This window comes from Lutra lutra, chromosome 8, assembly GCF_902655055.1.
Source record: "Lutra lutra chromosome 8, mLutLut1.2, whole genome shotgun sequence".
NCBI lineage: Eukaryota > Metazoa > Chordata > Mammalia > Carnivora > Mustelidae > Lutra > Lutra lutra.
Window position 1 is genome coordinate 97,075,455 of NC_062285.1, and position 55,481 is coordinate 97,130,935.

At 37.2% G+C, this 55,481-nt stretch overlaps 1 protein-coding gene across 3 annotated transcripts; it reads left to right on the forward strand.

The window, feature by feature from the left end:
• Window positions 1-290: 290 nt before the first annotated feature.
• On the forward strand, window positions 291-45,107 carry RAB3IP (RAB3A interacting protein). Of its 3 annotated transcripts, XM_047740240.1 has the most exons (13): window positions 291-502; window positions 1,195-1,335; window positions 2,686-2,772; window positions 14,882-15,157; window positions 15,894-16,152; window positions 26,113-26,208; window positions 32,190-32,267; window positions 33,155-33,358; window positions 36,568-36,696; window positions 38,158-38,270; window positions 41,740-41,839; window positions 41,927-41,996; window positions 44,748-45,107. In XM_047740240.1, the coding sequence occupies exons 2-13, from the start codon at window positions 1,325-1,327 to the stop codon at window positions 44,828-44,830; spliced, it is 1,506 nt and encodes a 501-aa protein (XP_047596196.1). In that variant the 5' UTR covers window positions 291-502; window positions 1,195-1,324; the 3' UTR covers window positions 44,831-45,107. The 3 variants fall into 3 exon arrangements, with proteins under 3 accessions (XP_047596196.1, XP_047596197.1, XP_047596198.1); XM_047740241.1 differs by lacking the exon at window positions 2,686-2,772; XM_047740242.1 differs by lacking the exons at window positions 1,195-1,335; window positions 2,686-2,772.
• The last annotated feature ends 10,374 nt before the right edge of the window (window positions 45,108-55,481 follow it).

Sequence of the window (55,481 nt, forward strand, 5' to 3'; positions counted from 1 at the left end):
GTCCTCAACTCACATCGAAGGTTTATTTTCCGACTCCTGGACAGTCCAACACGAAGTTAACTCGAGGCCGCCTGTAGAGCCCAGGGAAACACCTTCCGGCTAGGCGAGCGCTCGTTTCCAGAGCAACGGCCCGCGGAGGCACCTGGGGCACTCGCCCCGGCACCTGCGAAGAGACCCGCCTAACGCCAGGGGGCGCGGGAGCGCGTCGGCTCCACCCACCCCACGCCGGCCCCACGCCAGCCCCACGCCAGCCCCGCCCCCGACCCGCCCCCGGCCCCGCCTTCTCTCCATCGGGCCGGGCCGCTCCTGGCTCCCGGCCGCGCTCCCAGCGCAGGCGCAGTCCCGCGCTCCCTCGGCGGCTCCCAGCGCAGTGCGCCCACCGCGACTGAGTGTAGCGGCGTCGGCCGGCCGTCCTCTTCTTCTTCTTCCTGCTTTAGGGCGCGCTCCGTACAGCGCTGAGAGCGCCCCTGAGCGCGGACAGTGACCGCGGTGATTTCGTCAGGTGAGTGCAGCCGCGGGAGGGAGAGGCCCCAGGCGCGGAGCACCGCCCCCCTCGGCGCCCGCGCGCCCGCCTCCCTCCCGCGAGCCGGCCTGGAGGGGCAGCCGTGGCAGGTGCAGGTGCCGGCGCAGCGCGCGGGGACCCGGCCCAGCAGCCCCCAACCCGGCAAGCGCGCTCTCCCGGCTCGGCCCGCGGGTTTTAGGACCCCTGGCGGGAGGGCTCCGCGCCTCGGGGTGTCTGGGGCAGCTGTGGCGTCGGGCGGTGGCTCCTCCCCCGCCCCCCGGACGCGGGCGCGTTACTCATTAACTGCGCGGTCCCGAGCGTCCGCGGCTGTGAACCCGAATCCTGGTTACCTGTCGGCGGGGCGCGCGCGGCTGGCTGCTGGGGGCCCGCGGCCGCGGGGTGGTGGTGGTGGGGTGGTTGTAAGAGAGTTCCCGAACAAGTGTGGAGCCCGGCGCTGCGCGGGACCTGGAGTGGGGCGAAGCAGTAGACTTGGACCTGGAGTCTTAGTAAAGGACAAGCGAGGCTCCGGGCCGAGACGTAGAGGTCACACTTGGCAGGTTTGGCGAAACTTGGGGGGCCAGAGCAAGCGCCGGGAGTCGCGCCTTAGGCGGCAGCGCATTTCGGCCTGACTTTTGTTTCGGGGAATTGAGACGAGCTGCACCGACGTAATTGTAATTACACTGCCCTTCCAGCGTTGACAACTCTCTGCGACTGCCCGGGGACCAGCCAGCTCTGATGGACTCTAGAAGTGATGATGTTAGGTGGAATCTGCAGCACGTGAAGAGTTGCCAGTTGTTACGGGATTAAGAAAACAAATCTGTAATGGCTAAAGGGTAAGGTCTGCAAAATTAAGAGTGCTGAGTTAATACTGATCCCTGAGAAGCAATTTAGTTTCGTCGAAATACAGCATATTCCGAGGCTACCTGTTCCACACTCTTGTGTTTCCCCCTCCAACTCCTTTCAGTGTGGGGAAAAAAGCCGTGTAATCTTTTGCCGTGGAATGATTACATAATTGGAGAAGACCGATAAGCGGATTACAACAAAACTGTTCCATTGTAAATCGATTGAAAGACCCAGTTCTGTTCATTATCCTCATTATTTTGTTCCTTATTATTTTCACGGTTTCTTTAAAACGGTGAATGACAAATCAAGGAGAAAAGAGGCAGAATAGATTTGTAGACCGATCACAGTAAATATTTGATACTGTTAAATATTCCACCAGTTTTATGGGGCCTTGTTCTGTTAATATTTGTTATTTATTTACTAGTCCTGCGCATTTGGATGGAACTTTTCATGTTCGGACAGACACTGAATCCCAACTGTGGTTTATGTGATCTAATCCTAAAACCCTTGTGGAATTTAAAGAAGTTAAACAGTTTTACAATTTTACTACAATAGTGTATTTCTTACGCTATATATATAAATATGTATATAATATATATATTTATACACACACAAATATATGTAATATATTAGTCTGTACATTTATTAACCAAAGTGGATACTTTAATATAACTCCTCCTTATGTGTTTGGCAGACAATTCAACTGTGGTATTGAATACCTCACACCTTTTCCTAGGATGGATAGTTGCTATTTGGCCACTTGTGGGTTTTCTAATTAGATACACTTTTACTTTTTGAATTAGTATAGTTATGCATATGCTTCCTTTAATATTTTTTCCTTGAATTTTCTCTAAACCCTCAATTCCCCACAACACATACACAGACATTCCACAGATAATTTTTACAGTGGAAGGTTTCTTAGAAATCTAGGTCCGTCCCAATCAATTCTTTATATGTTGGAGCAAAAACTCGGAGGTGACAGTTTGCATGTATTATTGCAGTTAGTGCACCTTTTATTTTCTTTCCTGAGCAGGACGACTGAACCAATTAGTTACCTAGCAATATGAAAAATTATTAATCGGTTTTAAAGTTTTAGCTCTGTTACTTACTGTGCATGTGACCTTGAGTAAATCGTTGAACCTCTCAGAGCTTATTTTCTCCATTTGTAAGTGGATAGAGTATTAGGTCAAACCATGTGACTGCCAGTTTTCAACTGTTTTTTAACATGGTTCAAACTAATATGAAAATCATAATGGTGGGATGAGAATTAAATGAGGTACTCCGTTGGGGGAAAGGAACAAATACTAACTTGGTAACTGGTCTATACTTTGTTGCTCTAGGTACTTTGATTCTTTTGGTCCTCAGGACCTGCTGGGATATAAGCGGTATTACCACATCTATAGATCTGGAAATTGGGATTCAGAGAGGTAAAATACCTTGCCTCTGGTTACTTAGTTGTCAGTGGTCATATAGATGATTAAAGGCAGAGCCAAGCCAGGATTGAAAACTGAGTTGGCTGCCCAAAATGGAACTCCTCACATGCTTGCTCCCTCTATTCCTTTCTACATCTTCTGTAGAAGAACATTGTAATTAAAGGGTGACTGCAGAAGAAAGGTGTTATTGTAATCTGTATTTCTGGGTAAAAAGTATCCAGGTTTTCTGTTGACGGTGATACCACTACTGCTACTCCTACTTTTGAGCTTATAGCTTACCACGTGGCAGGTTCTGCTCTAAGCACTATCCCAAGTCATATACTCTGACAGTGATTTAGGAGTTAGCTAATGCTTTATCCCATTTTATAGTTGAGAACATTAAGACACTGAAAGGTTATGTAGCTTGCTTTAAGATCGCACAGCAAATTAAGCAACACGACTAGATTAGAAAAGTCAGGCAGTTTGTTTTTAATGGCTGTGCTCTTCGCCACTGCACTCTACTGCTTCATGTGTAGGTTGTAATGCCGAATTGTTTTTAATTAAGCTTTTATGAGATACTTAATATAATAAGTAATTCTTTATGTGTCACCAGAGATTTTCAAATCAAATATTCATTGAGCATCTACTCTGCAAGTCACAGTTGGGGGGTGGTTGAAGGAAAGTATTCATGGAGTCTGGAAGGCAGGCCTTATAATCATTCCCGTATCTTTTATAAGGTTCTCAAAATTTATTTATTTTTTATTTTTATTTATTTATTTTTAAAGATTTTATTTATTTATTTGACAGAGAGATCACAAGTAGGCAGAGAGGCAGGAAGAGACAGGGGGTAAGCAGGCTCCTTGCTGAGCAGAGAGCCCAATGTGGGGCTCAATCCCAGGACCCTGAGATCATGACCTGAGCTGAAGGCAGAGGCTTAACCCACTGAGCCACCTAGGCTTCCCAAGGTTCTCAAAATTTAGAACATATACGTCACATATGTGTTGTAGTTTTAATGCATGCCAAATAAGACAAAGTGTTAGAATAGTTGGAGAGTGGGGAGGAAGGATGAGTCGTTGGTAGAGATACTGCGTGTTGAGGAAATGAGGGAAAACTTCCAGGATATTCTGAGGGAGTACACTTTTTCAAGTGTAAAGCTTTGTCTTAGAGTTTTGGTTAAGGTGTAGTTCATTAAAGGACAGTAAATTGTTACTAAATTAATTACTTAAACACACTTGGGTATTTTAAAAATAAAATATCTGAGCTTTTGAAAACTCCTTGCTAGCTAATTCCTCCCTTTATCTACTGTTCTCCCTAGCTTTGCCAGCTAGTAGTTGTGTGGCGTGTGTGTGTGTGTGTGCATGTGTGTTTTCTCTTTTATGCTTCCAGAGTACTGAGTACATGCCTCTCTTTTGGTATTCATTAGTATTGGTATTCATATTGCCTTGTAAATCTTCACAGTGTGTTCTCTTCCTCTAATGTACACGTGCTTTGAAGGCAGGGCACAAGTCATCCTACCCGCCATTTTATAGCTTTAGCCCTGGGCCTGGAACCCATAGGTACTGGGCTGTGTAGTGATGGGTGTCAGTGGAAGAATATTACGATATATTGAAATTGATCTAGCAGCAGTAATGGAAGTGTGTTCTGAGTAAGAGCTGTGGGGACTAAGGGAAGAAAGGGAAGGATATACTTCCAGCAGCTAGCATTAACTTGCTATCTTTGTTTTTCTCTCCTGCTTTCCCTTTCAGCTTAAAACTAAATGAGGTAGTTTCATAAGCTTAAATTCTACCTAGTCGTGGTTAGAAAAAAGTGAAAAAGTAATCTTGATTTATCTTAGAATATTGGCAGCAGAAAATGAGATAGCTGTAGCCATTAGCTAAGATTACTTAGAGGAAGAGAATGGAAAATTTTGAAGTCGTTCAAGTTTGTGGGGATTTGTTTCTTGGTCTTAAGAACAGGGTTGTAGGGCTCCTGGGTGGCTCAGTGGGTTAAGCCTCTGCCTTGGGCTCAGGTCATGATCTCAGGGTCCTGGGATCAAGTCCCGCATCGGGCTCTCTGCTCTGCAGGGAGCCTGTTTCCTCCTCTCTCTCTCTGCCTGCCTCTCTGCCTACTTGTGATCTCTGTCTGTCAAATAAATAAATAAAATATTAGAAAAAAAAAAAGAACAGGGTTGTAAACATAATTATAACAGAAGTTTATAGAATTCTACGTATATGGATTGACAATCTGGTATAAAGAAACTATGCAAGAATGAGATTACCTTAGAAGCTTAAAAGAACATATAGATGATAGCTTAGAATTAATTAAATAAATGAATTGTAATATGATGGGTTTGGATAATGTTATTAAGTATTTGTTGGGAGCGCCTAGGTTGACAGATCAGGATCAGATATAAAAAAAATCATCCAAAATAAGTTCAAAAAAATAATAAGTCAAAGTGTATTAATTTCCTTTTAGGAAGGGAATTGTAGGGGCACCTGGGTGGCTCAGTGGATTAAGCCGCTGCCTTCGGCTCAGGTCATGATCTCAGGGTCCTGGGATCGAGTCCTGCATCGGGCTCTCTGCTCAGCGGGGTGCCTGCTTCCCTCTCTCTCTCTCTCTCTGCCTGCCTCTCCATCTACTTGTGATCTCTCTCTGTCAAATAAATAAAGTCTTTAAAAAAAAAAAAAAAAGGAAGGGAATTGTATTTGAACTTTATACCTCAGGGGAAAAAAAAACAACAACCCTGTTTTCCCTTTTATATCAGATAAATAAGGATCCCTTCTGGTTATAAGACCCCTTAGATTTTCACTTTTGTGTATTCCATAGATTTTTACAGATAGCACACGTTTGTGTTGTGCTTTGCAATCTCCGCAACATTTTTACACGGACCAGTGAGCCATTTGATTTCGTCAGATACAGGCATGGGGGGTAATGCCACCCATTATAGATGCTGAAACTGAGGTCCAGAGAAATTAAGTGACTTGTGCAAGTTTGCACAGCTAGTTAATGACAAAATCTGAGTTAGAAGGAAGGTTTTCTAAAACTACTTTGATAAAATGCTCAGGATCCCCAAACATTTTAAAAACTCAGTTTCTCTAGTCTTGATATTCTCCCAAGGTTATACTGTTATATCTATATTTTTGAAACAAAGGTAGCCTGAAATCACTCTCTGTACTCTTTCTGCTTTGCTATTTGTTCTCTCTCTAAAGACTCTTACTGTTTATTTAGCCAAAGAATATACACCTCAGTGCCTGTTGAGTGTCAACATATATTCTTATGCAAAATAAGGAGTCTTCTGCTATTAAGAAAACTATTGGAAAATGTTTTTTATATTTCTTTTCTAAGGATTTGTAAATACAGTATTAGTTAAGTTCTGAGTATTTTCTGAAAATCCTTAAAGAATCTGCAATAACTAGCGTCTCTAAAACACATTTGCATCCTGTAGAATTGGTAAATGCAACTTAATTTGTGCTCTGTTTTAATAAGGGTGGAAAGATTGTGTAGCTTGATTGACCATCTGATTAATTTTTCCCTTCGGTTATTAATTAAATTTACGCTTACCAACATAGGACGCTTCTTAAAATATAAATGTGATCTTTTTTGTTAATATCAAAATGTTCAGTGAATGTTAGTGAAAAAATGATTAATATTTTCCCCCTTATTTATATGGTATTTGAATAAATTTGAAAGCTGTCTAATTGTGGAGAATTTCAAATAAAATCAGTAGATGCAAAAACGTAGTGAACCTCAGAGTTCCTATCATTTAGCCCAGGAGTCAGCAAGAAGGGTCAGTCCTGCTACATCTACTTCTCCCCTTCTTGTATTATTTTGAGCGAATTCAGACATTGTATACTTTCATCTGTGAATATCTCAGTATGTTTTTTTAACAATGAAGGGCAGTTAGCTATAATATGGTTACACACTTTAAAAAATTAACAGTAATTCCTTGGTATGAAATAGCCATATTTTTCACATAACAGTAAGACCACAATAATAAAATCAAGCTTCTGTTTATTTCTACTTACATGCCCATCCCCAAGTTCTATAAGAGGCTGAATAAGTATTTTAAATGTCACATAGCAGCTAAATGGAGGAAGAAATGATGACAGCAAAGAAAATATAGGAAAATAGAACTCAAGGCAATAGTGAATGCTCATTTCAGTAGCTGTGTGTTAGAGAACCGTTAGTTTTGCCTTCCTGGAAGTAAGACGAGGGTTCAGAGTAAACAGTACTCTGTTCAGAATGCTCACTCACTCGTGGTTCATTGAGTGAGACCTGTCTTAGAGAGCCTCTGTCTTGACCTACCCTTTCTCTGAATCCTGCCTCTTACCCCCAGTCAGTTTTCCTTTTGAAGTGATTCTTGGATGTAGTGGAATCAGGTGGCAGAATCACACCAGGGTTTGAATCCTAGCTGTTATTTATTGACCATTTGACTTTGACAAAATTAATTATTCTCTGAGCCTATTTCTTTTTCTGTTAAAAGAAGAATCCCAGTTCAAAGGGATACTGTGAGGAATAATTAGAATAATGTATACTATGTATATGTGTGTATGTCATATGTACAGAATGTATGTGTATGTATAAATATAGGTGACACTATTCGAATGTTTTTCATGTGTGTGTATGTATGTATGTATGTATATGTGCATCTCCATCCCTTCCAGTCTTGGAGGTATGGCCTTGACAGTGAGCCCTGGGTGTTACACACAGATAATGAATCATGGAACACTACATCAGAAACTAATGAAGGATGGTATGGTGACTAATGTAATATAGTATGCAAACAAACAAACATCAGACACTCGTAACCTCTTGGCTAGCCTGTTGCAATAACCTCTTAACCAATTGCCTCTAGTCTCTTTTCTCTAAAGTCCTTATGGCCTTAGGAGTCATTTTTTTCTAATGACTGCAGTACAGTGTATCTGTACTTGCTAAAGTGTAGATCTGACCATCTCCTCAGGATAAACTACAAGCAGCATTTTCCATGTTAAATGAAGATGCTTTTAATCTGTCACATATTTGCTTTTCCAGCCTGATTTTCTGTCACTCTCTTTTTTGTTGTTTCATTAGTGCCACTTTTCCCTGACTGTCCTGTTTTATTGCCCTGCCTTGTCCACCTGTTGGATTCCTACTCAGCATCTAAAATAACTTATATTTTCCTCTCCTTGAAACATTTCCTTCCTCCCACCCTTCTCCCCACAGCCCCCACGGTAACCATTTAGTGGCTCACAACAAGCCGTGCACTGTCTCTTCAGTCCATTTTCATAGTGCCATTCTTAGAACTTGGTGCCAGGATTTTCCCTGAGGAGATGTAAGCTGGCAATCATTCTTCCTTTCTAAATAGAATAAACACAATTGATAAAAAAATTTTATTAAATGCACTAATAATGTATATGGGTAAAATGTATTTAACAAATATGTTTTAAATGTTAGTGGTTTTTAAGGAAGTGAATTGTTGGGATTTGTAACACTTTGTTATACACTATTGAAATAGCAACCTAATTTTTAGTGACAGAAGCTGTTTCTTCCAAAATTCATGCTAAATTAAGAAGTCATTTGGGGGGCGCCTGGGTGGCTCAGTGGGTTAAAGCCTCTGCTTTCGGCTCAGGTCATGATCCCAGGGTCCTGGGATCGAGCCCCGCATTGGGCTCTCTGCTCAGCAGGGACCCTGCTTCCTCCTCTCTCTCTGCTTGCCTCTCTGCCTACCTGTGATCTCTGTCTGTCAGATAAGTAAATAAAATCTTAAAAAAAAAAAAAAGAAGTCATTTGGGCATTAATAAAAGCATCTGGACCTTCCTCCCTGCTTTCCATCCTCCAGCAGTCTGTCAATAAATTGAAAGAGGAAAATAATACATGTGTAAACATCTATGCCTGTTAAATACAGGATGTGGGTGTACAGTATAAGTGTTTGCTTTGTTGAGGAACATTTACAACAATACACTTGTAATTTTAACAGTATTTTTAAACCAAACCAAACAACCATCTTTTTTTCCTCTTTGATGAAGATGATGTTTGTGCTGAGATAGTGTGACAGAATATTTGGCAAGTATTAGAAGATACCTTAGAGATCATTATAATTAGTAATAATGAATTTTAATTGGTCAGTGGCAGCCATGGTATTAAGCCCTTGATGAGTATTGTCTGAGTTAATGCTCAGACAACCTTATGAGATCAGTACAATTATTAACACCACACCCCCATTTTTTCAGGTGAGAAATTTAGTAGAGCTCTGAGGTCAAGTTGTTAGTAACTGACTGAGCTAGGACTTCAGTCCAGTTCCAAAGTACAAGGTTTTTGGTGAGGTAGCAAATACTGGTTGTCAGACCCTGGTCTTCCTTCTCACATACAGATACACTTACAACCTTGAATTCGGGATCTTTGGGTCCAATTTCATCACTAAACAGACGAAGATATTTGGGCTCAGAGATGTTTAATGTCCTGCCCAAGTTTGTGTGTATAAGTTAGAGGCTGGTCAAAACTAAAACCTTACCTTTTTTCTTCAGGTACTTCTGTTTCTGTTCTGCTGTGATGCATATAACCTCCTGCGTTGGAAATTATTTACTTTCTGAAGCGTGTGCTTGGAGGAATTGTAGTAAATACTGAATTAAAATTATTTAATTTTCAGATATTAAATTGATATGGGAAAAGATTAAGATTATGGCTTTAAAGTGTTTCCCCCCCCCAGAAGTAAATCCTTTGTTTCTCACTTGTTAAGTAAATCAAATAAGGGGAATGTGCTTTTTGTGGGAAAATGGATTTTATTTGTTCTTTTGGACTGCTAATTTTGGACTAATATAAATTGAGTTTCTTAATTTCATTTAAACTATATATGCATATCAATTTTATCCAAGTGCTTCAGTTTTTAGTTGAAAATATTGTACCAGCAATTCATCTTAATTTCTTGAGTTATCCTAAAGATGCCTTGTATTTTCAGTTAGCAAATTCATTTTAATTAGAAAAAAGAATTTTACAACATGTTATTAGGATTTCTGTAGGCATTCATTAAATGAGTTAATACATGTGAAATTCTTAGCAACAGTATCTGACACATAGTTAACTTTCAGTAAACATTGACTGTTGCTTTTGCTATGATAATACTGACTTCTAGAAAGAAAAAATAACATGAAATACATACGGGTGATCAGAAGTAAATTGTTTTGGTCAACTTTTCCTTATAATTCAATGTCAACTTTATTGCTTAGAATTCAGTAATAATAAAACCAAATAGGCTGTAGTTCACCCATAAGAATTTAATGTGGTCAACCTTTTTCACACATTGGTAGTGCTCCTTAACAGGTTTAGTTCATGAATTGGGATAATCTCCAGAAGAAATTAGGTTTTTTTGAATTACTCATTATTTGATGCAAAAAATAACACTGCTTAAAAATAGCAGCTTGTTTTACTCATATAAAAACTTTGAATATGAAGTAATTCTTAAAGCTTCCATATATTTTAAAGAGCAAAAGATTTTCAGAAGAGTGTGATTGGTGGCTCATTACCAGCTAAGTTACATTTTATGGAAATTGCATATGCTTGAAAAAGGGACTGAATTTAACCTTAAAATAATCTTTTCAGAAGTGACTTGAATTTAAACAAAGTTTAAATGTATCCTACAGAATGAAAACCTTGTAGGGAGAGGCAATGACCAGAGGTCCTGTCGTAAGTGTTACGTGCGTTTCTTTTCATTCTTATCATGAAAGGTAGGAAACCCAAGCGTAAGTGGCACCTGGGTGGCTCAGTTGGTTAAGCACCTGATTCTTGATTTCAGCTCAAATCACGATCTCAGGGTTGTGAGATTGAGCCTTGTAGCAGGGTACACGCTAGTTGTGGAGCCTGCTTGGAATTCTCCCTCTCCCTCTCCCCCTGGTGACCCCTGCTTGAACATATTCTTTCTTGCTAAACAAAACAAAACAAAACAAAAGAGCCCAGGCACAGATTTCCAGATGAGGACACCTAGGCACATGTTGGCCCAATAATTTGACAGAAGCAGGATTCAAACCCATCTCTCTTTGAGACGTGCATTTTATGTTCATTACTTTTACTTCAGTTTATAGCATATTTGTATTCTCCATAAAGGCTTGGCTTTCATACCTTAGACATGCCCAAAAAGCCCTTCCAAGGGCTTTGTCTTTCTCCTTAGTTCCTACTTGTACCTGATTCTTTTATTATACCAATTTTCAAAATAATGAATTGACTCCCTAGCACCCATCAAAGGGGACCAGTGAGATTTTGTTTTTATTTTTTTTTTTAAGATTTTATTTATTTATTTGACAGGCAGAGATCACAAGTAGGCAGAGAGGAAGGCAGAGAGGGGGGAAGCAGGCTCACTGCTGAGCAGAGAGCCCGATATGGGGCTTGATCCCAGGACCCTGGGATCATGACCCAAGCCGAAGGCAGAGGCTTTAACCCACTGAGCCACCCAGGCGCCCCAATTTTGTTTTTATTCTTAATAAAATTAAATGAATCATGAATTCAGCGATTTAAAAATATTTTTGTTTTGGTTCCTTACAGATACTATCTTTTTGATGTTCAGATTTTCCTATCTTTGATTAGTGAGAATCCTTTTGATACTACTCCAGTAGTCTTTGATAGTTTCTTGCTTCCTGGTATAACAGGATGTTCCAGGGTCTTTTTGTACGTTACTGCGCTTGGCCTGGAAATCAGCCATTTCTCTAAGGAGCCCTTGTTCTTTTTTTGGTACGAAATGGTATTACACTGGGCACAAGGGGTACTTACTCATTGCCCCTGAGTCGGTTACTGTTGTTATTACCACCTCAGTGGATAAATTTAGGAGTTTTTTTGTTCTAATAGAATTTTTTTTTTCTGATGGATTCATATTTAGAACTTCAGAATGTTTACTTCTTTGATTTTACATTTGTATCTCTTCTCATATGCTGAAAATCTTAATTTGGAATGACATTAACATAACTTATTTCCTTAATATTATAAATAATGGTTTCATGACAGCAACATTAATAATGTGATCACTGAAAATAGTTAACAGCTTTTTTCACATTTTTTGGTCTTTGGAATATATTTGTTAAGTGTGTACAATTTTATGTTTTAAAACCACTTGCAGTAGCTCTTTTATGTTGTTAAGCTACTATCTCAATACACAGCTAAGTTTATTTGTTTTATTTTTAGGGATTCTTTTTTAAAATTTAGTATTGTTTTATCACTTACATGGTTCCAAGCTCAAATTCAAATCTATAAGACAAGGTCCATTTGGAAAAGTCTAGCTTTCATACCTGTCTCCTCCTCCTATTCTCTCCCTCTTCCCATAGATTTCCTGTTTCTATTAGTTTTTATTAGTTTTTGGTTTATCCTTCTACTTCTAAAATATAAGTCTGGATCCATAGTAATACATCTATATGTCATATATACATATACAATTACAATTATATATGTACATAGAAATAAATTTGTATTTTCTCCTTTCTTAGGTAAAAGGTAGCTTCCTGTGCATAGTTACTTATCTTTTTTTTTTTTAAGATTTTATTTATTTGACAGAGAGCGAGATCACAAGTAGGCAGAGAGGCAGGCAGAGGAAGAGGGAGAAGCAGGCTCCCTGCTGAGCAGAGAGCCCGATGTGGGGCTCGATCCCAGGACCCTGAGACCATGACCTGAGCCGAAGGCAGAGGCTTAACCCACTGAGCCACCCAGGCACCCCTTTATCTTGTTTTTTAATTTGTCAGTATATCCTCAAGATCCCTTCATAGTGGTATGTAGATAGTATTTATTTCTTTTTACAGTTGTCTCATGCTTCATTATGAGGTGGTACATTAGCTCATTCAGCTTTTGCTATAACAAGATTGTAGTCGGTCTTTTGATAATGTTGCTAGCATTATGCATGTATCTGTTCTTCTTTATTTTAGTTTATTTTGGGGATAAAGGCCTGAAAATGGGCATGTCGGTTTAATGAATATGTCATTTTGCCAGATACTGTCAAATTTTCCTCTATAAGTTTTTACCATTTTGCATTTCTAGAAATGCAAATGCTTTCACATTCTATGATTCGGTGAACTTGTAAGGGTAATGATGTGAATTAAAAGTATGTGGGATTGGATGAAAGGAAGTATCAGATAGTTACTGATAAAATGTCAGAGTTTAATGAAAACCCATTTTCTCCTCAAAAGTGAATGGATTAGTAAACTATATTCAAGTGAAAATGAAATTTTCAGGGTTAGATGTTTCGTGTATGTTTGTCTGTATTAGAAATAAGGAATGAATAATATTCTTTTGGATGAAAATAATAAATTGAGTATTAAATACCTTACGTTCCTTGTTAATATGATCTTTCATTTAACAAGTGACTATTTTGGGTGAAAAAACAAGAATTAGTTTTATTTTGAGGACTCAGACTGTTTGCTACAACAAAGAAAACATTGATTGGATTTGAAATTTGGCAGTTGCAGATTTAATAGATACAGTTTTCATTGTCCATATATATATATATATATATATATAACCTTGAAGATTTGTGACATGTTGTAATTGTACTTTTGAAAGAATATAAATATTGGGTCACTTCTCCTTTCCCAGCTTTACTACAGCCTTTTTGTTTAATGCTTATATTATTATTTTTTAAAAAGATTTATTTATTTGTCGGGGTTGGGGGAGAGCACACATGTGCACAAGCAGGTAGAGGGAGAAGCAGGCTCCCCGCTGAGCAAGGAGCCCAATGTCTGACTCCCTCCCAGAACCCTGGGATCAGGACCTGAGCCAAAGGCTGATGCTTAACTAACTGAGCCACCCAGGTGTCCCTCTACTTGTCTTATTTTAAACACTTCTTATTAAGGATATGAAAGAGTAGAATTTTGCAGCTTAATGAACGAAATTTTTTGTATTATAAAGAAATTAGAAGTTACATTGGGGCCTGTGTTTGGGAATTTGGGAAGTTCTGAGAGGGTATCACTAGTGATTAGCATATTTTTATTCTGGGAAGGAAAAAATTGGGAAAAGAGTTTGGATTCAGATCATAGAAGACTTGATTTTCAGGCTGTTAAATTTGGACTTTATTCTGTAGACACTGGAAAATCAATAAAGGATTTATAAGATTTACAGTCTTCAAGTGAAAAATTTGAGGGGTATACTTTTTAGTTTTAATGTAACCTTGGTGATATAATTGAGTAGTTTTGAAATACTTTTTCCTTATGGAAACACTGAAGTGTACATGTTATTGTTAATGGCTGACTATAGTAACAAATGTTTATTGAGGCCATACTGGGTGCCAAGTACACAGCACACTACTAAGTACTTTATTTGATTGATCTCTTTTAATCCTTAGAGCGGCCTGGAGAATGGAGAAAATGTTGTCATACCCATTCTTACCCCATCAGAGGAGAAATTTAAGGCTTAGGGAAAGATAGCACATTATCCCAGATTGGATCCTAGACTTATAAATAAGAACATTATTGAGACAGTCTGTGAGATTTGATTGGGGCCTGTTGATTAGATGGTCATATCGATCAGTATTAATTTCCTGACTTTGATGGTTTTGTGGTCAGACAGGAAAATGTCCTTGTGCTGAAGATATATATATTGAGATACTAAGCAGTAATGGGCATCATGTCACAAAACCTATTCACAAATGGTCCAAAATGTTAACAGTTTCATAATCTGGGTGAAAGGTACATAAAAGCTCTGCAACTCTTACCTAAATTGTCATTTGATCCTTGATCAACATGAGTTTGAATTATCAGGGTCCACTTACATGTTGATTTTTTTGGATAAATACAATACAGTACTGTAAATGTATTTTCCTTATGATTTTCTTAGTATTTTCTCTAGCTTTATTTTAAGAATACAGTATATAATACATATAAGTATCAAATCCATGTTAGTTGACTGTGTATTGGTAAGGTTTCTGGTCAACAGGAGGCTAACAGTAGTTAAGATTTTGGGTAGTCAAAAGTTATAAGTGGGTTTTCAACTATGTGGGGATTTGGTGCCCCAGCCCTGTGCTCCGAGTGTCAACTGTATGGTGTAATGTATGTATCTCATTCCAAGCATGTGTACATATCTTTACTGCTTCTTTTAAGTTTATACTTTATATGGATTATTAGACATGTTTTAAAACTTATGTGTCTTATTTAATTTTAAATGTCACTTTCAAAATAACTGCCTGCTTTTTGTTTTAACATAGGTTATCTTATGATGAGGCTTTTGCTATGGCTAATGACCCCTTGGAAGGCTTCCATGAAGTAAACCTTGCTTCACCTACTTCTCCAGACCTTCTTGGTGTGTATGAATCAGGAAATCAGGAGCAGACTACCTCACCAAGTGTCATCTATCGGCCACATCCTTCAACTCTGTGCTCTGCCCCAATTCAGGCTAATGCCTTAGATGTTTCCGACCTTCCCACGCAACCTGTGTATTCATCCCCCAGACGTTTAAACTGTGCAGAAATATCTAGTATCAGGTAGGAAATCTCAAGATCCGTATTTTGGCGTATCATGTTAAACAAATGGACAGTTGGTTTGGTTGCCTTAAGTTTTACTATTTTAGAAAATTTGAATAAGCTTGTCCATGAAGAGGAGCAATACATATTAATGTTCAAGAGCAAGGGTCAGGAAACTTCTTAGGTGAAGGACCAGGTGGTAAATATTTTAGGCTTTGCTGGCCGTACAATCTCTGTTGCAGCTATTCAGCTTTGCTGTTAAAGTATGAGAGCAGCCACAGACAGTACGTAAATGAATAAACTCCAGTCAGACTTCATGTATGGACATTGAATTTTGAGTTTCATGTAATTTTCTTATGCCACAAAATATTATTATTTTGATTTTTTAAATTTCTTTTTAACCATTTGAGAATGTAAAAATAAATCTTGGCTTGTGAGCCTTGCAGAACAGGTAGCAGGCTGGATTTAGCCTGCATTTAGTTTGCTGACCCCATTCTAGAGTAGGACTATTAAATAGAACTTTCTGTGATGATGAAAATGTGATAGCCAGTGGCTGCATGTGGCTGCTAGACTTGAAATGTGTTAGCTTTAGCTTTGACTGATTTTAATTGTTAATTAATAATTTATAAGTTAATTTTAAAGTTAATGCTATTATTAAATATAGTGGCTATCGCATTGGAGAGTGCAGTTCTGACCTTTGTGTTTATGCCAGTTCTGTGTGAGCATATACTGATGTTTTCTGAACTTTCCTTTATAGCATCCATGTTACAGATCCAGCACCTTGTTCTACCTCTGGAGTCACAGCTGGGTTAACTAAATTAACTACGAGAAAGGACAACTGTAATGCAGAGAGGGAGTTTTTACAGGGTGCTACTATAACAGAGGCTTGTGATGGCAGCGATGATATTTTTGGGTTGAGTACTGATAGTCTGTCCCGTTTACGAAGCCCATCTGTTTTGGAAGTCAGAGAAAAGGGCTATGAAAGATTAAAAGAAGAACTTGCAAAAGCTCAGAGGGTAAGCAAAAAAGATGCTTTATTTTTCCATGTTTTGTATTTGAAAGTAAGATGTATTCATGACATGGGGCAACCCCAGTGAAGTCTTTGCAGTTCTACATTTACCTTCCCATATGTATAGCCTTAGCTCCTGTTGGGCAGCATCTAGGTAACTGTGAAAATGATGGAATAGTAAAGAAGCTCATCTGAGAGTACGCACTGTCTACATTGCCTGCTCCCTGTCTTATTACATCATCATTCATACCAAATTGGTGGGTTATGTTTCATGTGTGAGTTTTCCCTTTCTTGTGTGTGGTTGACTTTATGGTCCTTCACTTGAAGTCATTTAGTCCAAGTCATTTTACTTTGAGGAATTGTTTGGTAGTAATTATCTTTGGCATTCAACTGGGCTTGAATATTTTCTTACCTTGGAGAATTTTCTTTTCTTGGCAATTTGTTGTATTTCCCATTTGGTCATCTTTAAAATTTCTGCTATCTATTCCCAAATTTCTGGCTATTCTTATTCTTTTTCTGTGACTGTAATTAAATTTCAGAGGGAAATTTATAGCACCAAATATTTATTATTAGAAAAAGGAAAAAGTCTTAAATCAGCAGTCTAAAAATAGCAAAATCAGAGCAAGCAGAAGGGAAGAAGTAATAAAGAGCAATGTCAGTGTCAATAAAGAGCACTTTCCAACTGTCAATGATATTGACAATTGAAAAACTAGAGAAAATGAATGAAACAAAGTGCTGATTCTCTAAAAATATCAACAAAACTGACAAACATCTAACAAGACTGAAAAAAAAAATGAAGGAATGAAGCAGATCACTGCAGATGCTTCAGATGTCAAAAATACAGTAAAGGAATAATGTGAACAACTCTATATAAATTTGACAACTTGGGTCAAATGAACTAATTCACATTTAGAAACTTGAGAGGATAAGACATTCTATATGTGTAATTTTTAGCATGTTAGGACATTTCACAAACATATATTCCCACCTTCTTTGCTACCATACTTGTCTCTTAAGAGTGTAACACTGATTTTTGTATCCCTGGTGCTTAGCATAATACAATATGATGCCTGGCATATATGTCTTCTTATTAATGCTTCAGTGAATGGCTGATAACTAAATAGCTATGCAGATATGTTAAGATATTTTTGATTAAATATTTTATCAAAAAGAAAAATCAGTAGTCTTTTATGTTTTTCCAAAGGAAGGGGGTGGGGTGAGATGTGATTGTAATCAGCTTCTGTCATCTGGATCTGACTCTGTTGTTTTAATATACAGTATTAAGTGAAATCATAGTTTATATAGAGGTAAACTATCGAGCATATATACCCATCATTGAGAATAAATCAGTGGTTCTTTATTGATCAGAACAAATTACTAATTTCTTAGGTCAAGTTGGGAATTTCTTTTGAAATCTTTAATGTGCTGTATTTAGAGGTCCTATTGAGGTAGTTGAAATAATAATGATATGTGAACACATACATATGGTGAATTATGAAGGGTATAGTATAGTATTAATGCTTAGAGTTCAAGGCTTGAAAATACCTCTTGGATATGAAAATATTTCTTGAATTTTAGCAACTTATGAATCAAAATTTTATCTATAGCCATTGTCTCTATTCTGATTATTCTTTTGTTAAGAGAGACCAGATAGTTACCATCATTCTATTCTTGTACCTTTAACTTATTTTTTCCTTCGTATATAAAGTGAGTTTCTTGCAGGTGATACATGATTAGGTTTTGCTTTTTAAAATCCTTTCCAGTAATCTCTGCCTTTTAACTGGTATATTTAAAACATTTACATTTAATATGATATTGATATGGTTTGGTTTAAATCTGCCATTGTACTATTTTGTTTTCTGTTTGTTCCATCTATTCCTTTTTCTTCTTTTTCCTTCTTTTATGCCTTCTTTTGGATTAATTCCACACTTTTTTTTGTGATCTCATCTTATCTCCTTTGGCTTATTAGCTATATATCTTTGTTGTGCTTAATAGTATGCATATTTAACTCATTCGTGTCTACCTTCTGATGATGTTATGCTACCTCACATGTAAGAACTTTACAGAAGTGTACTGTCTGTAGCCTTTGTGCTGTAGTCATAGTCTGTTTCACTTGTTCATAGGCTTAAACTCTGCAGTGCACTTACTATTTTTTGCATTGAAAAAGAGATTTAGATGATAAGAAAAGAATCTTTATATTTACTGGTGTAGCTACCATTTCCATTGCTCTTCATTTCTTCATGTAAATCCTGATTTCCATCTGATAATCATTTTTCTTCTACTGGGAAGACATCTTTTAGCATTTTTGTTGTGTATGTTTGCTGGTGATAAATTATTTTTAGTTGTTATGTATCTGAAAAGGTATCTTTTCCCCATCTTTGTTTTTGAAAGATATTTTCACTTGGTCAAGAATTTTAGGTTGATAGTTTTTCTTTGTTGTACTTTAAAGATGTTGCTCCAGTGTCTTCTAGCTTGCACTGTTTCTCACAAGTAGTGAGGCATTGTCCTTTGTTCCTCTGCATGTGATGTAAAATTCCTCCCCGCACTGGCTGTAAGCACTTTGATTATGGTGTACCTTGGTGTAGTTTTCTTCATGTTTCTTGTGCTTGAGGTTTGTTGAGCTTCTTGAATCTGTAGTTTGTTAATTTTCATCGAATTTGGGAAGTTTGAGCTATTATTTCATAAAAAAAACTTTTACCTACCTCCCCTATCTCTGCTCTCCTGCCAGGCTCCTATTACATATTTAGTAGATGGCTTCAAGTTGTCCCACAGCTCACTGATGCTCTATTCATTTATGTTTTAATCTTTTTTTTCCTGTTTGTGTTTCATTGTGCATAGTTTCTGTTGCTGTCTCTTTCTTCAGTGTCACTCCTCCTTTCTTCAGTAGATTTAATCTGTAAATCCTATAAAGTGTATTTTTTTATCTCAGACATTGTGGTTTTCATCTCTGAAAGTTTGAGTTGGGTCTTTTTAATATTTTTTGCTCTGTTTAATAAGTTCAGTCTTTCCTCCAGCTTCTCAAACATATGAAATAGAGTTTAATAACTGCTTTAATCCTTGTCTAATAATGCTTTCTTCTTCTCGGGTGATAAGCTTGGCCAAATTATAGGACTCACCTAATTTGTTTCACATATTTGGAGGATCACTGTCTGCTGCTGGGTGCCTGGTGTCTTAAAAATTGTTTTATGTATTTTTTCCAGTTTTTTAGTTATGTCAGGTAGGGTTGTGAATGTGATCCTTGTTACTTTTTTTTTTTTTTAAGATTTTATTTATTTATTTATTTGTCACAGAGAGAGAGAGCATACAAGCAGGCAGAGTGGCAGGCAGAGGCGGAGAGAGAAGCAGGCTCCCTGCTGAGCAAGGAGCCAATGCAGGACTCGATCCCAGGACCCTGGGATCATGATCTGAGCTGAAGGCAGTGGCTTAACCCACAGAGCCAACCAGGCGTCCCCTTGTTACTCTATCTTGATTCGGAGTCAAAATTCTATTTCTGTTTGTATTGTTTATTCTGCGCCATCCTACTAACCCTAACCCAAAAACATACACTTAACACACATGGTCCAATAATTTTGAACTTCATGAGGATAAAGATTGTACGTGTTTTTTGCTCGATTATATTTCGAACACATAATGGGTTCTCAGTATATTTTGTTGATTAAATGAATCTATACATATGTATACAGTAACATTATTATAGAATAGACACACATATTAGTTAGGGACATGCTAGCTGCTAGTAAGCAACCCCTAAATTTTAGTGACTTTACCTAAAAGAAGTTAATTTTTATTTCTTGAGCATTCTGCGGCAGAGGCACATAGTTGATATGCAGTTCTTTATGAAATAATTCAGGGATCTGGATCTGTGTTTCTTCTGTCTTGGATCTTTGTAGTCTTTTTGAATTTTACTGTTATCTGTATCTAACCAATGAAGTGAAGGGAAAAGAAAGTTTGGAGAAAGACACACCATTCTAAAAAGCCTTGTCTTTATTTATTTATTTTTTTAAAAATATTTTATTTATTTATTTGACAGACAGAGATCACAAGTAGGCAGAGAGGCAGGCAGAGAGAGAGGAGGAAGCAGTCTCCCTGCTGAGCAGGGAGCCCGATGCGGGGCTCGATCCCAGGACCCTGGGATCATGACCTGAGCAGAAAGCAGAGGCTTTAACCCACTGAGCCACCCAGGCGCCCCAAAGCCTTGTCTTTAAAGTGACACATAACTTCTGCTCATATTCCACTGGTGCAAACCAGTTTTCTGTTGATGCTTAGGTGTGTGGTGGGCTGGGAAGTGTAGTTCCTGGCTGGGCAGTGACTCCCAGCAACAAGTCCATACTGTGGATAGGGGGAATACCTGTGTGATCACTGATTTTGAGGTGCAGGGATGCCAGAGATGATGTACTCTTCACTTATTTGCCCTTCCACAGGGCATTGCTGAAGACCAGTTTTGTTGGGCTTCTGAGGTAGAAATTGGGCTTCAGTTTACCTTTATTTAAATGTTGCTTCCTGGACTCTACCCCATATTCTGCTGAAATAAAAATTATTGTATTGAGGCTTAAGGATATGCATTTTTTTTTAGGATATGCATTTTTAATAAACTCCTTTGTTTCTTGTATTTGCTACTTGTGATACCTACTGGTATAATGTGTTACTTCCAATTTTTAATTATTTTTTCTTAAAACAGAATGAAATAACTTGGAAAATAAAAATCAGTGGAATAGCTTGCAGCCAAATAAAGTCACCCAGAAACGCATACCTGTGTCAAATTCATATTCCGCATGGTTCTACTAACTGTGGCCATAGTTCTCTGTCATAGTACTGACAGCATTGTACAAGACCCTGTAGGGGACAAAAATAAATCAGATTTGACTATTTGAATAAATAGATGTTTATTAGTTGGGAAGAAAAGACATGTATTACATGGTCATGTTTCACTGAATCTGAATTGTTTTTTCCCTATACTAACCATCGTGACACTCATCATTGCCTACTTGTGTATGAACTTGGTTATAGTTTTTCATATTGTAATTAATTCAGTTGAATTGTGTGATTTGGGTTCTGTATTTGTTGGTCTTAATTACTGGCTTAAATATCTTGAAAATGACCTCACTATGATAGGACATTGAAACAGAAGGGTATATAAAAAAAATCAGCTTTAAAGAGTTCTTATTATAAGTATAAAATGAACATTTTATTTTTTAAAGATTTTATCTATTTTTTTGACAGAGATCACAAGTAGGCAGAGAGGCCGGCAGAGAGAGAGGGGAGGAAGCAGGCTCCCCTCCAAGGAGAGAGCCGGACGCGGGGCTTGATCCCAGGACCCTGGGATCGTGACCTGAGCTGAAGGCAGAGGCTTTAACCCTCTGAGCCACCCAGGGGCCCCTAAAATGAACATTTTAAGTTAAAATCAAATCGTTTCATTGACAGCATTTTTTTCTTTTGATATAAAAATGTTTATCTTAAGAACCATTGTCTTAAATTTGATGGAATATACTTGAACAGAGTCCTGAAGTTCTGTGTTTTGAATATCTCTCAAATTTCTTTTCTCCAGTACAACCACTCTAAATTTGTATCTTGCCTAAAATATAGCAGTAATCAGTGAACTGTTTTTCTTGTCTCTAATCTTTTTTTTTTTTTTTTAAACCTCAGCTACCTCACCATACTTCCAAATGATAATTTTGAATTGCACATCTGATTACTATCCTGTTTAAAATCCTTCAGTGACTTCTCATGGCCTTTGAGTTAATCTCCCCTTGTCTTTAAAGGACGTCCTGACTTCTAAGCCAGTGCTTTTTAGGATGGGCCATAAACCTACTTTTCTGTTATTATCTTTTTTGTGGTGTTCATCCCTTCTTGTCTTTAACTACTGCAAAACATACTAGCTTTAGCATATGGATCAAGGGAGAAAACTCTGAAAAGGGAAATTGAGCTCATATTGTAGAGGGCTTTTAGTATTTAAGGTGAGGTTTATACCACTTTGGTAGAGGAGCTATTCACGAATTTTGTCTTCCTGAATGACATATGTATTGCTCTGATAGCAAATTTCTCAAGGAGCAGTATCTCACCTGGTTTCATAGCTTGAGAATTACCATAGTGACCACGGAGTAGGAAATGTTGAATGAATTGACTTACTTTTCATATGTAATTATAAAATAGTGAAATTTTAGTGTTTGAAAGAACCTGGCATTAAATTTATGCAGTTATAGATTTATAAATTAACTCAGGGAGAACTGGTATCTTTATGGTATCTTTCTACTCAAGAACATGGTATGTCCTTCTTCCTCTTTGTTTAGGACTACCTGTGTTTTTGCATTTGCTAGTATTTTAAAGTTTTCATTTTGCATTGTAGTCTTCAGCATTATGAAGTTTTTTTTTGTTTTCAGTGATTTTTGCCCTGTATTCTGTCTAGTCTGATATGATTCAGATTCTTATTTTTATTTGTATTACATTTTTTAGTATACTTCGCCCATTCTTTTATTTTTAATCTATCTGAATCACTTTGTTTTAGGTATGTCTCTAATCTAAAGCTTAGAGATGGATTTTGCTTTTATAAGCCAATCTGAAAATCATTTTCTTTTTAATTAGGTGAGTTGCATCTGTGCCCATTTATTGATAAACATGCTACATTTGGGCTTGTTTCTGTCACATAACTTTGAAATGTCTGCTGTGTGTGTATACAACCTTTTCCTATGTTGTTCCGTTTTCTTTTTGTCCTCCTCCTTTTGGTATTTTGGAAGGTTTGATTTCCATTCTAGTTGTTATCTTCCTTTAATCAAAGATATATATACTATATTGTAATTATATATATCTTAGCCTTTCTTTAGATACTGCCATTGTCTCCTGCCATAAGCAATACTAAACTTACCTGGTTACTGTTTTTCTCGTATCATTTGGTTTTAGTCAGACTGTTATTTCAATGTTAATCTCTATGCTTTTAGATATATTTAGTTTATACTAGTTGAGTTGTGTGCCTCAAGTTATAGTCCTTTACTTCCCATTAGTATTTAAGAAGTTTGTGAATTCAATTTCATTTTCTCTTATATTTTGTGTGTATTATTTTTATATTCCTAAAGCTTATAACATTTGAATAATTGTTTTGTCAGCTTTATCCCTATTAAAAAAATAGACTTTATTTTTTAGAGCAGTTTTAAGTTCGTAGTTAAATTGAGAGGGTGGTACAGAGTTCTCATTCACTCTGTCCCTGCACTAACATAGCCTCTCAACACTATGAATGGTACATTTATTGTAATTCATGACCCCTAGATTGGCGTATCATTATCCCAGAGTCCAGAGTTTATATTAAGGTTTTTTGTTGCATGTTCTACTGATTTTGACAAGTCTATAATGACATGTATCAACCATTGTAGCTTTATCCAGAATAGTTTCACTGCCCTAAAAATCCTCTATTCTCTATTTATTCCTCCCCACTTACTAAATGCTAAGATCCACTGACCTCTTTTTATAAGGTTTCCATGCTTTTACCTTCTCCAGAATGTCATATAGTTGGAATCCTACAGGATGTAACCTTTTCAGATTGGATTCTTTTATTTAATAATATGCATTTATTTTCCCCCATGTCTTTTCATGACTTGTTAGCTTATTTCCTTTTAATACAGAGTAATATTCCATCGTCTGGATGTACCAGAGTTTATTCATTCACCTGCTAAAGGACATTTTGGTTATTTCCAAGTTTTGGCAATTATGAATATATAAACATCTGTGTTCAGGTTTTTGTGTAGGCATAAGTTTTGAGCACCTTTGGGTAAATAGTAAGGAGTGTGATTGTTGAATCATATGGTAAGAGTATGTTTAGTTTGATTAAAAAACGACCAGACTGTCTTTTAAAATAGCTATGCCACTTTGCATTCCCAGTAGCAATTATGAGAGTTCCTATTGCTTCCCATTCTTGTCAGCATTTGGTGTCGTCAGTTTTCTGGATTTTGGTCATTCTAATCGGTGTATATCATTGTTTTAATTTGCATTTCCCTGATAACATATAATATGAAATATTTTTTCACTGCGTATTTCTTCTCTGTACCTTCTTTTTTGAAATGTCTGTTCAGATCTTTTGCCCACCTTTCAGTAAGGTTGTTTGTTTTCTTACTGTTGAATTTTAAGAATTTGTATATTTCTTATAATAGTCCTTTATCAGATACTCTTTTGCAAATATTTTCTCCAGTCTGTGCCTTGTCTTTTCATTCCCTTGATGTGCCCATCTTTTAGTTGTAGTTCTATAGTGAATATATTTGCTTCTCACCCCCAGTCCTTAGTGTTAAAGCTCCTCCAGCTTCTTCTGGATTATGTGAATTTCTGTTCTTTACTCGATCCCTGAATCATGCTTATATGAGAGATATTCTCTAAAGTTGTATAAGTTTATAATTCTTTGTCTCTGGTCTTATACTTGAAGGACATTTTGGCTAGATATCAAATCCTCATTTCACATTTTTTCCTTGAGTATCTTCAAAATGTTATTCTGTTGTTTTCTAGCATAAAATGCTATTGACATTTAATACCAATCTGATTGTCTTTACTAATAAAGGTGACCTGGCTTTACCTCTAACTTTTTTTTTTATTATGGTAGCTTCACATATTTGTGTTTGTTTTCCATATTTAAATGGGTTGGATTTCCCTGGACTGTTAGGAGGAGGCTCCTGTGAAGGAGTAGGATAGACAAGAAGCTTTCTCAGTTTTATGTTTAAGAGCTTTCCCTTCCATTGTTGCTGTCTTATCTTTGTAGCCTCTTCTGTCTCTCTGGGGTAAACCTCATTCAAGAAGGGTTTCTCCTCTAGCCCTGTGTCTCTACAAACTTTACAGATATAACATTATGTCTAGAGATGATATTTCTAGAAACAGAAGAAAAATACTTTTCTACTACCTTCTGTGATCTGTTTGCTTTGGAACCTTGCCACCCTCTTTCTCCTTTTTTTTGTCTGAGCCTTTTCTCTGCCAGTCTCCATTATTCCTGTCTTGCAATTTGGTTTCAGATTTCATGAGTTTTTCCTTTGGGGTGGGCCGTGTCCTCAAGGTTCTCTTTGCTGGATGCTTTGCAGTTCCCTGAGAGTTGAGGGCTTTACAGTACTGTTTGCTGCTTCAGGACTGCAAATAGGGTTTCGTACTCCACCTGCAGCTTGGAGCTTGTGGAAACCTTTTCCTTTTTCTCCATTTGTTCTCATATTTGTTCTCCCAGCTTCCAATAGGGTCAAGTCCTCTCTTTTGGGGTATATGTAATAATTTTTGGATCCTGAGGCTTCACAGGATACCTCTATAATCCCTTCTGCTTCCTGCTGTCCCTTCCACATGGTAGCTGACTCTGCCATGTTGGCAGTGTAGCCACGTTCTCTCACAGCCTAAGATATTGCATGTTATTTACATCTTAAAAGATATTTTTAAAGCATCTACTTGATACCTTTTGAGAAGTCATAGAAATGAGGGTGTGATCTTGTCGTTTACATTCTTCTTAGTTTTAAGCACAAATATGTATCATTTGCTTTTGGTTGCAGTACTAAATGGGTATAGTCTCCTAATGGAAATTTTAGACTAATTGCCATATGGTACTTAAAGTTATCTGTAAGTGAACAAATTTTAAAGTAAATATGAAAAAAACCCACTGAATTTTTATTGAAATAGATAAATGGAATTACATTCCTTTCTGGATGGAAATAAATATGTTCAGAGAAAAGGGAAAAAAGAATGAAGTCATTTAATTGTTTATTTTCACATGTAATATGTAATCATAATCTTTGGATGTCTCATGAAAGAAACATGAAAATTTAATATGTGAGTTAGAATTATTTATAATTTTAGATTTGCCTGATTGTCTTCCATATAGCAAGTGCTAAGTAAACATTTTCAGTGTGAACATTGTAGGAGGGGACTATTAATATATTGTAATTTTATTAGTAAAGATTATATAGTCTGCTGAATCTAACTTCAAACTATGGAAATTCAAAATAAAATGATCGATTTCTCATAGGAACTGAAGTTAAAAGATGAAGAGTGTGAGAGGCTTTCTAAAGTACGAGATCAACTTGGACAGGAATTGGAGGAACTCACAGCTAGTCTGTTTGAGGTTGGTCTATTTACGTCTTGGCCAAGAGCAACATCTTGATTTTTATATATTGATAGAATTGTTTTTTGAGGGCGTCTTGGAAAAGATATGCTTAGCTTCACACATAATTTATACGTCATCTAAGAAAAATTTAATCTTCAAGAAATGTAGAGTCTACAACTTAAAATGATGGGAAAACGAAAAGATTCTGTGGGCTACCAGTATCAGGTTGTTTAAAAAATGTCTATGTAGAAAGAAAGGAGGTAAATTTTAATTTTGTTTTTATCAAGTATTTAGGGGCTGCTTTAGGGTAATCTTATAATATGACTTACAACCAAGATAGCAAGCCCTGAGGTAGCTCTCTGATAGATGATGGTTTGAGGATTGTTAGAAGGCCCACCTGTTTATCTCCAGGCTGCCAACAGGACTACAATTTCTGCTCAACTTAAGCATGTTTCTCAAGTGGGGTGCCATTGACATTGTCATTTTGCATTTTTAATGTATTAATCAAGGTTCTCCAGAGAAATAAAACCAGTAAGATGTGTATATATACATATACTGTATATAAAAAGAGATTGATAATAAGGAATGAACACAGGTGATTATGGAGGCTGGCTATTCCCAAGATCTGCGGGGTGAGTTAGCAGGCTGGAGACCCAGGAGAGCTGATGGTGTAGTTGTGGTCCAAGTCCATAGGCCCGAGAACTGGAGAACCGATGATGCAGTTCTAGTCCCAAGGCTTGCAGGCTTGGGACCCAACAAGAGCTGATGTTTCTCACTTGGAGTTTGAAGGCAGAAAAATTCGCTAGTACTCCAGGGGCTCAGCCTTTTTGTTCTGGTTAAGTTGTCAGCTGATTGCCTGAGGCCCAGCCACATTATGGAGAGAGAACAATCTGCCTTAGTTAACCTACCAATTCAAATGTTAATCTCATCCAGAAACACCTTCCTAGAAATACCCAGAATAATGTTTGACCAAATACCTGGGCATCCAGTGGCCTTGTCAGGTTGACACATAATATTAACCATCATACTTGGCTTTGGCCCCAAAATGCTAGTCATACTGCTTGATCATTTTGGCAGCTTTTGCAACTTGTAAACTTGGATTAAGAACCACTGTTATAGAATGCCGCTTTTGGGTTAAGACCTTGAGCATTTAAAAGTGCCTTATTTAGGGGTGCCTGGCTGGCTTAGTTGGTAGAGCATGCGACTCTTGATCCTTGGGTTCATGAACTTGAGCCCCGTGCTGGGTAAAGAGCTTACTAAAAAAAAAAAAAAAAAAACAACCAAAAATGGTTCCTTATTCAGAAAGGTTGGTGTGTTACTGGAATGACTAATGCCATTATCATTGTTAATTCGGGTGTCTGCTGGCTCATTCAGTAAAGCATGTTACTTTTGACCTGAGGGTTGTATAAATTGAGCCCCCTGTTGGGTATAGAGATTACTTAAATAAAATCTTAAAAAGATAATAGTACTAATTTATTTTTTTCATCTAAAAATTTGTTTTTAAAAGTTTGAGTGTAGTAACAAATTTTAGAAAAATTTTAAAATTTTTCCCCTTATGTTATTTTTATTTATACAACATCTATTTCAGTTTTAGAAGTATGCATAATTTCTTACATAATTTTAATCCTAATATATTTTGTATTTTTTTCCTCAAATAACATGTTTTCATATTAACTTACATGGTCATTGTCATGAGAGTCCTAACCCACCAGTTGCATATTCCACCATTTCTATCATTACAAGTAACATCGTAAACAAGTTACATGTGGGTTTCTTCAGATGTGGATTTTCCATGCTTCCTCTGCTCCATGCCCCTTTGCCCTGTGTTCTTTTTTGGGGTTCATTTTTTTTTCATGAACTGATTTATTATTTTTTGTTAGCTAGTCATCAAAGACTAGAGGATAAGAGCTGTATGACTTACTGATTTTTGTTTGTAGAAGTAGTAGAAACCTTAGACTTTTTCTTCCAGTGTTGTCTGGCCGGAAGAGAATTTTGTAATGATTTATGGGTACTAGAAGGAAGCAAATATATTAAGCTTCTCACCTGCCCACCAATAATTTTAGCCCTGCTTAGTTCCTCTTGTCTGCACTTGCACGTATATTCTGCTAGGTGAAGTAGGAAGAAAGGAAATGAGAGGAAACTTCTCCCTCTCCATAGCAGAATGTGAAGGACCAGAAACGCAGTTTTTGCAATAAGTTAAAATGTATATCTTTAAAAAAAAGTTTTGGAACTCCTGATCTTTCTCTGACCTGACAATGGCTAATAGCCTTGACACCGTATATACTTTCTGAGAAAGAAGTTATACTGACAAAACATGATTTCAGTAATGAAGAAAATTGTATTCAGACCAGTTATTTATGAATTTTGTAAAAAGATGCTAGAAGTTTTTCTGTGGTCTATTTATAATTAACTTTGTAGCAAAGTTGGGTCTTAAAATATCAAATACAAGAAATATAAAATTTTATGTATGTTTGTATGTATATATATTCCCACCTAGTGTCTCAGATTTTGAGATAATATAAAAATGAAGTAGGAAGAATGCTTTACGAAGTAGTTGTAAAAGAATGTGACAGAATGCTCTACAAAGTAGTTTCATTTGACATGGAAAAAAAAAGGTAGCCTTAAGATTTTTTTCTTTTACATTTTGTCAGCCAGTTTTAGTAAATGTCTATGATATGCCAAGTTTTCTCTTTATAATGCTATGAGACATATAGAACAAATTGCTCATTTTATCTGTGAAGACAGTGAGGCATAGAAGATTAAGGAGCAATGTTGGGATTCAAATTCATAACCCTGACTCTTGCTTTAAGTACTGTGAAATCATAAGTGGTACTTTGTCTCAGGCCACAGAAAAGGAGTCCTCATTGAGGCCTTTCCTTTATCCCACATTCACAAGGAAAATCTTGTGACACTAACTCTGGAATGTAAGGCAAATGCATCTTTGCCTTTTTACTATGAAACTGCTAATATCACTTTACAAGCCATCATTATTTCTTACTTAGACCAAGAGATGCCAAACTTCTGTTGAGATCATGTACCTCCATCTGTAAAAGAAAAATTTAAGCATGTACCTTTATTATGATGAAAATAAGTAATATTTATTGAGGGTTACCTATGTGGTAGGCACTGTTTTAAAAGCATATATGCTTACAAGTTACATATATACACTAATATAATGTGTTATATAATTATAAAATAACAGTTTTAAAAAGCAAGTCAATAATAAATACTAAGTTTTTTATTATAGTACAAAAATATTTTAGTCTCACTAAAATATATTGTGTGTATGTGTATATTCAGTGAGAGGAGTATGATTGAATATGTTACCACCTTGTTTTCGAAAATCTTGTTTTAACAATTTATGATTCAGATGAAGTTCTGGTCTAAATTCCTTTTTTTAAATTAGATGTAATGCGGCTGATAACTCACAAACATATGGATCCAAATGGAAGACGTACATCTTTCCCTGTATGAAACCATTAGGAATTTTCATTTCCATTGCTGGTTATGTGAAGGTTTCTCCAGAATATTCTCTAGTGAATTTGTCTTCTCTCATACCAACAAATTGTCTTTGCAAATTAATCAGAAGATGTTGAGTTTAAACTTTATTTTAAAGAAAGAAAGAAGAAAAACACCTTCATTTGAATCCCTGCTAACCAGATAGGAAGAAAATTCCGTTTTCAAAGTCTGTAAGTCGTATAGACGTGAATGTTTGTATTAGAGGTCTGCACACTACAGCCTATAGGGCAGAACTAGCCTGTGCCTGTGTTTGTGCAGCCTTCTGAGCTAACTGGTTTTTACATTAAGTAAGTGGTTAGGGCCAAAAAAACCCAAGAGGACTTTGTGATGTGAAAACTGGGATTCAGATTTCAGTGCTGATGAATGTTTGTGGAAATGGCCGCCTTTGCTGCTGTTTGTTGTCTGTGGCTGCTTTCACCCTGCAGCAGACAAGGCCTGGCTTCTCGAGCCCAGGCTGCTTACTGTCTGACCCTTCCCAGAAGTTTACGGACTCCGGGTATAGAGGGTACTTGGATCATTTTCACCTTTAGAATTACAGAGTGGTAGACAATTTTCACTTTTTTGGAATCTACTATTTGATGTCTTTTGTCAGTTTGCCAAGTCCGGTGCGTTATCTTTTCAGCTACTGCTTCTGCCTCACTTCTAGTGCTCTCTTCTCTCCTCTTGTGACTCAGTTACATGTAGCTTACACCTCTTCACTGTGTCCCTCGTACCTCTGGGGGAAAAGTCGCCCCAAATTCCATCTCTCTTTTCTGGGTTTACATCTTCTCCTGAGTCTTGGTCCCCTAGTTCTTCACCATTTTGTTAGCTCTCTAATACCGTCAGACACATTTAAAAAAAAAAAAAGTCCAACTTCTGTAATTATTGTCCATGGGAGGTTTGGTCCAAGTTACACAGTCCTCTATTAAGGAAAGCAGAGTCCATTTCCAAACATTTAAACAGATAATCTCTCCTTAGCATGAGTTGCTTTTGCATTTATAGTTAAAATGTTTTACTTATCCTGAAGGGGGTCAGATTAGATATGTTTATTATTTTGAAAATATCTGCCAAATAGTGATCTGTTGACAGCCACTTGTCACCACAGAAAAATTAAGCAAATCTGAAACATTTGTTATTTTAAGAATAAAACCACTTTTACTTCATTAAATTGGCAGCTCTTAAGGACTTTGATACAAGATAACCAGCATAATTGTGCATGGGAGATTTTCATAGTTAACCTTATCTCATTATAAAACATTGATAGTAAAACATCTCTTACTTAAGCTAATGTGATCTGTAAAGTCATGTTCATGGGCATATAAAGAAGCCTCAGTTCATTACTACTGTAGAAGCAAATGGGAGTGCTGCTGTCAGACTCTGATGTGGAGAATGTTCACTCTTCCACTGAATAGTTGACAAACATTACTATGTGCCATTGTCAAACATATATTAAATGTCTTTGAAGCTGATTTCTTTCCTTCCTTCCAGCCAACTTCCTTCCTTCCTCCCTCCCTCCTTCCTTCTCTTCTGTCTCATAAACTGTCAGTTGAAGTTCTAACATACATGTTCTTAAATCCCAGGGGATTATCTCAAGCACCCTGTATATGGTTCTAGTCCATCCTTAATCTTTAATGGGACTATTCCATACAGCAGAGTAATTTTTTTTTAAATATAGGTAAGATCAGTGACTTTGTTCCTTAAAAGATCATAAGGTTTCATACTGCCCTTACAGTAAAACCCAGAATTCTTACTTGGATATTTTATTTGATTATTAGAATGTAAACTGAATGTAAGCTCCTTAAGAGACAGGGACCTTGTTTTTTCCCCCAATATACTATCAACACCTGGAATAGTACCTCACAAAGAGATGTCGTGAGTAAATTTTGATGAATAAATATAAGAAAAAAAGGAATTAAATACCTAGAGTTTCATATTTATGGTACTGAAAAAAATAAGACCTTATTAATATCTAATCTCTGATTTGCCTTTTTATATTGCTCTGCACTTAATATCATTTTGTGACTGTTTTTATTGGAAGCTCAAAGGGTTCTCAGCTGTCATTCCTATAAACTGCAACATTAGTGATGTGTTAATATTTTTACTTGTCCCTTCTATATGTCTTTGCTATGACTAATAATATGTATATATATATATAGTGGCCAAATTACAGAAACCTAACTACGGAGAAGTTGGGTTTGACATGTAGGATGTTTATTTTCCTTCATCACATTTGCAGTCTTTACACGAACATTAATCAGGGTGACTGAACTCAACTTGGCTATGTCAGTGGTATTAGTACTAAAAGAAAGTACGTATTCCTAATTCCTACCAGTTTACCTACCAGATGATATTTGCTATTTCAAGAGTTGATATTGAGTATTTATTATCAGGTTAAAGTTTGGTAGTATATCTTCGCTACAGTCATAGACATTTGCTGAAAAATTTTTGAAAACAAAGGCTAGATACTTTATTTCCAAAATTTGAGATTTTAACTTTTTCAGGAAGCTCATAAGATGGTGAGAGAAGCAAATGTCAAGCAGGCAACAGCAGAAAAACAGCTAAAGGAAGCACAAGGAAAAGTAAGTCTTTGCTACTTTAACAGTAAAAAAAATATAAAATCAGTGATTACTGGTTTATTTATTTATTTTTTTTAGTGATTACTGTTATAAAGATACTTAAACATTTATTAGATTTTGTTCCTATTGTAAATTAGGGCCTTATTTTAGAAGATTTGGAAACTATAAGTAGAAAACAGCTACCACACAGATGCAATTAATAGTGAACAGTCAGTGCTCATTTATATTAGAACCAAAGGATTTTAAGTCTTGTGAATCACATGTATTATCAAAAGGATCATAAATCACATTTTATTTATTTATTTATTTAAAATATTTTATTTATTTGCCAGAGAGAGAGAGAGTACACACAGGCAGGCAGAGCGGCAAGCAGAGGCAGTGAGAGAAGCAGACTCCCCGATGAGCAGGGAGCCCAATGCGGGACTTGATCCCAGGATTCCAGGATCATGACTTGAGCCAAAGGCAGCGGCTTAACCAACTGAGCCACCCAGGCATCCCTTTAAATCACATTTTAAAGTCACTATTTTTCTTCATTAGCTGGAAAAAAAGCCACAAAACTGTTAATAGATTTTATTATTTTAGGAATGAACCACAGCTCTTCATAAGCTATTTATATTTTGAACATTTTGAAAATTCACATGAATTAAATGTTAGACATTTTGATAATTTTAAAAATTTCATTTCACGTTGTGAAATGCAAGCATGGCTAAATGCAAACCATATAGAAACATTAAACAACTTGGTTTCGCTTTCTTTTTATTACTCTACCACAAATATACATTAAATTTACATGTCCTCTTTGAAAGGAAAGTGTTTTGAGCAGATAGCTAGCATTTAGCTGCATCTGTCATAAGACATAGTGTATGGAACTATGTTGATTTCTTTTCAAGATCGATGTCCTTCAAGCTGAAGTAGCCGCATTGAAGACACTTGTCTTGTCCAGTTCTCCAACATCACCTACGCAAGAGCCTCTGCCAGGTGGAAAGACACCTTTTAAAAGGGGGCATACAAGAAATAAAAGTACAAGCAGTGCTATGAGTGGCAGTCATCAGGACCTCAGTGTGATACAGCCAATTGTAAAAGACTGCAAAGAGGTAACTCGTCAAGGACTGTCCCCTCTGACTCTCTTGATACTTATTAATTCTCACCACTGAGCTGTCAGTTATGATTTTTGCCAGCAAAATTTTTTAGTACAAAATATGCAGTATTAAGATGGGGGAGGCTTTATCTAGAGCTGGCTGCTTTCAGGGAATCTTCAGTTCCATTCTCTACTTGGCTGACCTTGGAGTTACCTGCTAGAAACTTGGTAAGTTTCTTAATCTTGATACTTAATTTAGGGAGCAAACTGTCATGTGTTGTATAAAGGAGAGTGGGTGGCTTTAATGATCTGGCTAGTCAAAATTTGTTGGTAAGATGCTTTAGCAGAATATGAATGTAAGAAATGTGTGAAAATAAGGTGATTTTCTTGAACAGCACATTGCTTTTACTTAAATTCTGGGGGAGGTAGAGTTTTATGTCAATAAGAGAGTCTTAGAGTTAATTCAAATAAAAAACAGAACTAATGGTAGCCTTATCATTTTAAAATATGTTGTGAAGGTAACTGAGATACTGTGGAAATATTTTGAGCTGTTTTGAGTAAAAATTGTATAATTATAAAATGTTTTTTTTATTTTATCATTGCATACAATGAGAAAGCATTTCCAATGGGATTGATCATGGAGCAGCCCCTCCCTCTTTTTTCCCTGAAAAGCTATGTTTTACGTTGTTTTATTCAGGTTCATCATTAGTCTTTAAGCAGCTGTATCTGCTCATTTGGTTAAGTTTTTGCATGGAAGCCAGGATTTTATTAAATTGAATAACCAAGGTCATTACGTACTTTCATTGAATTGCATTTTGGTTGCTTATTAATAAAAAAGATGCTAGTGAGAGAGACGTTCAATACGTGACCAAATCTGAATGTGATGGAATCTAAAATCCATGTTAAATATTTCAGGAACTTTTTAAAATCATAACTTTAATTTCTTTGAATTTAATTAGCATTTTTAATTGCTTGGTACAACTCATATTTTGCTGTGGTTTCTCAGTGTGATTAAAAACCTTGTTTTCTGTTACATACACTTACAAAATTTAAATGTTTTCTCATGGGACATTTTAAAGTCCTGTTTTTAATTTATGAGGTCTCATGAAATGTGAAGTAGCAGCAAACAACTTCGGAATGATAACTTTCTGTTTTCCAGATATATCTTGTATTCTAATGTTTTGTGAAAACTTGTCAAAAAGTTTTATTAGACAAAGGAAACACATAAAGTTGACCTGTATAAGCTTTAGACAAAGGTAAAACAGTTGGAAAGAAAGTGAACCACGTCCATGTTTCTGCAGAAAATGTGACAGGCAGAAACAGTATTTGCAGCGTAGTTTCTGAAAGCACTTAAAACACATGTCTGTGCAAGTACACACACACACACGCATGCATTATGCAGGGCTTTGCGATTGAGTCACTTAGACACACATTTGAACTTTTACAGGTTCCTTGATCTGTAACCTTGGGCAAGTTATTTACCTCTCTAAGCCCTAGTTTTCTTATCTAAAAAAAAATGAAGATCATAATGTCTGTCTTGCCCAGTTGTGAGGATTGAGTGTCTGTGGGGTGCTTGCCATAGTTCTTAGCGCAGAACCAGATCTTAATAGTTTAAATGACTGCCTTTGAACTAGAATCTTTCCTTGGAGTACCACTTACCTGCTTGGGGGCTTATGTCCGTTAAAGGGTAAACTTTACAAAGAAAATGAATTTGGAAATTTAAGTATTATTTATATGCTGGTTTTTTTTTTTAATTTCTTGACTTTAGTTTTGATTCAAAGAATTTATGGATTGGAATGAAAAAAATTCACACTGAAGGTGCCATTATATGCTTTAAAAGAAAGCGTGTAGGAAAGCTTGGATATACTCAGCCTTTTATTACAGTTATATAAATCACCTTCATGTGCCATTAAGCTGTCCTGAAGGCCGTAGCGGCCATCAGTGTGTCATTTATGGTGTGCCCAGCTCTTCTGGATGAGAGTGGCTTAGGGCTGCAGGAGGATGAGGGGCACTGCCGTGTTGGGCAGCCGAGGGCAGGTGTGGCTTGTGTGTGACAGGTAGGATTGAGCTGAGTAGAGGGCATCTGGAGGGAAGAATACTTGGGGAAGATTTATTAAAGGGAGGAGGAGGAAAGAGGGACAACTGGAAGAGTGAATAGGAAGATGGGGGCCAACCTGGGTTAGTGCTGATAATTCAGACAGTTGCAATGCCAAAATATATCTTACTAAGTGTTATGTTATGTGTTGTTTTTTTTTTTTTTTTAAAGATTTTATTTATTTATTTGACAGACAGAGATCACAAGTAGGCAGAGAGGCAGGCAGAGAGAGAGGAGGAAGCAGGCTCCCTGCTGAGCAGAGAGCCCGATGATGCGAGGCTCCATCCCAGGACCCTGGGATCGTGACCCGAGCCGAAGGCAGAGGCTTTAAGCCACTGAGCCACCCAGGTGCCCCTAAGTGTTATGTTTTAAAGATAGTCCCTTTAGGAGATTACAGATGTGCTGCTTTTAGTCTTGCTGTTTATGGAGTAAACATTTTCAAATTCTTTTGAAAATGCCCTCAGGTAAAGCAGAACAATTAGTGTCATTTTTGACCCAAACTAGTTTCATAATTTAGTCTCCATGTATTCATACACTGTTTAATTAACTTGGCTCCAGATGACTTTTTCAATATTTTCAGAAAAGACTTATCACTTGTTTTATATTCAGAGCAGTGTGCACATGTGTCTTAAGAGGAGCTCCAGCATTTCTGGGGGTTGGCCGGGAATCAAGGTAGCATCACTGGACACTGTTGTAGATCCATTGAAAAGAGCTAGTCAGTTGTTTGGGGTTTGGATTTTTTTTTTTTTTTAAAGATTTCATTTATTTATTTGACAGACAGAGATCACAAGTAGGCAGAGAGGCAGGCAGAGAGAGAGAGGAGGAAGCAGGCTCCCCGCTGAGCAGAGAGCCCAACGCGGGGCCTGATCCCAGGACCCTGAGATCACGACCCGAGCTGAAGGCAGAGGCTTTAACCCACTGAGCCACCCAGGTGCCCCGGGGTTTGGATTTTTTTAAAAAGAAAGTTGGTACCATGTATTATAACACATCAAGAATGATTCAATTCATTATTTTAAATGAATAAGATTTCTTCCTTGGTAATGTTTATATTAGATTTGTGTTTTATAAAGTGATTTATGTTTGTACCTTTAAAAAGATTATTTTGTGTTTTCTTCTGGTTTGTTTATCAGGCTGACTTATCTCTGTATAATGAATTCAGATCTTGGAAGGATGATCCCACAATGGATAGATCGTGTCCTTTCTTAGACAAAATTTATCAGGAAGATATCTTTCCATGTTTAACGTTCTCAAAAAGTGAGGTAATTTTTTTTTATTTTAATAGGAATGCGTTAGAGTAGTTCCTGTACCTTTTGTTAAATCATGTAAAAAATTTTCTCTTATGTGACTAAGTTATAATAACATGTCATGTTTTATCCTTTTCTGCATTCCAAACAAAGATCATGATCATTTCTTGGCATTCAGTTACAGAGCATCTTTGCTTACATGAGCGGAGGGTCATTCCCAGTGAAGTATGTGTTTTACCAGAGTAAAGCACTTTGTAAATGTGCGCGGGGGTCGGGCTTAGTTCTTGATTCTCAGTCCAAGGTTCAGTGGAAAGGAAGTTCTGTACACTCCGAGGTGTTCATGTGATTTATCTGTACATGACAAAAAAATCACATTTTAGCTTCTTCATCTTTAAAATGGAAGAAAAATGCCTTTCTTGCCTGTGTGTCAGGGTTGTTAAGAGGTTGAAATGAAGTGAAAAAGTACACACAAAAACTTTGAAAAAAAATACGAGATACTATACAAATGTAAGGTCATAATTTTAATTTGTTCTTACATGTGGAAGGATTGTCTATAAATATCCTGTCAGTCACTGTTTAAGAAATGTAGTCCTAAAAGTCTTAAGTCTTTAGAGGATTTAATTTTAACATTACTTGTAAGGAGAAGTTAAAATGGATAATAAAACACTTTTTTTTTTTAAATTTATTTATTTGACAGAGAGATCACAAGTAGGCAGAGAGACAGGCAGAGAGAGAGGAGGAAGCAGGCTCCCCACTGAGCAGGGAGCCCAATGTGGGGCTCGATCCCAGGACCCCAGGATCATGACCTGAGCCGAAGGCAGAGGCTTTAACCCACTGAGCCACCCAGGCGCCCCAATAAAACACTTTTGATATGTACATGTTATTCGTTGTGCCTCTGTGTCTGTTTTTGGGTAGTCCGTTCCAGATTACTAGTCTTGCCAGACTGAAGAAATTTGCCGGTTTCATCTACTGTTGATCAGTTGCTACCATCTCCATCCGGACATTCAATATTTGATAATCCTGCTAGTTCTTTTGTAGGTCACTCTGGTGCACATAAATACAAATTCAGCAAATATATAGCTGTAATTGTATGTATTGCTAGGTTATGAATGACTGGTAGTTTTAAAAATACATATAAATTTAGCAAAATAAAACATTAGGGTATTCATTTTGAAGTGGCATTATTAGTGGATGTTAATTGTGGTTAAGAGATGGATAGATTGGAATTAATGCTCTCAATTCTCTTCTAGATACAGGAAAAGTTAGTTAGCTATAACTGCATTGCCTTTCATAACAATATTTGAGTTATAAAAGAATTCAAACCAAGACTGTGTCGTTTCATTCTTTTCTTTTGGCCTAAGACCAAACCAGTGGAGCTTGGGGAAAGAATAATTTTTAAAAATTCAGTTTACTGTAGAATACAACTTTAGCATTTTAATGCTGGCATAGCATCTGATACTTTTTGTTTTTTTGAAGTTGGCTTCAGCTGTTTTGGAGGCTGTGGAAAACAATACTCTAAGCATTGAACCGGTGGGATTGCAACCTGTTCGATTTGTGAAAGCTTCTGCAGTCGAATGTGGAGGACCAAAGTACGTTTTCAGAACCATGTCTTGTGGAAGACACTGAGTTTTTAAATTTTTATATGTTGTAATAAATTTAGTTTTTCTAGTTTTAAATGTGATTAAATTTCTTGTTACTTTTCTGTTTAGTTTGTGCAGCCTAAAGGCAAATCCTCAGACAGTATGAGATATGGCATTTCCAATTTAGCATCAAAGGAGAGCCCTTTTAATTATAAATATATGTATTTTAGACCAGGTATTAGAAACATTTTTTAGACTATATGTTGTGACTAATTAGTTGATCATAGAATCAGCTTAGTGGGTCATAAGCAGAGTTTTTGTTTGTTATACATATACATACAGATTTTGGTGTAAATGGATTTCTTCCTGAGGGTTGCCATTAAGAATAGTTTGGGAAGATAGTGAATTAGACCAGGTCTTATCAAGCATGCCAAAAAGATGCCAAAAAGACTTCTGTAATCCTCCTCTTTCATACTATCATATAAAGGATTCTCACCTTGGTAAATAACCAGTTCTGTCTTTCATACATGACAGATACTTGGCAATTACCAACCTTCAGAGGTAAGACTCCCACATTTCATAGCAGGGCAGATTTTCACTCTCCAGTCCCAGGATGAGGAAAGACTGAAACCAGTGGTTCCTAGGACCTCTGGCAAAGCTTTTTGCGAAGCGACTTGGAAAGATTTGGGGAAGCTGCTTAATTGGTGGTTAAGAACTAGATCTGTATAGGGGACCGGAAATCTGACAGAGCTGCTAGAAAGCAGTAACTGATTCCTGTTTGGGTCACTGAGAAGGTAGAAGAGAAAAGGGCTGCTTGAAATGAGCTAATAGGTCTGTGTGAAAGCCTGTGGGAGAAGTCACATTGTTCTTCCTGATTGCACAGTGTTCGTGTTCCGGTAGCTGTCTATGGGGAGTACCTGGTCATGTGTTTGCTCTGTGAGCCAAACCTCCACCACACTCCTTGCATGCTGTGACTATAGCAGAACGGCCTCTGAATCGTGGGGAAGGGATTTATATTCCTAAACTTTCCTCTTTCCATAAGCACCTGAGTATTTTTATCCTGATCATCAGTGATAACAGTTTTTGTGCTTTTAAGGTCTATGTTAATACCTTATTTTAAGTATGGTAGATACCAGTTTTTATTATAGAATTTTAAATTTCTACTTGCATGATATGTAACACATACTGTACTTGTGCAAATAACAAATGATGACAAATGAAGATACTAGTTAAGGTTGATTTATGTAGTAGTTTAGTAAAATAACATAGATTGGGCTTAGGGAACAGATTACATAGTTTAGGGATATTGTGCTTGTAGGAATGGGGTTAGATGCCACAGTGTTTGGAGTGCATGTTGTGTTGAGAAGCTTCTGGAAGATACTCTTCCCTGAAATGTGAAGTTCGGCCTTGGCCAAGGCTCTCATGGACTAGGTGGTGAAGAAAATCATGACATAAATGGCTCACGCTATAGGAACTTTGAGGAAGCCAAGACCTGTCCCATGGGTGGGGATCAGTGGTGGGAGATTTTATCTAGGTTTTTGAAGCAGGAGTGGAATTTGGGTAAAGAAGAGTACATATGACTGAAGACCTGGAAACAAGAAACTTTGTGTTCAGAAGATGGTGAGTGTATGGGGGGGAAGGATGTGACAAATCTGAAGAGAACTTTGGAGAGGAAAAGATTCAGGTGGGGATAGTAAAAGGAAAGGAGTTAAAGATGGTCGACTAGAAGAATGGTGTGATATTTTGGAGGTTAGTGGGAGGGGCTCTGGTTTGGGGAAGAAGACAGCAGGTCTAGGTTTAGACATATTGACATCCCCAACTGAAAATCAAGGTAAGGGTTTAAAATCTGGAGACTAGAGCTGCTAAGAGGTATTGAAGTGGAGCATGTTAACAGAATGCTGGCCTTGGACGTCAGAAGACTTGTCTTGAACCTTAGCTCATATAAAAGTGTGTTGGGTGTCACAGTTCAGAGATGGCTTTAGAAATGAGGTAAGAAATACTTTCATTATTTCAGAAGTTGATGCTTAAAACCACTTTAGCAAAGCCCTTTTAAAATTAGACAAAATACTAGACTAATAGGTATATGTTTCCAGAAGAGTAGTGTATATGTTGACTTCTATCAGTTAAATGCTTACTTTTCTTCTTATGTAAATTACACTTTTGGAAGTTCCAAAGTCTTCAACACTTGTGCAGTTTTTAAATTTCTTGATCTTCTCTCCTTCCTAAGCTAGTAGTTAGTGTTTTAAGAATATTGTTACAGCTCATTAAAGGAATTTTCTAAGAAAGGAACAATGAGGCAAACTTTCTTTGAAAATGTGTTAATTCTTTTGTGGTCAGAATGGCCGCCTCCAAAATTATCCTGTTTATAAAGTTTCTTTTCTTAATATTTTATTTATTTTAAAGACAGAATGAGAGAGCATGTGAGCAGGGGGAGGGAGAAAGAGGAGGAGAGTATCTCAAGGAGACTGTACACTGAGCATGGAGCCCGACATTGGGCTCAATCTCACAACCCTGGGATTGTGACCTGAGCTGAAACTGAGTCAGATGATTTACCAAGACACCCAGCTGCCCCCCCAAATGATCCTATTTTAAATACACATTCTCCATTTGTTTTCTTAATATGGAGGCACATTTGTATCATATTTAAGTATAGCTGAAATTTAATGTTTATGCAACATTTTTCTTTATTATATAATTTATGATATTTATTTTTAAAAGATTTTATTTATTTGACATAGAGCACAAGCAGGGGGAGCAGCAGGCAGAGGGAGAGGGAGAAGCAGACTCCACACTGAGCAAGGAGGCTGATGTGAGACTCGATCCCAGGACCCTGGGATCATGACTTGAGCAAAGGCAGATACTTAACCACCTGAGGTACCCAGGTGCCCCTATAATGTTATTTAAAATGCTGTCCGCTGCTTTATTTTAGTTACAGCTGTACTTATTTTGCCTTGGTAGGGAGTGGTAGTTGTGATCAGCCATGGTCCTAGCTTAAGAGGGTAACACCTGGGCTGCTTCAAACTCTGCCCTGATAGACAAACCAGCATCACTGTATTGAGCAGTAGAGTGACAGGTGGCTATCACTTAACCAACAGTCATTGAGAGTCTGGTGTGTACTAGGCACCTGCTTGGTGCCTGGCATTTAAAGTTGAATACATAGAGTCTCTGCCCTCTAGAGTCTTACACAGCCTCATTCTAGCCAGAAAGCCATCATACGAAATCTGAGAGTCTGTAGTGTGTGCGAATAGAAAGGATGGTATTTCTGAGGATGCTGCACCCTTAGGTAACTATTGAGAGTCAGTACTTTTGGGAGGCAGCTTACTCCTTTGTATTTCTCAGGCCTGTGTACATCCAGAATAGTGCCGGCTGCGTACTAGGGCTCAGATATTTGTTGTCTTAGTGAACATGAAACGTCTATGGAAGATAGGAGCAAAATGCTTTCAACTTTAAAAACTAAAATTTTGTCATTGTTTTACAGAAAATGTGCTCTAACTGGCCAGAGTAAGTCTTGTAAACACAGAATTAAATTAGGGGACTCAAGCAACTATTACTATATTTCTCCTTTTTGCAGATACAGGGTAAGTAACTGAACCATGAATTTTAATTAAGCCCACTTTGATATGAGATGTTTGACTGTTTATGACTTTTTTTTCCTTTTGACCTAGATCACCTCTGTATGTAACTTTTTTACATACATTCGATATATTCAGCAGGGGCTCGTGAAACAGCAGGATGGTGAGTGTTCTTAATTGGTTACAAAATATTTACATAAACCTTCAGTGAAAAGTATAGGACATAATAGTAATCCTCAAATAAGATTTATTATTGGTACATTGATATTGAATCTCTCATAGTTCTAATAAAATGTGTGGAGAATTTGGGAATTAATGTCTTTTAAAACATATTTAACCCTTAGAACTGCCTAATTTTACTCTGATATGAGTTTTTTTGTTTTTTTGTTTGTTTTTAAACACAGATGTTCACAGCTGTTTTATTTCTCAGAGACCCAAACTAGAAACAGTCCAAACATCCATTAACAGGTGCACAGATAAACAAATTATGTTGTGTCCATGCAGGAGAATACTAATGAGCAATAAAAAGGAAGGAACTATTGATACATGCAACAACATGGCTCAATCCCAAAATCCTTATGCTAAATGAAAGAGGCCAGATTTTTAAAAAAGTACATACTATGTAATATCACTTCTATAAACATCTGATATGAGTTTTAAGCAGAATCTGTTATAACTCTAAGGGGGGTATATTGATAAACCAGATGGCAAATGTGAGGGGAGTAAAAAGCTTTTTGAAATTATGCCTAAGAAATAAAAGTAAGTAAGCGCTAGACATGGTCAGATTTATTTTAATTGGTGAAAACCATGGGAATCTAATGATAATTTTTTCTGTATTTTGTACTTTCACATGTGAATTAACAAAGCAGTCATGAAGATAGTTCTGAATGGAATAAAGTTTACTATATGCTGAATCAGCTGAAACATATAGATGATATATCCAAGAGAGCCAACCTCATGCAAGTGTTTTAATATTTTTAATTCAGTCTTTCATGATTACTGATGATTCTGTAGCCACATGGCTTAAATGCCAGGCATGAAAATGCATAAGGCCCAGCAACTCCAAAGCAGTGTTTCTTTTTTTTTTTTTTAAAGATTTTATTTATTTATTTGACAGAGAGAGACAGCGAGAGAAGGAATATAAGCAGGGGGAGTTGGAGAGGGAGAAGCAGGCCTCTTGCCTTCCTGCTGAGCAGGGAGCCTAATGCGGGACTCGATCCCTGGACCCCGGGATCATGACCCGACCCCAAGGCAGACACCTAATGACTGAGCCACCCAGGTGCCCCCAAAGCAGTGTTTCTTGAGTACATGTGAAAGCAGATACTAAGCTAGGGATAAGTCTGTACCCATTTTGTGTTTGAATTCAAGTTGTAGAAAATTTCCTATTCATATTTTTTTTAGGGACTGAATATATTTTTATATTTAAAAATTAGAAGAAGCCTGCTATCTTTCAGTCATGTAAACCAGTGAATCTTAATTCTGTGGAAAGGTTAGTCATGCTAATAAAAACTTAATTTAGCATTTCAAAGCTTTGGTATGAGAAGAATCCTATTTATTTAGAATCCCATATAATTAGATTTTAATGCCTAAAAGAATGAGGGTGAAACCTCTCATTAATGTTGAATTTCAAAAGGCTGAGTAGCATAAAGTAGTGTTTAAAGTGTGCAATACTTTCTATGACTTTAATAAAATTGAAATATTTTTTAATACCTGTTGGTGGTTAATAGGATTTAAGCCACAGAACAGATGATTTATGTTAAGTTAAATTTTCAAGTGTGTTTTTTCTCCTTGTTAAAGTAAGTTTTGTAGGGAAGATAAAAGGTAATTTCCTTTGTGAAAATAGGGAGAAATTGCCATGAGTAGTAGTGGGGGTATAATGGTGATAAAAGTGGCCTCTTCTCTGGTTTCTCTCACTCTTCCAGGTCACGGTACTTGGTACATATATAATGTGTAGATTTGTAGCAATTAAATTAAATATTACTAATTTTAAAATACGTGTGTTATCTGTGCCTTGTATCAAACAGGATTTAGTGCAGCTAAATCTAATGCAGGGTTTCTCAAGCTTGGTACTACTAACATTTTGAGCTGAATAAGTCTTTGTCGTGGAGGTGGGGGCTATCTTGTACATTGTAGGATGTTTCCCATCATTGCTGAGCTTTACTCTGTAGATGCCAGTAATGAAAAATGTATACAGACATTTTGTCAAAGGTACTCTCGAGGACAAAATCTCTGCTTCTTCAAAACCACTGATCTAAATCAATCTCTAATCTGATGATATGTCAGAGGAAGACTTTTTGTCTGAAATATAAAACCAATTTTTTTTCCCACTTACAGAGGGGGCTTGCCAAAGTAGGGAGAATTGAAATCTACAGTTAGTCTCTACATTTATTTTTATTTCTAATTTGAGCCATATACAAAACCTTTCTCTGTTATTTCTCAAAAAGAATGTTACTGAGTTCTCTGGTCTGCCTTTGTTTTCCTCTTTTTCCTGTTTTACTCTGTGTTGGTGTTAATAAATAGTGGAATGGCCAAGATGTTGCAGACTAAAGTAAGAAGATCCCTACATGAGAGTAATTGAGGACTGGGTGTAATTCCTTATAGTGGCAACATGATTTCCATTTGCTCAGGGCACTGAAGCATCTGCGTCTGTCAGACTAAAGTGGTCATTGACACATCTAACAAATAGTTGTAGCAAAACTGGTGAAAATTGCTCATTTATTGATAAGACTGGGATGCTCACAAATTTGTGAAAAAATTTTTTATGAATTAGTAGTAATATGGCAAGGCATTAGGTATGTCATTAGGAAATGCCCTGTTGGCATTTCAACTAATGTTAAATTTTCAGTGAAACAGCTAAAAGGTAATTAAGATGTTATTTTATGATTTTTACATGTCTCCTTTTCTATTTGTATAGTTGATCAGATGTTTTGGGAAGTTATGCAGTTGAGAAAAGAGATGTCATTGGCAAAGCTGGGCTATTTCAAAGAGGAACTCTGATGCTCTGCCTGGGACCATGCATGAACCTCCCTGAACACCTGGAAAATGGCTGCATATTTTTATGGTTACTTGATATTTATTTCCAAGGAGTGGGCCCAAGACTTTTTCCCTCTTTTGCAGATTACACTAAGAAGTACTGTGATTTCTTTTAAATTGACCTATGCTGTGTCTGCTTACTCTTTAGTTGAACATACTATAAAGAATTACAGGTGTACTAGTGATTGTAATTTATAGTTGCAAAAAAAAGCTAAATAAATAAAGAAATACATCAACGTTAGATTGAATATGTTTTTGCTTTCTCTTCTAGCTCTGACATGGCATGTAGGGTAAGCTGAATGCATTGAATTGTAGCTTTCAAACTGCATAGCAGCCTATGAGTGGCGAGGAAGTAGGCTAAGTGGACAGAATTAGCTCTGTCCCCCCACAAGAATGGGTTTATTTCTATCTGTTTTGTAGATTGGGCTTCAAAGAAGGATTTTATTTAAAGAAGGCAAAAAGAAGAAATCAGCACCTACCCTCTCCATCTAGAGAATGCTACTGTTAGTATTTCTGAAGACGAGTCTTCCAGCTTTCAATATTTTCTACCTACATATGCATATTTCTGAAACAAAGACTTTCTTCTTTAACTTAAATAACTTAAATATTTTTTCTACATGTCTTTAATCACTACATGGTTTTGACTGTAGGATGTTAATATACTTTGTTTTGAAATGAGCTTAAAACATTTTTTTCATATCATAATGCTGTGATGAATATCCTTATGCATACTTCTTTGCACATTGTTGGGTTGTTTCCTTCATATAGACTTGCCTAGAAGTGAAATTGTTGAGTCAAGCTATATGTGTATTTTAAAATATTTGATCTGCTTTGCCAAATTGCCCTCTACAGAAGTTGAACAAATTTATTTTTTACAGCAGCATTTTATGAGAGACCTAGTTTTCTGAAGATGGCATTGTTTTCAATCCTATCCTCAAAGATTTGGTCACCCTTACCTGTAGAAGATTCAATCACCAGGATGGGTAGGAGTCTACAGATAAAAGGATATTTGAGAATGGTATGGTGTGGTAGAAACCATCACTACCATACCAAGCTGAGGAATCATGAAAAGATGAACATGAAAAGAACTTTGAAACTAGAATTTTATGTCCTGATAAATATTTATTCAAATGTGAGGGCATAATAAACATGTTCTCAGACTTTCAAAACTTCAGAAAATTTTCCATACAAAGATGCAAATTAAAAACACTTTTGGAGAAAGTACCTAAGTGTGAATAGAAACAAATCCAAAAGAGGCTGCAAGAGATTTGGGGAAAAATAGATCCTTAAGAAGATTGTTGATGACTTTAAAAGAATCAAAGGTAAGGGTAAAGAAAATAATAAAGTATATAACAATCTAGAATTAAAATTCTTTACAATGTCAACACATTGGCAATGGGAGGAGACCATAGATTGTGTGGGTAAAGTTCCGGTCTTGTTAGATGGAAGAGAGAGATACCAATTAATTGTGAAGGACCAAAGGAAAAAAGACCCAAGTAGAGAAATGAATAGTGTGATATGGAATAATATATTTATAATATATAAAGCATAAGGACATGGAAAGGTTAAAATACAAGTATAACTTGTTAAAATACAAGTTATATAACTTGTTTAAAACAAGTTAAAATACAAGTATAACTACACTGTAACACATTTTCTGAAAAACAAATGGATAGAAACACTCAAATACAGAGAATAAACTGGTGGTTGCTAGAGGGGAGGGGGGTGGGCATCAGACAAAATAGATGAGGGGGATTAAGAGGTACAAATTTAGAGTTGTGAAATAATTCACAGGGATGAAAAGTATAGCATAGAGAATATAGTTGATATAACTTTGGTGACAGAGACTATACTTAATGTGGGCATTGCATAATATATGGAATTGTTGAATTACTGTTTGTACATCTGAAACTAATATGTCACCTATACTTTGATTTTAAAAAAGAAAGTAGTGCTTCGAGGGAAATTTTGTAGCTTTTAAATCTTTTTTTTTTTTTTTTTTTACTTAAATTCAATTTGCCAACATCATTAGTTTCAGATGTAGTGTTCAGTAATTTATCAGATGATGGGCATTAAGGAGGGCATGTCATGTGGTGAGCACTGGGTGTGATATGCAGCTTTAAATCATATTTTTTAAGTGAACTGTGTTCAATTAAGTTACAGAAGGACAAGATAAAAGTAAAGGAAAGAGATAACAGAAATAGCAAGGATGCAATAGAGGATCAACAAAGCTGTGTGTTGACTGAAAAGATGAACAAAATAGACAAAAATTTCTATCAAGTTACCATGGAGAAAAAGAGAAACTATACAAATAACCCATACAAGGAGTGAAAAGTATGTCATTATAGATACTGCAGATACTAAACATGAGTATATGAACATCCCAATATATTTGAAAATTTAAGCAAAAGGGTAAAATTCCTAGAAATGTTGTATTTTGATTAAAAAGAAATCAAAAGCCTGAGCAGTACTATTACTATTCAAGGAGAGACATAGTTAAAAATCCCACAAATAAAACTCTAGGTATAGACAACTTTAACAAACTTTAAAGAATGAGCTATTCTAATCGTACATGTATTCTGGAGAATAGAATTACTATGTTTCATACATCAAAAACCAGTATAACCTTGATAGCAAAACCAGATTGGGACAGTCCATACAGGTAAAAGAAAGGAAGATTATAGGTCTATTTTGTCATGGGTAGAAATGCAAAAGCAAACAATATGACACACTGATCAAGTGGCATTTATCCCAGGAATGCAAAATGGTATATTAGAGGGGCATCTGACTGGCCCAGTCAGTAGAACATGTGATTCTTGATCTCAGGGTCATGGTCATGAGTTTGAGTCCCACAGTGGATGTAGAGATTACTTGAACCTTTTTTTAAATGGTATATTAGAAAATGTATAAATCTAATTCACATTTACAGAATAAAAGTGAACACTGAAGAAAAAATTAAAAAGAATAATAGATGCATCAATAGATGCAGAAAAACATTCTGTAATTTTTTTCAGCTTGATAAAGAGTATCTTAAAAAATCTTACAGTAAACACGATCCTAAGGTGGGAAATGTTAGAAGCATTTTCTTTAAAATCAACAATGGAACAAAAATGACTACTGTACTCACTCATATTCAAAATTGTACTGTAAGTGTTAGTGCAGCAAGATGAGGAAAATATACAGTGGTTGGGAAGGAAAAAATAAGAATTATGCTGATTGTCTACATAGAAAAGTCTCCCATCAAATTATTAGACATAATTGGAGAGTTTAGTAAGGTGGGTAAATACAGGATCGATATATATTTGTGAATTGTACATATATGCAGCCACAGTTAGAAAATAAGATTTTTTTTTAAAAATTTCTTTTCAGTGTAACAGAATTCATTGTTAATGCACCACACCCAGTGCTCCATGCGATACGTGCCCTCCATAATACCCACCACCTGGCTCCCCCAACCTCCCACCCCCCCCACCCCTTCAAAATTTGAACCTCAGATTGTTTTTCAGAGTCCATAGTCTCTCATGGTTCATCTCCCCTTCCAATTTCCCTCAACTCCCTTCTCCTCTCCATCTCCCTGTGTAACAACTGCAAAAAGAATTCTGAAGTACCTAGTGAGAAATCTAACCAAAGATGTGCCAGGTCTGTGGAGGAACAGTTACAAACTTAATTTAAAAAAGCATTGAAAAGGACTAGAGTGATCTATGTTCATGAGTAGAAGGACAATATTTTTTAAGAAAATGAATGTGTAGATTTAATGCATCTCCAAACTAAATCCCAAAATTTCTGCTGGAATTGACAAACTGATCAAAATTTGTGTGGCAGAGTCAAGAATGAAGAATGACCAAGGCACTTCTGAAAGACAAGAAAGGAGGAAGAATTCATCCTACCAGAAGGACATTTTATGAAGCGGAAGTATTTAAGAAAGTGGGACACGGTGCAGAAATAGAGAAAATGGCCAATGGATAGAATAGAGAGCTCCAAAGTAGACCCACATGTATTTGTAAATTTCATATTGACCAAGAAGATGGTAGATCAGTGATAGGACTTATAATTAAATGGAGCTGGCAAAAAGACAAAGGAATGTATGAAATTGGATCTTTTCCTTACACCATACAAAAAAACAACTGTTTAAATGTCCGGAAACTGTAGAACTTCTGATGTAGAAAATAGAGTTGAAATTATAGGTGAAATATATTTTGAAAATACAGGTGGATACCTTCCTGATCTTCTAAAAACTTCTTTTTTTTGTTTTTAAAGATTTTATTTATTTGACAGAGATCACAAGTAGGCAGAGAGGCAGGCAGAGAGAGGGGGAAGCAGGTTCCCCGCTGAGCAGAGAGCCTGATGCAGCGCTCGATCCCAGGACTCTGGGATCATGACCTGAGCCGAAGGCAGAGGCTTAACCACTGAGCCACCCAGGCGCCCCTTCTAAGAACTTCTTAAACTGAAAGCAGAAGAAACTATAGAAGATGGCCATGAAAGGAAGTTGTGTTATGTTATAAATTGTTAATTTAGAAATTTTGTTCATCAAAAGGCATGTTAAAGCCAAACTACAAGCTATGAGAAGATACTTGAAAAACTCATAACCAAGAATAGATTAGTATCAAGAATATATACAGAAATTCCACATATCAAAAAGAAAAAAAAAATAGAACAACAGGAGATGGCTGGAACAGGTCCTCCACAGAGTTGGAAATTCCTGTGGGCTAATAAACTATTAAATGGTCTTCATTTACTAACAGAGAAAGCAAATCAAGACCACAGTGACAGGTTTAAATTCAACTGGCAAAAATTAAGCCCGATGAAGTCAAATGTTGGAGAGAATTTCAGTAGGATTACTCATTAATTGCTGGTGGAAATGCCAAATGGTACACCTACTGTGAAAATTCATTTGAAAAGTTGAACATTCCCCATGGCCCACCAACTCAGCTTGTAGGCATATACTCAAGAGAAGGACTTGTACAAAGTACCCTGGAATGCATCTGTAAGAATGTTTTGGAAAAAATCCAAATGTCCATCTAACAGGAGGGTAAAGTGTTGTGCACTCACATAAGGGACTATCTATCACATGGCAGGCAAAAATGATTGAACATGGGCTACATGCAAAGAAGCAACTTAATATAGCACAGATTGGAAAAGCAAAATTGCTCAGAAGACTGGATGACAATACTTTTCCCATAAAGTTCAAAAACCAAAACTGAACAATTGTTTAAGCATGTATATATATAGAACAAACCTATTTTTTTAAAAACCCAAATAGTGATAAACCCAAAGTTTGGCTTGGGGTTATCTCTGGTATAGAGGAGGAAAAGAGAAGTGGGAAGAACAAATATTAAGAGTAAGTCATTGTTGCTCTTCTAGTCCCTGGGTTGGATGTTGGGTTCACTTGTCATGAAGAGTACATATATGAATGAGGACAGTTGTGCACAGACCATTGGTGGTGTGTTATGAACCAGTGCTCCTGCATTCAAGAGCAAAAAACAGGACCTACTGATAATTGGATTTGGGAGAGAGGAAAGGAGAGAAGTAGGGTCTGAATCCTAGGCTTTTGGCTGAAGCTATTAATGCATTTATGGAGATGGGGAAATCTGGGATAGGTTCAAATTATGCAGAGACAAGAACTCAGTGTTTGATGTGTTAAGTTTTAGAGGCCCATTAAGCATCAAGATGGGGATATTAAGTAGGTATTGATATACAAGTTCAAATTCAACGATTAGGTCAGGCTAGGTGATGCGTTTGGGAGTAGTTTAGCTCTGGGATCAGATAGGAGTTTAGGGATACTTTGGAGATGGAGAAGTATGGCACTGGGAAAGAAAAAGCCTGCAAAGAAGGCTGACTACAGAGGAGCTAGCAGAAATGGCGAGGCAAAGGAGATGGAATAATTAGTGTGCTGATGAATCTTGGCTCAGGAGAGCATTTCTGGACAGAATTTAATTGCCTAGACTACCAATTCTAGAAAAGAAGAAAAGACTTTTTGATGAATTTCTATAAATAGTTTCAGAGCTGAGGAGAGAGCCTGGCCTAATGGAGAGAAGTTGGATTAGGAGTTGCTCAGGAGAACTGCATTCTCCAGGGATGGTTCCCAAAACTGATCAGTTAGGCAGGTCACCACTCCTCTTTGGCCTCTTCGATGAAGGGTAAATCAAGTGTTCTCTATCGTCTCTCCCAGCTCTAGAACAATCCACAACCTTTGACTCAGCATTTATACTGGAAGAACAAAGGTTCGGTTCCTGAACATTGGGTTTCGGCCCTTGAGTGGCAACCACCGACCTACCCACTCAGCACCACCACCATGTGAATTCTGTGTGTTTTCATTTTGTGCAGCTAGAGTCTTACATGAGTCTGCTTTTATTAGAAACTTTGTTTTTAAAAGTTTTCTTTGTTGTGTTTTTCCCTAAGTAATTTTGACTCAATGTTTAAGACAGAGAGGTCAAAGCAGTATGAATGTATATTTGTGTCTAACTTTTGTGCTAGAAAAATAGTTCATTTCCCTCCCCATGGAACGTAGTACAATTACCATTCATCAGACAACTAAGTTTCTTATCTTTGATATAGACAAACAAGGGCCCAGTAGTGTCTGTTAATTTTTGTGCTGAACTTCTTGACAGAATTCCTCCTCATCGTTCACATGTATCTGGGTCTTGGGTGTGCCAGGTGCTGCTGTAGGTGCAGGAGATAGAGCAGTGAGCAAGACAGGTGAGGTCCGTTCTCGCAGAGCTCTCCGTTCTGTGAGTAATGGTCAAGAAGACTAATATTAAAAGGTAAGTGCTCTAGAGATACTCAAAATGGGGTAATGGGCTAGAAGGGGAATGGAGGATCAGGGGGTCGGGGAAGGCCACCTCAGGAGGTCACATTTTCCAGCTGGGCTCTTCTGACCAGACCCAGGCTTATGAAGGAAGGCAAGCAGCGAGAGAACCCAACGCTGGCGTACAGCCCCTAAGGGAGAAACGAACTTGACATATTTGAAAAACAGCAAAAAGCCTGAGTGTATGGTTGGTGTCAGGGAGGTAGATAAGAGAAAACTGGAGAGGGAGGAATAGGGTCAGACAACGTAGGTCTTAGTAAGCTGCAGTGGGGAATTTGAGGTTTTCTGTGACAGCTTTGGTCACAACTCTAGCTGGCTCTTTCTTAGCTCAGCTTTTTTTTTTTTTTTTTAAAGATTTTATTTATTTATTTGACAGAGAGAGATCACAAGTAGGCAGAGAGGCAGGCAGAGAGAGAGGAAGGGAAGCAGGCTCCCTGCTGAGCAGAGAGCCCGACGTGGGACTCGATCCCAGGACCCCGAGATCATGACCCGAGCCGAAGGCAGCGGCTTAACCCACTGAGCCACCCAGACGCCCAACAACTCTTTATTACATTTATTACAAATGTGAATGAGTTACATTTTTGAGAAACATAAATAGTATGTAAAATAGAAGTTAAATAACTTCTTGTGCATTGCTTGCTATCCCAACCACTTTCAAGCTGCCATTTGTTGTAAGGCTCATCATTTGAGTTTACCTGCCCTTTAAAATTCTTCAGAGCTGGTCATACTTCAGCATAAATCTTAAGATCATCTACAAATGCTAAAGCCTTTTAATTAGCTAAATAACTACTTAAATACTTTTTTATTTTGCTTATGCATTCATTGACCACCTTCTATATGCCAGGCATTGTCCTAAGCACTGATAATGGAATTATGACCCTACCTGGCTCCTATACGCATAAAGCCACTGCTATTCAACATAGTACTAGAAGTCCTAGCCTCAGCAATCAGACAACAAAAGGAAATTAAAGGCATCCAAATCGGCAAAGAAGAAGTCAAACTATCACTCTTTGCAGATGATATGATACTATATGTGGAAAACCCAAAAGACTCCACTCCAAAACTGCTAGAACTTGTACAGGAATTCAGTAAAGTGTCAGGATATAAAATCAATGCACAGAAATCAGTTGCATTTCTCTACACCAACAACAAGACAGAAGAAAGAGAAATTAAGGAGTCCATCCCATTTACAATTGCACCCAAAACTATAAGATACCTAGGAATAAACCTAACCAAAGAGACTAAGAATCTATACACAGAAAGCTCAGCTTTTAAATACTGGAATTCCTAGAGTTTTGCCCTGGCCCCCCTTCTTGTTATCTAAATGTTCTTTAGATCATCTCATCGGGGCTCTAGCTTTGAAAATCAAGTACCATTTGCATCTAACTCTCCCATCTCCAACACTGACACCCCTTCCCTAGCTTCGGGCTCTTGTATCCATTTGCCTATTGGCCCCTCCACTTAGACTTCTAACGGGCATCTCAAACCCAACATTGACACAGCCCAGTTGTTTACACAACAGTCTAGGGCTTATTCTTGGTTCTGTCACCAATCCACCTCCAATCCAGTCCATCAGCAAGTCACACCAACTCTGCAAAACATACCTTGAATCTGTCTACTTCCCTCCATGTCCACTACTACCACTCATCCAAGCCAGCATCTTTTAAAAACTAGCATTTAAAAAGTTACAATACCACAAATGACCAAAGCTGCTAAAATAAAGAGCAGAATAAAACCCTAACAGCAGCTCAGCTTTTACCTATTTATTTTTGGAGTTACTGGGAAACGTCATTACCCAAACATCTAAACCACAGCTACATTAGATTATGGCTCAAGAGATGAATCTCTACCAAATCTGTGCAAAATGGGGATGCCCAATAGAATTAGGAGATCTTAGAGATGTAAAGACCATAGTCAAGGACATATGGGTGGTATTTGTTAATCTCTGAGAGGGAGAAACCTTAAACCCCCATTGCCACCCGCTGGATTGTGCCTTCAGATGTGTGTTCTGGACTCATCAATTAATACAGATGTATTTTCCAGCCCTTCCTTCCCAACAACTTTCTTCTACATTCTCTTTACCTTCCTCAAACCATGTTGGTTGTTATCGGTTAGCCTCTCACCTGGAGGTTGCACACCGCCATAGCGCAGGCAGAGTCATGTTTCCACCTATGTGCTGTTTGTCCTTGACGATGTTTTGGTTTATTTTTACATTCGATTTGTTTCTGAACAACTTAGTTGCATCATTTAAAAATGAGATTTAAAATTAGTTGCAACGGAGAAGGGAGTTGAGGGAAATTGGAAGGGGAGGTGAACCATGAGAGACTATGGACTCTTTTTTTTCTCTTTTTTTAGACTATGGACTCTGAAAAACAATCTGAGGGTTTTGAAGGGGCGGGGGGTGGGAGGTTGGGGGAACCAGGTGGTGGGTATTAGGGAGGGCACAGATTGCATGGAGCACTGGGTGTGGTGCAAAAACAATGAAAACTGTTACGCTGAAAAGAAAAAAAAATTAGTTGCAACGTTTAAAAATGAGATTTAAAATTAAAATCTGCATTTCTAGCTTCGCTTTTAAAATTGGCCACTTTGACAACACTGAATCCACATTCTTGGAAGAAGCTGAGGGGTTCTACCTGTTGGGGGGATCCACCCTTTAGCAGGGCTTGTAACCTCTGTTTGCTCTATGCCCCACCACCCCTGTCTTCCTGACCCCAAGACTAAAGGGTCACTTGTCAGTTATCAGTATGCTTACGTGGTTGGTTTTTGCTTATGTGGGCCCATTGTACTCACTTACCTGCCTGGCCTGGTTAAGTATTTGAGCTTGGGATCCTATTCTAACTTTGCTACTCAGTCCATCACCTGGAATCTTATTTCCTTCCCTTTTTTGTTTCTGCTCACTCACTAGTCTGCTGCTGAGACTGAGGTGTCTGGGTGAATCACTGGCTGGATCCTCTGTCATTTGGCAGTGAATACAGTGTGACGACTTACTTCCAACGGCCTCCAGAAAACGTGGCTGGGAACTTCTCTTGGGAGTCTAGATTTAGCCCTGGCCACACGTCTTCGGCATCCTAATTCGTATTGCACCTAAGGGCATCTACTTAAAAGTATCATTTGGCCTCTTCCTTGCTCTGCACATCCCATCTGAAGCCAATTTTGGATTCGATACCATCTTCGGGCTTTAATACGGGTCCAACTTTGTTACTGCTCTAACCAACACTTTCCAACACAGCTATCTTTCAATTACATCATGCATGACCACTGCCTAAATAGAAATCATGGACAGAGAGTAAATATTTGTACGGAATCCGATGTCGCCCAGCATTCAAAATCTACCCAAATCCTTCTTCAGCATATTTGCCACCTTTTCTCTTCGTGAAGCACACGCTGCCCCAGCTCTTCTGTATCCATGTGCCATTGTTTGAGTCTCCTCCAGTTTCAGCTCTTGGTGACACCCTCTAGATTAAATAAATCTCTGCTTCCTCTGTTCTCATGAGATGTTTTCCCCAGGCTTTATCAGCGTCTCCTTGAGTCAGAGTGACTTGTGTTTCTTGCATGCTCCACATTTAAACCTGGGGAGGGCTGGGACTATTATTTACTCATCTTTTTCCTTCCTGCACCCAGCAGAGAGTTCAACACAATTTGAACTAAGAGAAAAAAACAACAACAACGTAGAAAATTCATTTCTTCAAGCAACTTGATGACTTGTCCTTGAAGCTCTGGGGCCCAATATAACCTTCAACATAAGATTTTAAGCCTCTCTCACTTTTTTTCCCTCTAATATAGAATTACCTTGCTTGTTTTTGAGGAACA

Coding starts and splice junctions, on each gene's coding strand:
- RAB3IP (XM_047740240.1), top strand. Junction 2,773..14,881: donor GGAAATTGGGATTCAGAGAG/GTAAAATACCTT, acceptor GTTTTAACATAG/GTTATCTTATGATGAGGCTT. Junction 26,209..32,189: donor TCACAGCTAGTCTGTTTGAG/GTTGGTCTATTT, acceptor TAACTTTTTCAG/GAAGCTCATAAGATGGTGAG.